A 72,089-nucleotide genomic window follows, 5' to 3' on the forward strand; every position below is an offset into this window, starting at 1 on the left:
CCTCCCTCAGCCTGCGCGGAGGGAGAGCCAGAGAGAGGCATCGCTCCTGCGCGGCGGGAGAGGGAGCAGCCGGAGCGATGCCCCAAACGAAGGCATGGGACCGGAGGGGAAATCCTCCCGGCGTGACGCTGCGCGCTGACGTCACGGGGCGGGGCTTTAATGGTGGTGTGCCGCGAGATTTTTTTTCAATAAACAGGTGTGCCGTTGCCCAAAAACGTTTGGGAAACACTGCCTTATACTAATAAAAGAATAATTGGGGAGGGGGAAGCAATTCCCTGGCTCCAGCCAGTGCTGGCCCAAGGCATTTTGTTGCCTGAAGTACAGTTCAAATATATCTCTCTCTTCCTGACTAGGGCAAACACTTCAAAAAGGCTTGCTTGCTCATTCAGGCACCAATTTCTGCCTTATCTATTACCCTCTCATGGTGCTGCCTGAAGCAAGTCACCTGATTCTGCTGTACAGTCCAGGCAAAGACTTTGATGTAAGCTGCTGAGGTGGGTTTCAAAACAAAGCCTCCAGTAGCCAATCTCCAGTATCAGCTAGAGGCCTGTGGGAAACCCTAAAAACAGGATCTGGGCACAAGAGCGCTTCACCCATTTGTGATTCCCAACAACTGGTATTCGGAGGCATACTGCCTTGTCCTCCATGGATTTTTCAAATCATCTTTTAAAAACATCCATGTCTGCGGCCATCACTATCACTTGTGGAAGCAAATTTGATAGTGAAAAAGTAGGTACTTTTCAAAGTGAAAAAGTACTTTTCAAAGTACATTCAAAATTACATTCAGTTTCAATGGACATTCCTGAGAGAGGAAGAAAATATATCCATTTTCTCCAACACCATGTATAATTTTATACACCTTTAACAATCCTCCCTGAACTCACATTTTCTCTGAACTAAAACGCCTGAAATGCACTCTTTCCTCATAGGGGAGTTGTTCCATCCTTGCTTTTTTTTGCAGCTGTCACACACTGTGCTGACATCTAAGTACACAATGTCAACAGGATACCTCTTGTCTATATGCTTGTTGACGCTCTCAAATAACTCTAATCGGTTAGGGAGACAGGACTTTCCCTTGCAAAAGCCTTGTCGGTTCTGCTTCCGTCAGACTGGGTCTTCTATATGCATGGCTATTTTATCTTTAACAATACTTTTCACTGGTTCTTCCAGTACTGACATTAAGCTAACTAGCCTGTATTTTCAATGATTCCCCCTGGTGTTACCATTGGCCACTTTCCAGTCCTCAGGTATGGGGACAAAGGGACAAAGTTACAGATTTTTGTTAGAAGACCAGAAATTTCACATTTGAGTTCTTTCAGAACTCTTGGGTAGATGCTATTCAGAAATGTCAACTTGTCAGTTTTTATTTTGTCAATAAGGCCTAGGACTTTGCCTCTTGTCACAGTTCCTCAGACTCCCTTCCTGCAAAAGTTAGTTCAGGAATAGGTATCTTCTGTATATCTTTCACTGTGAAGACAGATGCAAATAATGAATTCTGCTTCTCTACAACCTTATTATTATCCTTGAGCACACCTTTTAATCTCTTGTCATTCAAAGGTCCAAATACCTCCCTAGCTGCTCGACTAGTGTATTTAAAACATGTTTTGTTGATCTTTACAATTTACTTTATGTCAGCTTGTTTATGTTGTTGGTCTTTATGTGCTCCTCAAATTCCTTTTTAGCATCCCTCATTGTCTGCTTAAATTTCTTTTGCCAAAGTTTGTGTCCTCTTTGTTCTCATTTGAACAAGACTTCCATTTTCTAAAGGATGCCTTCTTGCCTCTAACAGCTTCTCTGACTGTGCTCATAACTAATATAGGCATCCTCTTGGCCCCGGTAGTACCTTTCTGATCTGCGGTATACATTCCAGAATGTGATTTTAGAAGAATTGAGAGAATGTGTTGCATGACATTACCAACACACATTATATGAACTATGAAAATTGTGAGGCTTGTTAGGGCTATGCTGTGATTAAGAGCTATGCTGTGATTTTTTAGAAAACCTTTTATACACAAAAAGTTTCCAAATAGCTGTTTCTGGGGGTGGGAAATGATCAGGTGAGATTCCAGCTGGTATTTTTAGATACACTGTTATATACAAAAGCTCATAATGCCAGCTTTAGGAGTAGAGCTTTAGCTTTGTGCAATGTAGCATATAATTTATATAATTTACTTTGATTTGCACTTTGTAGTGTAACCTTCTCAATCGCTAGTAGACTGTCATAGACCTTGCTCAGCTGGAGACACATTGTAGCTGCATAAATCAACAAGCTTGGAGTCAGTATGTCCCAGTCTAGTTAGGGTGATGTGTGTGCAGAAGTGAGCTTTTGTGTGTGCATCTCTCTTTGTACTGAGAACTATGTACACAAAGGCTCCATATCTTAAAATGGCAGTAGAAGCAGTTACCTTGCTTGGAGTGCTGCCTCTGCCCAACTCCATCACCAGGCAAGTCACCCAGCACCCCTGTTCATAGGTTCACCAGAAGACATTTCTTAAACATGGAGCTGTTCCTGTGTAGGCTTGTTTAGTGTAGAGGATCATGCAAGTGAGACTCCACTTGCATTTCAAAGTGATGCTAACCAGAGAGTTCTGTCACCTCACCTGCCCTTTCTCACTAGGCCTACATCCAAATGGTGACCACCTTCTTTCTTTGTAAGCTAAGCCTTCCACAATAACTTTTGACCACTTTGTTTGCAACAACACAGTGTTGTGAAATAACTTATTAGGACATCTGCTGTTTAGATCATTTATTGTAGAGCAACTCAGACTTGTGGGAAATGTGGAAACATTGATAGCAGCCAAATTCAATTGTGTGATGTGATCTAAAGAATCTAATCAAAGTCTTTTCAACACATACTCTCTCTAGTGAAACGAGAAAATTTCCAGAGCGAAGCAGCACAGTTTATGGAAGCATCACCTCTGCTGCCACCAGCACTTTCTCTAGTGCTGATGCACTAAACATATATGATTTTTACATTAGCCCGGAATGTTTTCTCTAATATAAAAAGGTGAGATTGAACACCAGTTGTAGGTTAGGGCTTTGACTAGGAGCCAATATGTCACAGAGGTTGACATGAAACCCTGACAAGGAATGAATGCGGCTAAAAGACTTTGACCAAATCAGTATCTTTCAGCCTGACACCCCTTACAGTATTAATTGAGAATAAAGAAATGAGTCATGCAGTAATCTAAATTATTGAGACATGGTATACTAACAGTCATACAGAGAAAAGAGATAGTAATAAAGAAGTTGGACCTACAACTAAATATTGCAGTGCAGAGTGCTCCCTTTTCAGGATTCCAGCCATTCTGTTCCATCCCCAATCCCTCCCATCACAATCAATTAATCTCCCATCCCCATAGACCATGTTTGGTCCACATTGGGCTACTTTTAGGGGTGATCTGGAGGGACACAGGTTCCCCTTCCCTATTAGAGGTGTCTTTCAGAAACTGACACAAATAAGGAGTGACACCATTAGTAATTGGGTAAATGGTGTCTTTTCTACTTTGCCCATGAAATGCAGTAAGGGGAGGACAGAGCAAGGAGGGAATGGTCCTCACCTTCCTGGAATGGTGCCCAACTGTCAGAAAACATTTGCTTAAAGAGTAAGAAATGTGGGTGGTCTGCTCTTAAATAGGCAATGGAATTCACATTCATTTTATAGTGTTATGAATATAACAGACTTCTAACTGTTCCCCCAGTTCTGTACCTAAAAAAGGGAAAGTAAAATAAAAATCTGAAATTATTGGTGTAGTAATAATCTCAAGGAAGTATTCATGTCTCTAGCAGATTCAACAGTTCAGGATAATTAATAGAACTGAGTGCTAAATGCACCTCCAGACATACTAGATATATGTCAAGGGGCATGTAAGTTGAGCAGTTAATGTGCATAATGACTGCCCATTGTGCACATTCTTCAGACCTCATGGAGAATGTGCACATAATCTATCCATCCAGTTACTAGTTATATATGAACATTTGCCAACATCATTTGCAGAAGAAATTATACAAAATTCTTTCATATATTGCTGCTTTCTTTTTGGAGAGTATTCTTATTGCATAGGTGAAGGAAAATTATGCACAGATTATGTTGACGTATTCACATTTCTCAGTTTCATTGAGATGATGTATATTTCTCAGAGAATGTACAAAACATTACTGATATATGGACAGAATTCAATGCTTCCTGAAAACTGTAAACACTAACTGGAGAATTTGCATATTGCCCAGAGAGTGTACAAAATACAATCAAAGATATGCACATTTGCAAAGCCGAATGGAGATTACACATAAAAGCCAGAGAATGTACAAAATTCAGCCAATAAATGCACATTCCTCTAGGCCTGTCAGTGTTATACATAATGACCAGAGAATGTGCAAAAATGAATCAATATATGTACATTGCTCAAGGCCTGTTGGGGATTTTGTATATTGTCTGGGAAATGTGAATACGTTCCTATTCATGCATGGACGATGTGCACATCTTTCATAAGGCCTGGTAAACGTGCACAATGGCCTGTCATAATGGGCATTAACAGCTCAACTAACTCCCCCTTTGGCACATATATTAAAAAGTTCCTGCTTTACATTTGTTTTTAAACTTGAACACTGGCACATTTTGAGTTAGCAAAATGGGAAATGTTGGCACTCTCCTGCAATCCTTTGGGAAAGCAGCCAGTTCAAACTTCCTGGAAGTGAGTTTTTCTTTCTTTCTTTTTTTCAAGTGGCTTAACATCTTGGACTAAAGACAGAATATGGCATTATGAACAAAGATGATACTTGCGTTCGAGGGAGGGGGGTGCGAAAACACTACAGATTGTGAAAGATTTGGCACCGCTAGGCATTGAAATGTTTAGCAATGGTTGCATCAAGATACAATCTCTCTTCCAGAATATTTTCATCACTGAGATGTTTTCTGGGCCAAAGGATAAAGACCTAGATAGGAAAAGTGTTTTCAAATATTGTAGTCAAACATTTATCTTTATAGACTTTTTGGAACAAAGTGCAATTTAACAGAATGCACCGATCGGACTAACTGAAAGTGCAAATATGTCCTTGTAACTTCAAATGTCCATTTAGTATCTATTTCGCACAATGGGCCTTTTTGTAATTTCCAGTAAGGTATGTGCAGTCGTAAAAAGGGCTGTGCATGCCTGTTAAGAGCTGCTTTTTTTCTTTCAACAGATAAGGATCAGGTTAGCATTAGTAATGCCTGCAATCAGATAAAATTTCACTTCAAAACTTGAGCCTGACTGATCTACAAGCATTAATTACACATAAAAGTTAATGCTAAGCAGGGTCAATATAGTGAACGGAAGGGGCATAATTACTTCCCTTGCCTTCCCAGCATCTGCCTTGCATGCAGGATGGGCTGGGAGAAGGTTTCAATCTTCTGGCTCCTTCAGAAAATTAAAATGTACCAGCTAAAGGTAGCAGAGGAAAGGGGCTACTATAGCACAGAGCTAGAGTAGTGTACTCCCTTTCTATCAGGACTTGGAATCTGCATTACATACATGAAAGTGGAAAAGTCAAATGTAAAGATAGCACTAGTTACAATTATTTCACCTGTAAACACTCCCGATTCTATCACCCGTGCAAAGTCTAAGCATGTGAATTATAGCTGTTAAAAATTGTGCCAGCCTAGGTTGGAAGGCACCAAATGGTTGACGGCACAATATTGTTAAATTGTCATCTCAGTTCACTTCGTTCTTTCATGAGTGCTGACAAGATGAATCCCACTGCAGCTGTGCCTAGAACAGCGTTAGGACTAAGTTGCTTCTGCTGAATCTTGGAGGGCAGCCAGCTGGCAAGGGAGCTAATGAAGAAATGGGGCTTTGTAGGGAGCAGGGGGGAAAGAAGGCCTCTTTGCACACATGCACCCTGCTCCACAGCCTGTCAAGTGTGGGTGCTTGGCTCAAGGCTGATTTTGTCCCACTGGTGTCAAAAAGACAACTGGAGGAAGGACTAAGCATAAGGCAGATGATACCATATTGCTGTTTTTAAAATCAGTGGTAGCCGTACATTTCCAGGATTTGTGCATTGTATTTTATTTATACAGTGGTACCTCGGGTTAAGTACTTAATTCATTCCGGAGGTCCGTTCTTAACCTGAAACTGTTCTTAACCTGAAGCACCACTCTAGCTAATGGGGCCTCCCGTGCTGCCGTGCCGCCGGAGCACGATTTCTGTTCTCATCCTGAAGCAACGTTCTTAACCCAAGGTACTATTTCTGGGTCAGCGGAGTCTGTAACCTGAAGCGTATGTAACCTGAAGTGTATGTAACCCAAGGTACTACTGTATAAAAATTATATTCCCACCTTTGAATGAAAGAGCAAGCAAAATGCCTATGTTTATCAGACCCAACTTCTCCTTTAGGCCAAGCCAGCAGCAAGAGAGCCAGATTTCATGTTGTAATGTACAACACCCTCTTTCTTCTTTTCTCATTCCCTGTTTCATGTGTGGCACAATATGATCTAACTGCAAATGTTCCATAAACTTCAGCAGTTCTACTTACCCTCTCTGGTTTTCTGCCCTTCTCTTTTTCATGGGGAAATATGCAATATACAATATGCAGGGTATGCTAAAGTTTTAAATTGAATATGCATAAACTATAATGTTTGTATGCATTGACGTTAAAACTTCTGTAAAAGCCCCCCCCCTTTCTGCATTTGCAAGGCAGATAAATTTATGTTAAGCAAGAGGTTCCACTCTAGGTGAAAGCAGAAGGCTGGTGTTTTTCACAGCAGGAGGGGAAACCTGAGCAGTCAGTGAGGGCTAGCAGTAGCAGTGGCAGGTGAAACTAAGCTCTGCAGTGATGAACAAGCTTAGGATGTCTCTCTTGGATCAGAGAGAGGAAAGTTTACTGAACTGCACAAAGGACTGACTGAACAGCATTGCCTGCTACTTGAGTGTAATGTGTTACTTTGTATTTTTTTCCTGAAACCCATATCTTTTGTAACTAGTATTTAAGACTGTTCTACAGTAAAGCTTGGAAACTCGTTCTTGGGGTGGAAGCTCATTTATTTCTACAGAGGGTCCAGATCAGGGATTCCATTGAAAAATTCTAATAGGCTGTGCATCAGCAATGTGTGGTGTCTAAGTATCAAGGGGATTTGGGGATGTCAATTTGGGATGTCAAAGGGGATTTGGGGATGTCAATAAACCTGCCTCTCAAAACTACAGAGTGTTATTGCTCACTTTTCTGTATTGAAGGATAATAGAGGAAAGGGAATCCCTTTTATTCCCTCACAAAAAGATCCATGGTCAAAATAAAAAAATTCCTTCCAGTAGCACCTTAAAGACCAACTAAGTTAGTTCTTGGTATGAGCTTTCGTGTGCATGCACACTTCTTCAAATACACTCTTCAGCAGACCAACACGGCTACCTATCTGTAAAAAGATCCATGGACTTACTTGTCTGCAATTTGGTAGGCTTAATCTACTTCAGAGGATCTCTAATAATAATAATAATAATAATAATAATAATAATAATAATAATAATAATAATAATACTTACATGCAGCCCATCTGAAGTGGGTTGCCAGCTTCCAGCAAGTCTCTCTACATACAGAGAATAGGCTATGCAATTAAGTTCTCTTGCGTCCCAATCTGATCAGCACTCATAACTGGCATATCCAGGAGGCTGAGGAAGAGAATTCACCATCATTGCCCTTTGCAATGGCAGCTTCCTCTGGAGGTGAGGGAGCCAGCTGCAAATCAGCTATTTTGGTGAGAAGTATCCCATTCCTGTCCGAACTGCATTTATGTATTTATCTATTCTCTGTTAACTTTCAGTTTGTTCTGAGCTAGATTATTTCTGCATAACATAGAATTTATTCTATGTTTGTGGAATTGTACATTTTGTCCTACTTGAATTTGTGGATATATGATTTGTAAGCTGGTTTCCACCTCCCAACTGGATGACCACTTTGGGCACAGCTCACCATGGAAAGACAGCATAAAGCACAATAAAGATAGACTCAGACTCTTCATTCACTGCATCTACCACACCAATACTGGCTCTGTTTGTTTGTTTGTTTGTTTGTTTGTTTGTTTGTTGTTTGCAGGAGGGGAGGGGTGTTGGCCTGAGTCAAGATGCTCTCAGTGAGTCCCTTCTTTGACTTGGCACACCTCCTCTTCACTGCTGCCCAGGCCATCTCACAATGTCCAGAGAAACCTGGGCCACTTCCAGCTCTAGTCATAATAATAATAAAAAAACAGAGCATGTGTGGGGGGCGGGATAAGGCACTGACAAAAGAGTGTGACATATTTTGTACACACACACACTTTAAGTCTCTCTCTCTCTCTCTCTCTCTCTCTCTCTCACACACACACACACACACACACACACAGGCTTTTCTAACCGAGGCAGTGTCAAATTTTGGTCTAATTGCAAAGAAACAATTTGTGGAAGTCATCAAATGCCAAAGAAATTAGTAAGTGTTCCCTTTGAGCTTGAGGCTTAAGCTTGAGGCTTATTCCTGCCCACCCCCAGTCCACTCTACTGGACCTGCTGCTGCCAATGTTGCCTATTCCTTTGCCCTCCCCCTTGAGCAGATCACGAGAGCAAAGAAAGAGGAATCGTGAGGCCAAAGGGGCTTGGCAGGTCCCCAACAGTACCAACCCTTGACGATCGCCCTGAAACCACCTTTGGAAGCTTGAGACTCCTAAATCTTTTTATCCAGCAGTGATCTTTATATGTGCAAGTATTTTGTTCTGTTATTGGAACACACTATCCTCTCTCCTCCTCTCTCTCCGCCCCCCATGACTCCCCTCTCTTAATTTTTACAAATCTCCAGAACATGATCCTGTTTTGCACAAAGTGTAAACGCACAGTTGATCTAAGGCAACACATTTCCTGGAGAAGCCTTAACTGCACATTTCCAGGTAGCAACATCACCAGAGTGCTAATTTGCTGGGCAGGCAATTAAATGAGAGGAAATTAACACTTAAGAATGTGAATGATAGCAATGTGTATTGCTGAAGGGAAGAGAGGTGTAGTCAGTAGCCCAGAGACAACAGCTCCTTGTCTTCAGGGCTGCCTGCTGGTACACTTGAGTTTGGGACTGAATAAAATGAAGTGCTTTTCATTTCCACTTTATAGACAGCTAGATCCATGACTCACTTATGGCCAAATACTTGGATTTAAGTTGAACTTGAAGCCAATGGAACAAATATGGGTTCATATTCTAGTATTCAAGCTTAACAATGTTGTGGATCAAGCAATAAATTTGTAGATGTGAAACCTGTCAGTATTGATTGTGTTCAAATCTCCATATGTCTCAAAAGGGTTTATTTTACCGTTTTCCAGCAGCTACCCAGGAGGTGAAAACTCTAATCCCCTTGAAATATAACACCATTTCAGGCCAAGAAATTCATATCATTGTAGTGCTTATGTGCTTATTTAGTGTATGGGAATGTCAAAGTCTTATTTTACAGCCTCGGGCCCCCCCTCAAAAATCCATTTGAGTTTTCTCTGCCTTTTGTACATCACCAAGGGTAACGCTAATATGTTTGGTTGTTTTCAGATATAAGAATTTACAGGCTCTAAAGTACAATGGAGGTTTTTTTTTCAGTGCCACCAAACAAATGGATGGATTAATTTACAGTGGAATAAAATCAAATCTTGGTGGTTACTAAGCAGGAAAAGTGGTATTCCAACTCTCCCCACAAAGCAACATGCCATAGTTTATACAGTGGCTGGTGTTCTGTTCATGCCAATTTAAGCATTAGAAAAAGCAATACATTGCTACCTAGCTGGAATTAGTATTCAGTAAAAAGAGTGTGTCTGTCCAAAGAAGTTAAATAAATTGTAAAACAGTTTAGGTGATCGCTTCTGCTTGACCAGTTACATTTAAAAGAGTTCGTTTAATGAGTTTTGAGTTTCATAGAACTCTGTCCACCAGCTCCTGAGTAAACATTAACATTCTTAGAGGAAGGACCCTTAATTGATGCATCTCCCCGCCCCCCCTCTTTCTATGGCCATGATCAAAACAACCACTAAATGCCTAAATTAACCCCCCCCAATATCCACATGTGCTGTTGCCAAAATAATACAGTGGAACCTCGGTTTTCGAGTGTCTCGGAAGCAGAACATTTTGGAACCTGAACACTGAAAACCTGGAAGTAATTGCTTCCAATTTTGAATGCGCATCAGAAGTCAAACGGCTTCCGCCGTGTGCTTTTCCATTTCCTCAATGGAAATTGCCAACAGTCCTTTGCACCTTGATTGTCGGACATTTCAGAAGTTGAATGGTCTTCCAGAATGGATTACATTTGACAACCAAGGTTCCACTGTAGATGCTGTTCACAATGGTGTCCAAAAGCCCCACTCAAGTTTCTCTTCTTCACAATGAGTGGGGACAGGGAGTGTGTAGGAAAAATACCTTCTGGGAATTAGGTATTGGTTTAGATGTCCCAGATCAATATGCCACCCACGCCCTCATGGGTCTTCATTGCCTTTCTGTTTTTCTTTTCTTTTTAAAAAATGTATGAACCAGGGGCAAAATGTCTAAACTTCCCATTGACACCATTGTGCAGATTGAGCACTTTTGCTTCAGCATGAATGCCGTATATTTACCAATGAGGGAACCACAAAGAGTACTGCTGCAGTCATGCTCTTGGGGTACATCCGCACCACAGACTTAAACTGGTTCAACAGCCATCCCTCTTCCCAGGGAAATCTAGGAATTGTACCTCAGTGAGAGAGATAGGAGTCTCCTAACAATTCCCAGCAAACCATAGCAAACTACAGTTTCCAGGATTCTTCAAGGGGAAACCATGACTACTAAAGTAGCATACAATTGATATAAAGATATACAGTTATACCTTGGATCCCAAATGCCTTGGTACTTGGACGTTTTGGCTCCTGAACGCCGCAAACCCAGAAGTGGCTATTCTGGTTTGTGAATGTTCTTTGAAAGCCAAATGTCTGACAGCGCTTCTGCAGCTTCCGGTTGGCTGCAGGAGCTTCCTGCAGCCAATCAGAAGCCACACTTTGGTTTCAGAACGTTTTGGAAGTTGAATGGACTTCCAGAACAGATTCCATTCGACTTCCAAGGTATGACTGTAGTGTGGATGAGGCCTTAGATTTAATTAGAGGTATGCAAACAGTTTGCACAAATCATGGCCCGAGGCTGGGTGTCTTGGAATAGTCAATACAGGAGGGAAAACAGAGTGGATTTCAAGGGAGAAGTCAAACCAGGCAAGCCACAAAGCAACAAATTTGGATCTGAACCAATTTTTGTGGTAGGTGGCACATCATGAGTTTTTATTCTCTCCCTCCAATCCATATTTCCCTTCCTTGCTGAATCTTACCACCCTAATGATACCCTCTGTATTGCAACCAGATTGAATTAATGAGTTTTTATGGACTATTATAAGTATATTGTGGAGATCCCTGATATCATGTATAGTAAGTCTGAGTACTGAAGAAAAAAAATGATATGTGACTTTTATTCCCAGTGTAGAATCTGGATTATGTGTGTGGAAGCTTTGAGTTCCTTAACACAACAAACCCAGCTGGATTGGATGAAAGGTCCATCTAGTCCAGCCTCCTGCTTCTCAAAGTGGTCAACAAGATGTCTCAAGGAAGCCCACAAGCTGGATATGAGGTCAATACTATCACCGCTATTTCCCCCCCTTTTTTAAAAAAAAATGGTACTCAAAAGTAGATTGTCTATGATGATAGATGCCCCATACAGCCACCATGCAGACAAGCTACCTGCCTTGTAGAAGGATTCAGTTTGCTACCATTTTCTCTTCTATCCAAGTTGAGTAAAATAATAATAATAAAAGATTGGGGGAAAGACGCAAAATTCACCTGACTCTACTCCATAAGACAGCTTTATTTGGTAATGTAACTGAATATAAAATATTCTAAGTGCCGATTTTTTAATATCTGTACTTCCATTCTTGCAATTTTATGGTAGGCCTGTTAAAAAGGTGACCTTTGAAGTTATTAGCAGAACAAATTAAGAAGTAACATATTGATAGCTTCATCGTGGATATTGATTTGCGCTCAGACATTCTTGCTTTATTGGTATGGTCCCCATGGGTGTTTCATCTGTATGATAAGTGAATAATTAAATGCTCTGCAGTTAAGAATGTTCTGTTCTGAAGTTGCTTACTTATTATAGGAACCTAGTGCTAACAGTACATACTACAATTATGTTTGTGGGTTTCCCCAGTACATATTGCTGCTAGAAGCAGAGAGAGCTCTTGGTGATCCCCTTGTGGTGGCTTTTGGAAGAAGCAAAGATGTTACCAATTTGTTCACAAGATTTGCTGGGGGCCAGTTCCTGTCCTCAGTATTTTTATCCCTCCTCAATGCTGTGTAATATAAATGGGGGTGGGGGTGGGGGGGTGGGTTTCTAACTCACAACCAAGAATAGGAAGAAAGCCCCGCTACATAAGCCTGAACATGCCTCTAAAAACATTATCTGGATTTCTGTATATACAACCAATATTTTGGGAGTTTTTCCTTATAAAAAAAATTCATGCAGGAGTAATTAGTTATTTTCAGTGTATATTTGCAAAAGATCAACAGCTTAATAAAAAGAACAATGAATGTAGTTCCCCCCAAAGAAAGAAGCTACTCAAGAATGAAATGTATGGATGCAACATTTAACAGCCTTCGCTCACAGTAAATGAAGATTGAATTTGAAGAATGGAGAGTGGATTTATAGCCTACATTTGGGCTGTGAAATGAGAATTCTTTTTATTGTTGTACCAGAATACTGCTGGCATTTCAATTACGTAGATGGGAATTCATGGATGGGGAAAACTTTGGTCATATGCCTGTCTTGGTGACAACTTTAGACATAGAGCCACAAGTGCACAATTGACTGTTGTATCTGTCCAACAGTACGGCCATAAAGCAATGCAAAATTTTGCCTAAACAAAGGATATCAAGCCTCCAAATATATACCCTATGTCTGGGACAGCTTTTATTTTGAAGGAACCAGTACAGTGATACCTCGGGTTACGTACGCTTCAGGTTACATACACTTCAGGTTACAGACTCCGCCAACTCAGAAATAGTACCTTGGGTTAAGAACTTTGCTTCAGGATGAGAACAGAAATCGTGCTCCAGCAGTGTGGCAGCAGCAGGAGGCCCCATTAGCTAAAGTGGTGCTTCAGATTAAGAACAGTTACAGGTTAAGAACGGACCTCCGGAACGAATTAAGTACTTAACCCGAGGTACAACTGTACATATGTACAGTGCATAACTTAGTATGTGAGAATTGGTTTTTCTATTGAAATCAATGATGGGTCCTGCATAGGCACTGAATACATCCAGGCATCTGAGTGCATTTGGATCTGGATGACTGATGACAGCTGTTATTATTATTAGTATCCTACAGCAGCAACCATGATCAAGCAGTATTAAATATTACAACTGGAGTATTCATTGACGATCAGTAGTTCAAGCTGTAGATATGAAGGATGCCTGCTTCTCTAGTTGCCACCAAAGATCTGCTTCCCCTTCTGAGGTTCATTAAGAAACATTAAGATAGATGTCAAGCTTGGTCTCTGCAGCCACAGCAGGTGCTGTGATTCTCCAGCAGTTTGAATTCACCCTCAGAGGATTGTTGACTGTTATCTGTGGTATCTAAACAGCAACTCATTTTTTTCCTTGTGTAAAGATTCAAAACAACTACTGTCTTTACTTCCTTAAATTTAATGCTGGGTCAGACTGATGCCATGTCAAGCACATTTTTGAAAAAGCAAACTTAACCCTGAGCACTTAGTCTGTTGACAAAAAGCAGCCACTTGGGATGTGCTTCTGGATCTAGACTGCAGCAAATGGGATGCTAACTCTCATAGAAGCCAACTCCTAGGGGCTGAGGCCCCCCATAAAATATTTGAGGTGGGTGCCTCCCCAAGTTGATGGGCAGAATCTTTTCATTGAAGAATGGTCCATTATGGACCTCCATCTATTCCCATGGAAGCCAAAGGGCAAGGGATTCTAAATATGTGCATAATTTTGGTAAGGCTAGAACCCATTTAGGGATCTCCTCACTAAGATTAGTCAGTAGCGGCAGCTGCTGAGTTACTTAAATAAACTAAGTCTAAAGCCTACAACACTGAACTCTCTTACTAGGGAGTAGGCCTGACTGAACACAGTGAGACATCCTTTTGAGTAAACATGCAAAAGATTTGTGCTGAATTCTGAAAATAAACCCTAAACAGAAAATGGTAGGAAGCCAAAAAGCCACCACCTTTGTGAAATTGGAGGAAGAAAGGAAGGTTAGGCTGTTTATAAATCACAGTTTCTACAACAAAAAAGTTCCAAAGTGACTGACAACAAGAATAAAATACAGTAATATAAATAAATAAACTTATTAAAAACATAGACTAAAAAAAGTAGGGCAAAACTGATGCCATGTGGGTTTTCCTGGGTAGAGTATTCCACTGATGTTGTAAAGGTAAAGGACTCCTGGACAATTGAATCCAGTTGAATTTGACTATGGGGTGCTGTGCTCATCTCTACTTTCAGGTCAAGGGAGCCAGTAGTTGTCCGCAGACAGCTTTTCTGGGTCATGTGGCCAGCATGACTAAACCACTTCTGGTGCAACGGGACACTGTGATGGAGGCCAGAGCGCATGGAAATGCTGTTTAGACCACACCGCCACCCACACCCCATTTTTTGATGTTGTAGCAGCCAATGAGGCAGAATGGTGTGGGATGGCCAATCCACTACTCCAGCCGCTCTGCCTGGACCACAATAACCTTCCTGCTGCCTCATCCCTACCCCTCTCACTCTCCAATACCAACAGCAACCTCCACATTGGGAAGCCAAGTAAGCAACGCTGCTTCACTCCACTGGCTGCTTGTACATAGATGGGGAGCTACTACACAAAAGCTCCATTTTATCATTACTACCTTCTCATCCTGCCTTGGTGATGGCAGACAGAGAGGGCCCTCTGATGACCATCTCAGAGTCCAGGCACGTTCATATGAGGAAAGGTGGAAGGAAGAGAAACAAAAAGCAAGACAAAAAAAGTGGAATGTCAATGTCAGTCCCAATGGGGACTCTTGGGGCTCAGAGGTACCAATAATTGCATGAAAATGTCTGATGCTGATGCCGGACCAGGTGCAAATAAACATCTGTATTCTGGTCCTGGGCAGACGGTAGCACATACTATTGTTGCATGTTTGAATTAAGCTTGGGAAAAAAGGATTAAGCATCAAACTGGCTAGAAGAGAAAGGGGGAGGGATTAAGAATGTCAAGTCAGGAAAGTGGGTTGTGAAAAGATAAGGTACTGGACAGAGTGGGAGAGAATGAATTGTAGGTCAACTAGCTGTATGCTCCAATCCCATTTAGTTGTCTGCATACAAGGAAACAGTTGCGCACAGAGTGGAATTTCAGATTGTGAGACATTCTGTGGCAAATGCTCCATTACATTTGAAGTATAAGATTACATCAGTTAATTCACAGGCTACAAATCAAAAACATGCTAGGTGGAAGAATTATTGTCACTTGGCCAACACAGGGCCCTTAGGACGCCCTTCATGTTTTTCCAGAAGTTTCTTCATTGCCTCAGAACTCTAGTTCCAGCCATGGCTCAGCTCCACCATGTTGTGAAGACCACAATGGCAGAAGAGACAGTGACCAGAGACTGACAAATTACAGGCCAGCTGAGCCAGCACCATACTCTTATGTGGTGGTGCCCTGAGGCCAAGAAATCCCAGTTTTTGGTAACAAAGCTGGGATGCTGCTGCAAATTCCAACACCAGCTGCAATGAAGGGAAGACTTGCTTATCCCATCGGTTGAGTGAGATCCAGCTGCTCAGTCCTCCTGCTTTGCCTTGAAGAACAACACTAAGGAATCCTGTCACTATAAGGACATTTCTTTAATATCATTTTTAGTGTGAGTTTTTTTGTAAGTCACTTTGAGAGGTTCTCATTGCAGTGTACCCATGCACTTAATATTTGTAAGAGCGAGGGAACTGAAAAAAGTGAGTTCTTTTCTATCATAATTTTATTTCATTCTTTATGATCCTGGTGGCCAATGAACAAAAAGTGTGTGTGTGTGTGTGTGTGTGTGTGTGTGTGTGTGTGTGTGTGTGTGTGTAAGACACAAGGCTTTTTACATAGATAAAATAGAAGAAGGTGAAATCATAGAAGATGAATTAATTAAAATACAAACACTAATAGAATTAAAATAGCATTAAAAATCCATTAAACATAGGCAATAACAATAAAAACATCGCAGCATTGGCCCTTCCCTCAAACACATTCAGTTCCCAAAAGCCTGTTGTAATAGAAAGGTCTTCAGCTGCTAGCAAAAGAACAACAAGAGGGGAGCCAGTCTAAATTCTCTAAGTAGTAAGTTCCAAAGTTTGGGGACAGCCACTGAGAAGACCCTCTCCTGCATCCTCACCAAGCATGTCTGTGAGGATGGCAGGACTAAGAGAAGGTTTCCTATTAAGATCTCATAGCACGGGCAGGTTTGTGTGAGGGAATACAGTCTTTCAGGCCATCATCTCTATCTATCTATCTATCTATCTATCTATCTATCTATCTATCTGTCTATCTATCTAATCATTTCTTTTGCTGATTCCTAGCATAGAGTTAGGTAAATAGCCAAACATTGACATTAACAGACGTCTTTCTCCAATGGAAAGAATAAAAACCTGAAACAATTTGAGCGTCTATGTCATGACATTCACCCAATTGCTCAGTTCAGTAATTATGCAGAATGGAATTAACATTCCAAGTCAAGTTCCTGTCCATTAGGATATGCTTACTGTGTGTGAATGACTAAATCTGTATACAAAGTCCTCTTTCATTTTGAGAACTGTATAAGCAAACTTTCATGGATTCTTTTCTGAAAGAATTGACTGAGAATGATGGATAAATCCATTAGCAAACTGTGATGATGATAGCCTTACTTGGTCACATTACGAGATGTCAAACTACCATTTGCTAAGAGATGAATTGCTAAGTAAAGTGGTAACCGCCAGTAGGTTTTTAAGCAGAGGGAATTCAAATTTTAACCAGCTTCACCTCTCCTTTTAACCTGTGAAACTTGACTGCAATAGTGCTTTAATTTGGCCAATGTTACTAAAGGTTAAGATGTGCATTAGCTCAGTGCAGCAATTTAGAATAAAAATTGCAAGCTTGCTTGCTAGTCAGAATGAGAAATAGGAAATATTAAGTTTTAATGCAATTGCTACTGAAGCACCTGTGGAGGGCTCAAGCACAAGCAAGGAAATTCTGGGGAAATAGGCATGAAAAACTGTTGGGTTATTTATTTTGCTACTTACCATGAGGGTAGAGATCACAAGGGAGCCATCCTTCACTCTGTGGAGATTGAAGAGGCTGTACAATATTGTTAGGCTGACATCAGTCTTGCACCATCAAAATTTCCTTACTCTGACTCAAATTCCCATGGCACCATAAGCATCTATGGGGTGTGTGTGAATAATAAGAAGCCAGAATGGTCAGTTTCCCTGCTTTCATAAAAGCAAAACAGAACACCCTTCTGGCTTTTGTAGTACCTGAGAGATGAGGCCAAATGCACTACACTTCTCATCTTTTGTGCGAGAAACTAGTCTGCTCCCCATTTCAGTGTTTTACTTTGTCCCTCCCCACTAGAAAAACTCATGCAGTTGCTCATACATGGTATATTTTAAATTTACAAGCCAGAAGTGACTAATTAGACTCTCTGCACAGTTAAATTTAAAGCATAGCTTATCTGCATTGAACTATACTAAATATGAACCCTTGCTTAAGTCCATGTGCCTTGCTGGTTCAGACCAAGGTCCATCAAGTCTAGCGATTGCAAGAATCCTACCCAAAGAAATTACCATTAGTCCATCAGTAGTTTGTCTAAGATCAAATTACACCTCAGCTATGAATGTGTTTAGCTAGAATCAGGAGCTTACAACCTCATCCTTGATGCTACCATGGCATTCACTTACTATGGTCATATCAGGACCATCACATGGGTATCTGTCATTTTGTCCATGTGCCACCTAGAACCGTTGTGCTGAATGTTACAGTTTCAAACAGTTCCAGTCCTGCTTTCCCTTAGCCATATCAGCATTACAATGGCTTCTATATGCTTGGGACGAGCCACAGATAAGATGCAGGTGTTGAGAAGGCTGTCCAAAGTGTTTCAGCATTCAGGTTAATCTTTATTTATTTATGAATAGTGGAAGCAAAAAAAATTATGGAGCTGCTCATTTTACTCAGACTTTTAATTTGTGAAAGAAGCCCTAGAGCTTCATTGCCTCCCATCGTTGTAATATGAGCCTACCTAATTTGCAGGTCCTGAGCCAGCCAAAACACATCTCTGAATATTTTGATGCAGTCCTCTCTCAACCAAAAATTCACACAAGAGTATTAAGTGACAACAATATTACAAATGCATGAGAGGGGAAATGGCTTGCAAAAATGTGCGCTGTTAGGCAAAATTGCATACAAAAATGTATATAAGAATAAATATGGAAGAAAATTCATACAAGTTTTCATCTAGACTTTTAAAAAAGAAGAAGAAAATCATCCACAAACTGATATGGAAATGGGGCACACTGAATTTAAGAGTGGAAAATTGAGAAATTGGGAGAAACCAATATAGACAAATTCATTCCTCCCATCCCTACCATATGTCGGGACTGTTAGAATTCCTGCTCCATGGTTGCAGTCACTGGATTGTTGTCTTTCACATGACATGGTATGTTTTGACTCCACAAAGTGGGAAGTGATGGAGACAGGATGTTGGTCTTACTGTGTTCCATGAAGTGGGACTATTGTCCTTTGTTCTTTCTCTTTGCTATCTGATGCTAGAGAGAGAGGGAGCCATGTTGCAGTGCTCCGTGTGTGTTTATAGGTAAATAAAGTAGATTAGACAACATGCTCTGTGGATCCCTAAGCGTGCCGGTGTCTGTTGGCATCGGTCGCTGTGATGTTCGGGCTGAAAAAGCTTTTGAAGCTCCCGATCGACCAGGAGGGAGAGAACATGCCAGTTGGGCATGTGTCTCTACCAGGGTCCTACTCGAGTGAAGGACGAGCTCCTGACAATGGCAAGGCCCTCTTGGTCACTGACAGTGGATTGAAGGAAGGTTCTTCCCCCCCCTCCCCCAGTGCTTCTCCTCTTCACTGAGCTTACTGGATGGCTCTCTCCATAAAGCTCTAGTAGGAAACCTCCTCAGCTTGCCACTTCTCACACTTCATGAGTGGCCACCTCAGCCACTTCCCATAATGGAAGGGCATCCCAGTCACCCAGTCAACCTGGCCAACAATCCCCACCCAGCTGGAACCCTCATCGTAACATGAGTGCGTCCCAGTCACTTTGACAACTGGTCCAGTGCTCTGTTTCACCATTTGAGGCAGCTCCTTCTGCATCATCTCCACTGTTGCCTGCCAATTAGCCTAATCCATTCCTCCTTCCAGCTTGGGTGGGAGAGCAACGACTGCCATCCTTCGCAAACACGCAACCGCACAACTGACATCTGAGAGGCAAACTGTGGTGGCTTCGTGAATTTGGACGTGATCTTCCCTTGCACTGTAGATCAACCGCTGGGTTCCAGGCTGAAGGAAGAATGAGGTAGGGTTTCATCTATTTTTAAGTATATATTCAATGTTTTCAAGAGTGATTTCAGCCCTCATGACAGAGGGGGACTAAAACCTCTTTGGCATGAGCAGAACAGAGGGTGGGCAGGCATTGTGTAAGCTTCTCCATCTGTCCCTGCCAAATCACATCAATCCTGACATGCAACATTCCTGCTGTCACCGTGCCAAGCCTTTCTTGAGCAACCATAATATGCAGCGGTTTTGTAACATATACAATTATCTTTGGGCCAGCCTCACAGAGCTACTGGTCACACAGCAACTGCCAAGAAAGCGGGGCTGGCTGCAACCACCTCACATTGACGTTAACCTTCATTTGGGAATCTCTCAGTCCTTATTTGGTTACCTCAGGACTCAGAGAGTGGATTTCTAAACTTATGGGACAGTAGTGAATCATGGAATAGATGTCATATTTAACTTTTCAAAGTAGCCGATATTTTCTCACAATGCACTGTTGTGTGTTGGCTGCAGCAATCCCGCCGCCCGTGAGAGACATTAGTTTTGAGTACACATCCAATATGACTCCAAAAATACCAAGGCCCTAAATAAATTTCCTCAGTGTGTTTTTTAAACAGCCCATGTCTTTAAATTGGGAAGTATTATCCATACCCTGCAAAAATAAAGAGATTTAACAGGGAAAAACCCCACCGTTGACTTCTGCATATTTTTAAGATTTAATCACTCCCTTGGTTATATGGAAGCTGGCACACAGTTTTCACTTGCCTCATGAAAACAGCCCTTCAAAGAAAGTTGTCCTTGGCTGTGGGATGATTCAGAGCCTGACCCTGCTTTTGCTGAAGTCTGTGGCAGAACTTCTTATTCACAGAGTGGAACAAAAATCAGACTCTTGCATTAATCTCCTAAAGAGGCAAAGGATGGAATGTTATTGGGAGTCTGAGCAGGGCAAAGGTGAGGGGCTCAACCAGTGAGACCATCTGCAAAAAACAAAAACCCAAAGAATTGCCATGATTCAGCAAGCTATAGTCCACAGTCTTCTTTCACATGATGCTCAAGAAAAGACCACAACAAAAACAACAGAACAAAGAGTAACAGATGATGAATTAACTTTGGGAAAGGGCATAGTTCAGTGGCCGAATAACTGCTCTGCATGCTGGGGTCCCAGTTCAATCCCTGGCATCTCCAGGCAGGGCAGCGAATGTTCCCTGTCTGAAAGCCACTACCAGTCAGTGTAGGCAATATGGAATTAGAAGGACAAAATTGTGTGACTCAGTATAAAGCAACTCTCTGTGTTCTATTTGTACTTTGACCCAGCAGATCCTTTACCCTTCACCTTCATGATAGCCACCTCAGATTGAAGAAAGAAAAGAGTTTTAATTCAGAATCCAGTTTCATGTTTCTATCATGCACAGCTATGGTGGCTAGCCCCGCCCACACCACTACACTTGCTGTCCATGACCTGCCGCAGCGCTGAATATGCATAGGGTGCCTCCATCCCAGGAGGAAGCCTAGATCACCACAACCGCCCTCGTGTGAATGTACTCTACATGGATACATCAGTAGGTGTGTAGTATGTGTTTGGGGCCATTTCAGCCGCTTGCCAAATGCACAAATGGAAGGGTATGTGTCTGCATTAGTGGTAGGGGATAGGGCGAGCCCACACAGCACCACAACTGCCTCTCATGTGCTTTAATCAGTGAGGGGTTTTTATTGAACCACACTAAAGGATGCTTATTTCATCCCTCTTCAACCCCACACATCCATGGATTTCTTGCAGTTTCCCTTTTTAATTTTTGGTCGCTGTGCCCTCCTATGCACCACAGTACTTATTAACTATGTTTTTTGCTTATTTAGCCAAATAACATTTTGAAAATAGAATCTGTATTATATTACTGTATGGAAAAACATGGGCAATGCAAATGCAAATATTCATGAAATATTCATAAGTTGTTATTCAAAATGCACAGTAATCTGCGCCAATATGGTTAACAGGGCATATAAACCAGTGTCAAGGGGCTGATCATTTTTCTCTCCTTCGGATTACAGCAATAGATGTTAATTAGAAATCATTTTCAAAAAAATGTAAAATCGAAAGCATTATCATGGTCCATTGGAAAGCAAATATCCATTAGCATTGTGGCATTTGACTGTGTACTACATATATGAATCTGACAGGAGTTAACTCCTCTGATCCAGTCAGGGTCACCTGCATAGTAATAAGCACATGTGGCTGATGTGGGTGTAGATGCACATCTGGAGTGGTTGTAAGTCCTCATCTTCATTGCCATTCCCAGGCAGGCCCAATGGATTGACTAGAAGCATCTTTTGATGCATGTAGAGGCATTCTGGCACCCTGTGTCACCAGCTATTGCACTGTGGCAAGCTAGATGAAAGAAAAGCTCTTGTCTTATATCTCATCAACCAATTATATCCCTTTAAATTTGTTGGATAAGGTAAAACCCAATAGTAGCCAAATATGAGCCAAATGACCAACAGTCATAGAATCATAGAATCATAGAGTTGGAAGAGACCACAAGGGCCATTGAGTCCAACCCCCTGCCAAGCAGGAAACACCATCCGAGCACTCCTGACATATGGTTGTCAAGCCTATGCTTAAAGACCTCCAAAGAAGGGGACTCCACCACACTCCTTGGCAGCAAATTCCACTGTCGAACAGCTCTTACTGTCAGGAAGTTCTTCCTAATGTTTAGGTGGAATCTTCTTTCTTGTAGTTTGGATCCATTGCTCCGTGTCCACTTCTCTGGAGCAGCAGAAAACAACCTTTCTCCCTCCTCTATGTGACATCCTTTTATATATTTGAACATGGCTATCATATCCCCCCTTAACCTCCTCTTCTCCAGGCTAAACATGCCCAGCTCCCTTAGCCGTTCCTCATAAGGCATTGTTTCCAGGCCTTTGACCATTTTGGTTGCCCTCCTCTGGACACGTTCCAGTTTGTCAGTGTCCTTCTTGAACTGTGGTGCCCAGAACTGGACACAGTACTCCAGGTGAGGTCTGACCAGAGCAGAATACAGTGGCACTATTACTTCCCTTGATCTAGATGCTATACTCCTATTGATGCAGCCCAGAATTGCATTGGCTTTTTAGCTGCCGCGTCATACTGTTGGCTCATGTCAAGTTTGTGGTCAACCAAGACTCCTAGATCCTTTTCACATGTACTGCTCTCAAGCCAGGTGTCACCCATCTTGTATTTGTGCCTCTCATTTTTTTTGCCCAAGTGCAATACTTTACATTTCTCCCTGTTAAAATTCATCTTGTTTGTTTTTGCCCAGTTCTCTAATCTGTCAAGGTCGTTTTGAAGTGTGATCCTGTCCTCTGGGGTGTTAGCCACCCCTCCCAGTTTGGTGTCATCTGCAAATTTGATCAGGATGCCCTTGAGTCCATCATCCAAGTCGTTGATGAATCTAGTTGATGTTGAATAAGGCCCAAGACAGAACCCTGTGGCACCCCACTAGTCACTCTTCTCCAGGATGAAGAGGAACCATTGATGAGCACCCTTTGGGTTCGGTCAGTCAGCCAGTTACAAATCCACTGAGTGGTAGCATAGTCAAGACCGCATTTTACCAGCTTCTTTACAAGAATATCATGGGGCACCTTGTCAAATGCCTTGCTGAAATCAAGGTAGGCTACATCCACTGCGTTCCCTTCATCTACCAGGCTTGTAATTCTGTCAAAAAACGAGATCAGGTTAGTCTGACATGACTTATTTTTCAGAAATCCATGCTGACTATTGGTGATCACAGCATTCCTTTCTAGGTGCTCACAGACTGTTTGCTTAATGATCTGCTCCAGAATCTTCCCTGGTATTGATGTCAGACTGACTGGGCGATAATTATTTGGGTCCTCTCTTTTCCCCTTTTTGAAAATAGGGACAACATTTGCCCTCCTCCAGTCTGCCGGGACTTCGCCTGTTCTCCAGGAATTCTCAAAGATGACTGCCAGTGGTTCTGAGATCACATCTGCCAGTTCTTTTAATACTCTTGGATGCAGTTCATCTGGCCCTGGAGACTTGAATACATCTAAATTAGCCAAGTATTCTTGTACTATCTCCTTAGTTATTCTGGGCTGTGTTTCCTTTGCTGAATCATTTGCTCCAAATTCTTCAGGTCGGGGCATTGTTTTCTTTATCGGAGAAGACTGAGGCAAAGAAGGCATTGAGGAGTTTAGCCCTTTCTGTGTCCCCTGTTTGCATTTCACCATCTTCTCCTCTGAGTGACCCCACTGTTTCTTTGTTCTTCCTTTTGCTACGAACATACCCATAAAAGCCTTTTTTGTTGCTTTTAACCTCTCTAGCAAGCCTGAGTTCATACTGCGCTTTAGCTTTTGTGTCTACACGTGCTGGCTATTTGTTTGAATTCCTCTTTGGTGGTTTCCCCCCTTTTCCATTTTTTGTACACATCCTTTTTTAATCTTAACTCAGTTAAAAGTTCTTTAGATAGCCACCCTGGCTTCTTTAGGCACCTTCCATGTTTCCGTCTCATTGGTATTGCCTGACGTTGTGCTTTTACTATCGCCCTCTTAACAAACTCCCAGCCATCATGAACTCCCTTTCCTTTTAGTATTACTGTCCATGGGATCTCACCCAGCACTTCCCTAAGTTTTATGAAGTCGGCTTTCTTAAAGTCAAGAAATTGAGTCCTAGTATGCTTGGCTGCTCCTTTCCGCTGTATAGTAAACTTTAGAAGAGCATGATCACTTGCGCCTAATGATCCTTCCACTTCTACCCCACTAACCAGGTCATCAACATTGGTTAGGACCAGATCTAAAATGGCTGTTCCTCTTGTTGCTTCTCCCACTTTCTGGACAATGAAGTTGTCTGCAAGGCCAGTGAGGAATCTGTTTGACCTTATGCTCTTGGCTGAGTTTGACATCCAACAAATATCCGGGTAATTGAAGTCCCCCGTTACTACTATCTCCCTTCCTTTTGCATGCTTGGCCATCTGTTCCAGGAAGGCATCATCTATGTCCTCCGTTTGGCTTGGGGATCTATAGTAAACTCCCACAATGAGGTCTCTGTTATTCTTCTCTCCCTTAATTTTGACCCAAATGCTCTCACTTTGGCTTTGAGGTTCTAAATCTTGGATCTCTTCACAGGTATACACATCCCTGACATATAACGCCACTCCTCCTCCTTTCTTGTCTGGTCTGTTTCTCTGAAATAGATTGTATCCCCCCATTATTACATTCCAATCGTGGGACTTATCCCACCAGGTTTCAGTGATGCCGATTATGTCATACTTAGTTTGCTGTACCAAGAGCTCAAGCTCATCTTGTTTATTTCCCATGCTTTGCGCATTAGTGTACAGACATTGAAGTCCATTAATCATTCCCCCGTGTCTCTTATTTAAGGATTTTTTCCTCCCACCACTAGGTCTGCGTGCTGTTTGCCCCATTTGATCTATGACATTTGGATGATCATCTTCATCAATTGATAGACTCCTACCTTCAGGAGCACTGTCTCCCTCCCCCACATTAGTCAGTTTAAAGCCCTCCTGATGAGGTTTCTGAGATTTTTGGCAAAAACATTTCTCCCAACCGTTGTGAGGTGCAGCCCATCGCTTGCCAGAAGTCCATTTTCAAGAAACTGCAGTCCGTGATCTAAGAATCCAAACCGTTCCTGTTTACACCATTTGCGAAGCCAGCTGTTCACTTCCACTATTTTTCCCTCTCTCCCTGGGCCACGTCGTTCAACTGGGAGGACAGATGAGATGACAATTTGTGCATTTAATTGCTTCAATTTCCTGACCAGAGCCTCGTAGTCTCTTTTGATCTTCTGGAGGCTATTGCTTGCAGTGTCATTGGTTCCCACATGAACCAAGAGGAAGGGGTACTTGTCAGTGGGTTTTATGATTCCTTGCAGTCGTTCAGTTACATCTTGGATCTTAGCTCCAGGGAGACAGCACACTTCCCGAGACATCTTGTCAGGCCCACAGATCACTGCTTCTGTTCCCCTCAGTAGGGAATCCCCTATCACCACTACACGCCTCCTCTTAGGTTTGGTCGGGGTTCTTCCGTGAGCTGTCCGTTCCAAGGTCATATATAGGTCATAACTTTCCAAGAATGATTAGGGAACTTCTTTGTAAACAGCTGCTCAGTAGATGAGTTAAAGTGTAATTTTCACTGTTCCCAAAACTCAAAATATCTCATTGAAGGTCCATCCTGAAGTCCTACAAAAAAGAAAAAGAAAAACTGCAACAAAGCACATTCTGGCAAATGAAGCATTCAGCGAGTATCTTAGTCATCTGCTCTCTTCTCCAGACTCCCTGGTGAGCTGATCTTTTTAGACTTGCTTTTTTTAAAATCCACTCTTTGCACTCTGACTGGTAATGGAAGCATCATGCAAGTAATTGAAAAACCCAGTTCTGAAGGAGCCATTAAGTGCATGTCAGTATTCCATGTCTACATCACTGAGAAGAGCAAGGAATTTACCTTTTGTAGGACTAAACTAGCTTAGCTAGATGAGCTATTCAGTTCATCAGGTTATACAATGGGATGATAGTTAAAGGTGGAGTTCTTTCCCATTGCTTGTATTTTTGGTTTTGTCCTTCAGGAAGAAACCAAACTTTTGAGTAATCACTTTCCTCGCAGCCTCCACCTTTAATCCTGAACCTTTCCTAAAACTGAGGTGCAACAATCAGAAACAGAGCACCAGACTTCTCAGAACACTGCTGCCACCACAGACTTGACCTCTCTCCTCCATCACCTTCATTTGGGGGGGGGCTGATACTGGTTAACATTAAGAGGAAGAGAAGGCCAAAATAATTGTGTGCTTCCTTAATCCATGAATGACAACAGGGGAATTGTAAGGAAAAGTAGTGGAAGAGCTCACTTACTACTGCTTCTGCCAGCTACCTTTTAAACCTTTCCCAGCAGAGATCATCTATGGTACCTTTATGCTATGTCTTTTCCCTCCCCCAATAATAAAAACATTTGTTCTATGTCATCAGCACTTGTCAATCACATATAGCAGAAAAGAACACACTTTTTCCATGTATAAATACTTTAGGGTATAATATCTCTCAAGAGGCTCTCTTTTCTCTTAACTTTCTGCCTAAGGAAGGATGAATCTGTCAATTTTGGTTTTTCTCGGTTTCCATTTCCAGGCTTAGCTTCAGTTCACCACATTTCCACATCCGTTTGCTAATGTTTTGGTGTGTTTTTTTTAAAGGTTGGATCTTGACAATTTAGGCCACATTCACACCCTACATGTAAAAGTGCTGTGATATCACTTTAAACAGTCATGGCTTCCCCCAAAGAATTCTGGGAGATGTAGTTTGTTAAGGGTGCTGAGAGTTGTTGGGAGACCCCTATTCAACTCCCCAGAAAAGCAAAAATAAATAAATAATAATATTCAGAATGGTTTTTGTATGTGTTGTAGATTCTACCTGCAATTGGGGAAGAGATGTAATTCTTGGATAATGTAATGGCAGGTCATCCCACTTAGCTTTTGATAACCATCCCATATTCTGATCTAATCTACAAGAGAACAAGCACAACCTGCATAAGTACTACAGGCCGTGTCCAGAAACTGGAAGAAAACACACCACTAGGCACATAAAACACAAAGGTGGAAGAAACCTCTCAATCTAGTTGAAGATCAGCTGAGAAGTGCAGAGTTACAGGTATTTAAAAAGCAAACAAGGCTGCTTTGTGGTAATGGTGTTTTTCGGGAAAGCGAGATGTTTTGGGAAAACTGACATAGGGCTTTCTTTTTTTGGAAACAAGAACTGGAGCAGTTGCAAAATGCTTTACTGCTCTTTCTAAAAAGTGTGAAAACAATGTTTCTTTTCCACAGAAAATTGGGCAAAGGCTGCAACATTTCGTGCCTTAATCAGATGAGTCTGCACCTTGCAAAGGAAAAGTACAAACTTGGAAGTAAACATCCTACTGTTACAGTCACCTCCCATGCCCCATCCTTCCCTAGCAAATGTTTTTCATTCTGAACTGGTTTATTGCACCCATTACTTTTGCTAATGAGAGCCTAGCTGTGTGTGCCTCTCATTTCGGCTTCTAGTCCATTGCCCTTCTGTTTTGCATTCCCTCAGAGGGTTGCCTGCCTTTGTCACTTAAGGCACTTACAGACAGCTCTAACTACAGGTGTTGGAGGCATGTTTAATGCTTCCAGGTTCTGCAGTCCAGAGCTCCCGATCTGATAGAGATTGATGCAAGGTAGTGTGGAGCATATGCCACACCTGCCTGCCTACTCTGGGACCCTTTTGATATCTCCCTCGTGTTACCCAGCCTAACTGGGCACACAGAAGGATGCCATCTGGGCACACTCATTGAAGTTGTGTATTGCATACCCTCCAACATTTTTCTGATGAAAATAGGGACGTCCTATTCCATAATAATAATAATAATAATAATAATAATAATACCTCGCCCTTCTGACTGGGTTGCCCCAACCACTCTGTGTGGCTTCCAACATATATAAAAACATAATTAAACATTTTAAGAAATTTGCCTATACAGTGGTACCTCAGGTTACAGAAGCTTCAGGTTACAGAGTCCACTAACCCAGAAGTAGTACTTCGGGTTAAGAACTTTGCTTCAGGATGAGAACAGAAATCGCACAGCAGTGGCACGGCGGCAGCGGGAGGCCCCATTAGCTAAAGTGGTGCTTCAGGTTAAGAACAGTTTCAGGTTAAGAACAGACCTCCGGAACTAATTAAGTTCTTAACCTGAGCTACAGGGCTGCCTTCAAATGTCTTCTAAAGGTTGCATAGTTTCTTATCTCCTTGACTCAGGGGTTATATAACTCCATACCCTTCAACATTTCTCCAATGAAAATAGGGACATCCTAAGGAAAAGCAGGACATTCCAGGATCAAATCAGAAACCGCAATGTTTCTGTAAATCCGGGACTGTCCTTGGAAAATAGGGACACTTGGAGGGTCTGATATTGCTATATTTTCTTTTCCTATTTAAATTGATCGGCTGCATGTTTCTTTGCGCCAAATATATTTTCATAAGCTAAAGCAATGATTCCATTCTCCTGTACAACACACAGGGCTGGATCTAGATCTAAGTCATATTTAAAAGAGACCCATTGACATCTGGCGGTGTGTGCACATGCACCAACCAGGACTCCCTCTCCCTCCCTCCCTCTCCCCCTTCTTTCTCTACTACCCCTTTCCCATAGACATGGGTCGGTTGGACAAGTGTATAAGCTTACAACAAATGAAAACTTGAAGAGGGAATTTGTTACACACAGAGACTAGATTTTCTTTGGGGGTGTGTGGAATTAACAGACTGTTTTTGGTATGACAGTCAAGCACAAACTTCAGCATGTTGTTATGTGTTATGTTATTACATTGCATAGGATCCACCCAGTTTCTCTGTTTGTATACGTCTAACCTATATTGAAAGCCCTCTTAAATGTCATTTGAATAATGCACGGCAGCTTATTGGGAATGGAAATGAGACTGCTTCTAAATGCAGGCTAATTGAAGGTTTTAATTTGGAGGCTGAGGAAGGAGGGTGAAGAGTAGGAGCTAAGGAACTGAGGTGTTGTAGAAGCTGTGATGCAGTTTGTTGTGTGGGCTGCCTCTTCGATCAATCTACATTCATGGTACTCTGGGGGAAAGCAGGATTTGTAACAACCAAGTGGCCATTCTAGTTCTTTTTGCAAGCAAGAGAGAATTGCTTTCCACAGTCAGTGCAATCGGCGTAGTGGCCCCAAACCATGGATCTCCCTTCCAAATGAGATTAGGCAGGCATTCTCCTTGCTGAACTTCAGGGGCTTAACCTTCTCCCTTTAAGGTAGTGTTGGGTTTGATGATACATTTTATTGACCCATTTTCTTGTTGTTATGTACACTGCTTGGAAATTAAGTGGTATCTAAGTGTTTTAAATAAATAAATAGGCTTAAAGTGTAAAAAATCTCATGCACACTTTAGTCATCATTGCATTAAATGATATATACTCATAGGGGCTGCAGGATTAGCCATATAATAAAAATGGTCATCCTAATAAATAAGTCATTTAATCCATCCTGATAAATAAAACATTTATTTATTATTAGATTGTTTGTATGGAAGAGCCAGCTCAGCCCAGTGAATGAGAAATACTGATAGCTGTAAAATTATTATTATTATTTGTTAAATTTCTGTACCGTCCTATACTTGCAGGTCTCAGGGTGGTTCCCAAGATAAAATCACAATATAAAAACACAGAATGCATCATCCAAAGAAAAAGAACCCAATAACACCCCCTTCCATCTAAGATGGTCCTACCAAAGTCCTTTGGTTATCAATGAACTCAAATTATTCACAGATATTTGTCCTACTGATGGGGCAGGCTTGGGTAATCTTTCATACTATAGCACCCTGTGCAAGGCCAAAACCTGGTACCCTCAAATGGGGCTTCTCAATTTTGTGCCCCCTCGCTGAGTGCCACTCACACCACCCTAAATCTGGTACTGCTGTTGATTTCAATAGGACATAAATGGCACAATCTCTTACTGGAGAGAGTTAATTAACTAATATGATTAGAACAATTTATCAGACAATTTATTTCATTGTCCAACCTTTAGCAAAAACTTTATCCAGGATACTGTATATATATTTATATTCTTTAAGCAATACTAGTTTCATACCAATATATAAAAGTGGTCCCAAGAAAAAGAGTCAGTTTGGGGGGTGGGGAGGAAATCATGTCTCATTTTATTTCACGAACTGTCAGACTAGCCTAATGTGCTTTTTCATATGCTTATTATTTGCAATTCTTAAATATCATTATGGGAAACCATTACACTTGATTTTCAGAATGGAGAAATGTGTTTCAGAAGGAACAAACCTACTTCTGTCAAAATGGCATCTTCTTTACCCCAAGCCACTGATCCAAACATCCATACTTTTGCCTATTTTTTAATGTCAGATTGGATCAGAATCCTTATTTTTACAGTCTTCAGTTTGAAAATAAAATGGTGCCTCAGGAATATTATGACACCTTGCAGGTTTTTTTTATAGGCTATGTAAGAATTTTTTGGTTTTTTCACTTTCAAGAGAAGAGACGTTTTTGACATATCACAGTAAGTAAACTTTCCAATAATAAGCTCTGTATCCTAGCAAAAGTTCACTTTATATTGCTGATGAGCAAAACAAACCATGATGAGAAGTACATTCCGTGAAAAACAAAACAAAATGCAGTTGTATATCACCCCAGTCTGGCACAACAAGGTCTCCTTTCTGATGCAATCTAATTGAGAGTGTTTCATATTTAAAAATTAATACCCTTCAGGACAAGGCTTAAGAATGCAATACACATCCATAACCCTCTGTTTTGATTTCTGAAATGCATGTAGAAAATATATACTTTAAAATGTTTAGCAAGTCTTGCAGATGAGGCACTATAATGATTTGCAATGTATATTCTGAACAATAATAAAAAAGCCAATTATTATCACGTTCACCCAGTGCTATACCAGCTGCACTGGCTCCCGGTGGAGTACAGGATCAGGTTTAAGGTGCTGGTTTTAACCATTAAAGCCCTATACAGCCTAGGACCCTCGTACCTACGGGATCGCCTCTCCTGGTATGTCCCACGGAGGACCTTATGGTCTTCAAACAAAAACATCTTGGAGATCCCGGGCCACAGAGAGGTTAGGCTGGCCTCAACCAGAGACAGGGCTTTTTCGGCTGTGGCTCCAATCTAGTGGAACGCTCTGTCACAAGAGACTAGGGCCCTGCAGGACTTGACATCTTTCTGCAGGGTCTGCAAGACAAAGCTGTTCCACCAGACCTTTGGCCAGGGCACAGCCTGACTCCCTCCTTTGGTAATCTTCACAGAACTCTAGCCCAATGGTTGCCATTAATCTGATTTGAACTGATTTTATAATGAAATGATTTTAGAATGTTGTATCATTTTACTGTTGTTAGCTGCTCTGAGCCCGGCTTCGGCTGGGGAGGGTGGGATATAAATAAAATTTTTTTATTATTATTATTATTATTAGTAGTAGTAGTAGTAGTAGTAGTAGTAGTAGTAGTTATCTACACAGAGTTTGAATAACCTTTGTTAGCCACTAGTTTTCTTGCAGAGCACCTTCCTAATGCAAGGAGGAGGTGGGGCGCTTTGTATACCACAACCACAGTCACCTGCCTGAAAGTTCAAAAGACACCACTTTCTCCCTATCACTTTTGGCACTAGGTCAGCAACTGAGTGGCCTGAAGGCATTTCACAGGGAATTGGATTTGGCCCGGGAGACTCAGCTTGTTTGCTCCTTAGAACAGGAGCAGGGAACATTCCCCCACCAGACTAAATTTCCTTGAAACTGAGGAATCTTTTTTCACCCGCTCTATTCTACAGTATCCCTAGAACATGGGTAGGCAAACTAGGGCCCGGGGGCCGGATCCGGCTGAATGGCCTTCTAAATCCAGCCCACGGACGGTCCAGGAATCAGTGTGTTTTTACATGAGTAGAATGTGTCCTTTTAATTAAAATGCATCACTGGGTTGTTTGTGGGCCATAGGAATTCGTTCATTTTATTCTTTCCAAAATATAGTCCGCCCGCCCCACAAGGGCAGAGGGACAGTGGACCAGCCCCCTGCTGAAAAGGTTTGCTGACCCCTGCCCTAGAACATCTTTCCATGAGCCAGCAAATATTTTCGTTGGGTAAAGGGCTTAAGGATATTTCATTCTCCTCAACTTAATGCCTTCTCTTTCCTTCACTCCTTGGCTGAAATCTATGCAAGGTTGTGATCTGATTTGGATTTCACTCCTGGTACCTTCCTGCTCCCATGTGCATGGAGGCTTTCAAAGGCTTAAAGATTTTTTTTCTACTCAATTAGCTGTATACTTTAACTAATAAACTAACCAATTATTCCATTAAAAAAGCTCGATACTAAAGAGGCTCATTCCTGCCATAGGCCACACACTCCAGAATCTCATTCCTGTGTAGTTCAACTCTTAAAGAGAACTCTGCTGTACACAAACACACAGATCTAGATATTACAATTTATTACCCCCTCCCCTCTAATTAATATCAAAACACAATATTAAACAATAGTAAAAGCAGTTCAAAACAACTTAAGATTTCAAAAAAGTGGGTTGTAAAAATCTCAAGTGTCCAAAGCCAGGGTGAACAGATAGGTCTTCAACATTTGCTGACTGCTGCATAAGGAAGGTGTCAGATGTGGGGAGAGAGTTTCCCCACTTAGGCACTGCCACAGTGTATTACCTCAAAATGTAAGTGTGTGTACTATAATTGTGTATATTGTATGCACACTGTATAGGACTGCCAAGCATTCAGGCATGGGGAATACAGTGGTACCTCGGGTTAAGAACTTAATTCATTCTGGAGGTCCGTTCTTAACCTGAAACCGTTCTTAACCTGAGGTACCACTTTAGCTAATGGGGCCTCCCAGTGTTGCCGCGCCGCCGCCGTGTGATTTCTGTTCTTATCCTGAAGCAAAGTTCTTAACCCGAGGTACTACTTGTGGGTTAGCGGAATCTGTAACCTGAAGCGTCTGTAATCTGAAGCATCTGTAACCCAAGGTACCACTGTATTATAATGCCAGCACTTTTCTTCCATTTTCTAATGCTTCTCTCCCACTGCAGTAGCTGTTGTGTTATGGGACTGTGACTTTTTGACCAACGTACCGGCATGTCAGACAAAATTCCATTCACAGCTGAGGGTTCTGTGTGACACAGGAACAGATGTCACTGGACAATGTCCCTACTTCAACACCCTTTCTGCAGATGTCTGCTTCTGTACTCCTATGACACCCCCCCCCCATGAAAACAGCAGGAAAGAAATATATGCCAGTATATATGCCCTAAATTTCATCACTTTACTCCCACAATCTTCCAGGTTAAGGGGAATGCAAATGGACTTTCCCCCATCATCAAACAACACTAAAAGGAGTGCTAAACATGGGCTATATTCCATTAGTTTTATGGAAGTGGCTTTTACGTCATGTAATTAACAGTTGGGAAAACATTGGGGAAATGGAATAAATGGACGTTTGAATGAAGCCTAAGTCCCATTCTGCAGCGTTCATTGGGCAGCGCTTAAACATGGTTTTCCTTTCCTGGCTTGTTTTGCTTTGATTCTATTCCTGTTCCATGCTTCACATCCTCATTTACAAATTTTACAAATGTTACACATTTACAAATGTTAACCTCTATTAAATATATTAAGTTATATTTCATTATATCGATTCTTTCCCCTACACATTCTTCATGCATTTGTAACACAGATTTTTTTAAAAAAATATAAAAACCACCCTCATATTATCTGATGCTCACTCCCATAAGAATAATTCTGACACACCTAATTAAATCCTGTAAACTACTTTTTATGCATCTTTCCAGCTTATGCAGGCCCTTTCTCACTGCGGACATGATTTATGACCCCCCTCCACCCCCCTTGTAATTAAAAAAAAAACTATTTTTGTCTATTTCTATTCTAGGCATCATTCAGTTGCAGATAAATTTTATATTCTCCTCATGAGTACAGCTGTGAGAAGGGTTTACTGTATTTAAATAATGCCAAAACCATTGGCTTTAATTTACATAGTTCATGCCAAGGTCATGTTTTACTGCTGTGTGTGGATGTGAGCTATTTCCAGAGTCATTACTATTGGTTAGGTGTGGCTATGGCCAAAAAACACTGACAGAAGATCAGTGCAAAAGTTGATTAACAGTTCCAATGAGAATAAAATATATGATTTCTCACACCCATAATTTACTTGTGCTATGCTCAGTGAGCACTTGATAAATACATTTTCTACTCAGTTTGTCACTATAAGAATTGTGGGACTGGAGTTATCCTGTCCTCCTGGCCTGGATGTTGTCTCCAGCTCTGCTCTTCGATCCAGTGTTGGGTGGGAGAGGAAAGAGTGCTTCAGGGATGGGACTGCTTTTCCTCAAGGGCCTAAGAAGACATCCTGGATCTAGTACAGCATCATGTTCTCACAGTGGCCAACCAAGTTACCTGAGGGAAACCTACAAGCAGGCAATTTCTACTCCTGCAGTTCCAAGTGACTGATATTCAAGAAATACTGCCTCAGACTGTGGGGACAGAGCAGCCATGGGCTTTAAGCAATATAATTAAGAACTTGTGCTCAGGTTTGCTTTCTCCCTCTTCTCTCCTATTCCTTTTTCCTTAAGTGCCATGTATTTTTTAATATTCAGTGTCTGATGGCAAGAACCACCTCAGAAATTATTTTTGTACATTACTCTGAGAACTCCCCCACTTTTTTTTTACTATAAGGTAAAATGGTAAAGGACCCCTGGACGGTTAAGTCCAGTCAAAGGCAACTATGGTGTTGTGGCGCTCATCTTGCTTTCAGGCCGAGGGAGTTGGTGTTTGTCCGCAGACAGCTTTCTGGGTCATGTAGCCAGCATGACTAAAGCTCTTCTGGCGCAACAGAACACCATGATGTACAGAACTGCCATCTACCTTTCCTCCACAGTGGTACCTATTGATCTACTTGCACTGGGATGCTTTCAAACTGCTAGGTTGGCAGGAGCTGGGACAGAGCAATGGGAGCTCACCCTATCAAGGGGATTTGAAGCGCTGACCTTCTGATTGGCAAGCCCAAGAGGCTCAATGGTTTAGATCACAGTTTAGATTACTTTACCTTTGCTATGAGCTAAAGTATAAATGCTGTAAAGGAATAAATAAATTTTTAAAAGTGAGCAACCTAAGCCTCAAAATTCTATGCTTGCACAAGCCTGGGTAGAAAAAATGGGACTTTCATAGGAACCCAGGAAGTTGCCTTATGCTGAGTCAAACTAGTGGTCTATTCAACTCAATATTGTCTACACCGATGGGTACGGTTCCTCCAGAGTTTAAGGAAGAAGTATTCTCCAATGCTTTCATTCTCTGAGTAGCTTTATAAGCAGAAAATATTTAAATGAGACATATTTTCTATTTTGCAATTGCAACCCTAAAGTGCACCAGCTATGGTAGGATATCAACCACAATATCCCATGCCCCACTAGAATAACCTCTATGAGGCCATAGGATTGCAGCCTTTTCGTATTTATATTGTTCTGTATTGTTCTAACTTTTTGTAGTTGTTGTAAAAGGGAAGTAAAAGAGATTTTTCCACACTGAGGAGAACATTGGCTAATCCAAGAAGCCTAAAGAATTCAGGCAAGCCTTAAATGAGATTACTCTGAGACGCTGTTTAAGATGGGTTAAGAGACAGGCGTGCACGCCAGCAAGCCTCTACAAACATTTTAGCGCATGTATCCAATAAGTATTTCCTAACTGGAGAGTAAATAGCTTAATTTGTTTCCCGGCAGTGTTTTCATAATGTCAAACGACATCACTATTTCCCTTTGAAAAATCTCTGGGAAGAGGGTTGGTGCATTCAGATAAATTGAAGCATGTTGAGCTCTGCTTGCTGCACGCTTGAGGGAAAAATAAACACACGTAACTTAATGCACACACAAAATGTCCCTCTCCTCATTTTGCCTCTGCCAATAAATTTGTGAAGTGCCAAATCAGTAAAACAATCACTCAATAACACTGAGTGGTTTAGTCATCCATATTGCAGGGGTGGAAATACATACAGTATTTTAGGGTAGAAGCTAGGAATATGGATGTTTTGAAATTCTGCAATAAGCCCAATTTAGATGGTGGAGGAAGGAGTGACAATTTGAGAGAGGAAAAGTAATTTTTGGTCTCAATTGGCTGTGGATAATATCTGTAGCAGGGATAATTCTGTCACAATTGTTCCAAAATAATGTAACTGGCTAGAACTGGAACCCCCAATGTGGCACCCTCAGATCCCCCCATGGTGCCCACCAAAAACCCCTGCCCCTTCCAATTTTAATTGTTTAAAAATTTGGAGGAGTGGTTTTGCCTAGGTTTGACATATTTCAAAAAGTGAAAATCTTGACACAAAAGTTGAGTTGTTGAGCTTTTCTGGGCAAAGTTGTTGAGTGTTTTGGGGTTTTTTGGGTTTTACCAAAAGTTGTTGAGTTTTTTTGCCAAAATCTACACTTCCTACATAGGTTGTTATACTTCCGGATTTCCCTGGAAATTTCAGCGATTTCCACCCGGACACTGTTTCTGACTGCCGTATTCCAGCTATGTCTGGGATGTATAGCAACCCTAGGTTTCTTGAAGGGGAGGGGGTGTTGGCTGCTGTTTGATTGTCAGTTTTATTTGTTTTGAGGTACGTGCCAGTGTTTTACTTGTATTTTTGGAGGGGGGGCAGCGTTCTGAGCGTGCCAGTTATTCTTCTGTGCAATGGATATTTTGTGGTGCCCGTAACTTAGATTTCCTAATGTTATACCAAGGCAAAAAATATTGGGGATCCTGGACTAGAGAGTTGGATTTTGACTGGAGATGCTTGTATTCAAATACCTGTACTTGCTGAGCTTTGAAGCTCACTTGGCTTCAAAGCTCAGCAAGTACAGGTATTTGAATACAAGCATCTCCAGTCAAAATCCAACTCTCTAGTCCAGGATCCCCAATATTTTTTGCTGAGCTTTGAAGCTCACTTGGTAACACCTCAGTAAGGTAGTGTCTCTTAGCCCAACCTACTCTGCAGGTAGGGAGCCTCTGCGGCTGATTTTACAGCTCTCTATTAGAAAGGCTGTCCAGTCCATGTCCAGTTTAAAGATAAAGAACAATTGGATAAAACAGTTACTGGGGAATCAAAGCATGCTACTCTGAAATTCATAAAGGAAAAGGGGTAATTCACTTATTTATTTACAGTATTTCTATACAGCTTTTCAGGCAGTCCTGATATTTCAGTATCGTTGGAAATGAAGGCAGGTCCAGTTGGTTAGATCCTCCACACCAATATCATTTCCTTCTCTCTAGTTTGTCATCTACACAGCTGTTTCAAAAAGCACAAAGCAAGATCATTTATTTATACCATTTTGAATCCTGTGCCTTAAGAAAACCTTAAGATAGGGGATATGAAAATGAAGCAAAGAAGAAGGAGAATTGCAGGAATTATTATAAACATAAAAGGTAGTCCAGAGTTTAATTTCTCTCTCTGGTTGATTCATCTAAAATGATGTGTGTGTGTGTGTGTGTGTGTGTGTGTGTGTGTATGCATGTGTAGATATTCCTTGAACATCTGTGAAATTCGAAAAGATTCTGAAAGTCCTCTTCAAAGTATTGCTGGGAATTGGTGGCTTGAATTCTTTTTTTAAAAAAAACACACCGTTTTCATCCTTTTGCATCTGTTCAAACAGCTGTGGATGTGGTGAGTCGGAAAGGGTGAGGCAAGTCATCAGCCGTCCCTCTGAAGAACAAAGACAAGCTGCCTTGCTAGGATGTGGTTCTGTTAAAAGGTAGTTGTCATCTTCCCACTGGCATGAGATTTGAGGAATCCAAAGTCACCCTGAAGCCAGATTTCCTGTGTCACAGAGCTCAGGTCTAAAATCAGTACTTACTACTGAGTCACTAGGCTGGTATATGTATGTGAGCAAAACAATCATTTGGGTCTGGCTCATAATTACTTACATTGCTTGAGGAACAGGAAGGTTAGTTAGGGTACCCTAAATTTCTCCAGTCCACAGAGTCATGGCTGTGTTGCCTAACAGGCACAGAGCAGTGCAAAGCTTCACCAACTTCATCTCTAGGAATGCAACATAAGAAGAGGCCTGTTAGATCAGACCAAAGGAGCATCTATTACGGCATTCTATTTTCACTGCCTGTGAAAAACCCACAAGAAGGACGTGGGAGTGACAGCATCATAAGGCTAAGTAGCTTCTGATACTGGAGACAATATTTTGTCCAGCCCTTCATTATACTAATACGTAAATCAATTTGAGCAGACTAAAGAATGGGTAAAACAACATGTCCATAACACCAATGGCTTCAAGTTACAAGAAAGGAGATTCCAACTAAACATACAAAAAACAACTTTCTGACAGTCAGAGCATCCATCAGGGATGCTTTAGCTGAGAGTCCTGCATTGCAGGCGGTTGGACTAGATGACCCTTGGGGTCCCTTGGAATGATACAGTTTTATAATTCTATTAAATACCATAAAGAAATACAATATAATCACCAGTTACTGTCTCATCTAAAGGAGAAAGCATGCTAAGCAACAGAATAGGATTGTTGCATAAATGAGTCTTCAAGAGACATCTGAAGGTTAACAGTGAGGATACCCGCTGAATCTCTGCTGGAAGAATGTTCCACAACACCAGATCAATCACATGAAATGCCTTCTTTGAGGCTGTACACACAAGTCACCCAGTTCATCCATTTGCAACAGGCAGCTAACCCTGGCAGTAGAAACCTAGACAGATGTGCTGGCAACCCTACCAAATCTGCTTCCTAAAAAACTCAGCTCTATAATTGATAAAAATAAAAAAAGGTAAAGGTAAAGGGCCCCTGGATGGTTAAGTCCTCTCAAAGGCAACTATGGGGTGTGCTGAGGGCTTGTCCACAGAGAGCTTTCTGAATCATGTGGCCAGCATGACTAAACCACTTCTGGTGCAATAGAACACCATGACAGAAGTCAGAAGGCACACAAACATTGTTTACCTCCCCGCCGCAGCAGTACCTATTTATCTACTTGCACTGGTATGCTTTCGAACTACTAGGTTGACAGAAGCTAGGACAAAGCAACGGGAGCTCACCCCGCTGCAGGGATTCGAACCACTGACCTTGCAATCGGCAAGCCCAAGAGGCTCAGTGGTTTAGACCACAGTGCCACCAACGTAATAATAATAATAATAATAATAATAATAATAATAATAATAATTTATTTATTCCCCGCACATCTGGCTGGGTTTCCCCACCCACTCTGGGTGGCTCCCAATCAAATATTTAAAACACAATACAGCATTATGTATTTCTACAATTGAAAAACATCTACTTGGCTTAGTGATTGATTGCATTATGATGGCAATGCTCCTTTGTCTAGGCAACTATATGACCAAATGCATACTTATACAATTTGTATAATGGCTAGAATGGCAGGTTGTAAATACATAATTAATTCTTATACTCCAGTGCTGGAATGGTCCATTAACTTTATTTTTTTATGTTTTGCTTAAGAGAACTGTTGGTTCTAGTTTCTGTCCCCACCCCCCTTTGGGATTTCTTTCTAAGCCAGCTAACAAAGAACTGAGAAACCAGAAGGTCTTTTTGCTTTCTTAGTGCCTGGAATCCAGTAAGGAATTGCATGACTTTGGAATACCTTGGGGGGGGCATGCTTCCACAGTTCATGGATAAACCTATAAATGGCTTCCAGTCATAATGGCTGTATCAGCTTGGCTGGGTTCTTAAATCTGGGGGGTCTTTTTCATGGTCCCTTCTGGGGAAGACACATCATGTGGTGACACAAGATAGGGGCATCTCTGTAGTGGATGGCTCTATGTAGGCCTTAAAAGTGATAATGGAATCATAGAATTGTAGAGTTGGGAGGGTCATTAAGTCCAACCCCCTGCAATGCAGGAATCTCAGCTAGAGCATCCATGACAGATGGCCATCCAGCTTCTGCTTAAAAACCTCCAAGGAAGGAAAGTCCCCCACCTCCCGAGGGAAACTGTTCCACTGTCAAACAGCTCTTACTGTCAGAAAGTTCTTCCTGATGTTTAGTCAGAATCTCCTTTCTAGGAACCAAAATTCATTGGTTTGGATCCTACCCTCTGGAGCTGGAGAAAACAAGCTTGATCCATCTTCCATGTGACGGCCCTTGAGATATTTGAAGTTGGCTATCATATCTCCCAGTTTCCTATTTACCAGGCTAAACACCCCCAGCTCCTTCAACCCCTGTGCACCACTTTGATGCTATTGGATGGTATATAACTATTAATAAATAAATGTAAAATTAATTTTGAAAGCGGTATTCTGATCAATACAAATATGCTTTAGGAGAAGTTTGCTGCCATGATGTTCCTAGCCATACATTATTTGGAAGGGCTCATTGTTATCCTTTCTCTTCCTTTCTTTTTTCCATTCTTTGGCCTGCCCTCCTGTTCTCTGATGTCCTAAGGCTAGACACTTGCCAAGTCGTTCCTTCCAAACACATTAGTTTGTATCATTCATCATGCAACATGCCACAAAGCTGATAGCCCAAGTATGAAAGGCAAACAATGTCAGGGTGTTCACAGGGTGGAAACTACACTTCTTAAAACGAATCCATGTTCTTTTTTAACCCTCTCAAAAGCAGTACGTTTGTTGCCATAGTAATGCTTCCTAATCTGTCCAAAATGTATTCTTAGGATGACACCCAGTGGCCAGGTCAATTAACAACACTACATTTTCTTTAGTTCATTCTTTTCTTGCTGCCAATAATTGTATATATGTAGAGATAGGTCAGAACTTCCAGATAAAATTCCATTTCAACTATTAGCCAGCTTCAAGTTTTCTCTGAAATCCCGAAGGCTCCACTTTCTCTAGATTCTTTTTTTAGAAAAGAGACTGAGGTTGATTATCTTTAAGAAAAAACAAATAACAAGAAAATTCACACACACACAAACGCAATATTCTAACCAAATGCATGCAGAAAATAATCTTGCTAGTTCTTCTACAAAAGCAAGCATGCTGCAGCAGTGCACTAAGCTATGTCAAGGTAGAGTCCTTCTACATCACCAGCAGCAGACAAGTGAAAACAAGCAGTCATTTTTAATTCGACGCTGTTAAAGGGTTTGTATGGCTTCCACCCATTTCTATCCTCCTAGATTTTCATGGTCAAATTTTTGGGGGTGGCATAATTAGGAAGCTAAGAATAATTCCACACTTACATTATTGTAGACTATGGCATCATTTTGATGAAAGAAAGCACAATGCTACGGTTTAAAAATAGAGCCTTGCAATATTCCTTGCGTTATTCTAGCAGATCTAGAATAGAGCCTTGCAATATTCCTTGCGTTATTCTAGCAGATCTAGGTGACTGCATGTTCAGTGAGAGGAGCATTCTGTCTTATTACTTACAGAGCCCTCTCCTCTCACCTTTGCCATGGGCATGGCAAGAGTAGTGATATTTTACTGAAAGGATCTACTCCCAGCTTACATTTTGTGGAAGGTAAGAATGGGGCTTCTGTGTATAAATAGCTGTGCTCTCACATACCGTTCCACACAAATTCTTCACCATCAGCTTATGCAGAAGACCCATTCTCACTTTCCACCATATGCATGGAGTTTGAGAGCAGGGCTAGCATATAAAATCTCTCTCCTTCTCCACTCACTGCATGAGTAGCACTGCCAAGAAACCCATTCATATAAGAAGGGAATCCCTCAATTGCAGCTTCCACCTCAATAGTCTGTACTTCTTGTTACCCAACAATTACCTTAATTATGAGAATCTAAAGTGCCACTCTCTTTTAGGGTCCCCAAAGGTAGAGTACAGATTCCAGGTTGTGGTGTGGAGGCACAGAAGGTCACCATCTTGTTGAAACTAAGCAGGTGTGGGTCTCGTCATTATCTGGATGAGTGACACCCTGGGAACCATATGTATACTACCTTGGCCTCTGATGGAAGAATGGCAGTATATACATATAATAAAAGAAGCACATGCACTCCAGTGGCGTAGCGTGGGTTCTCAGCACCCGGGGCAAGGCAAGTAATTTGCGCCCCCTAACCGGTGGATTTTAGCACTCGAGTCTCTTCCGCGCCCCCCCCCAGATGTTGCGCCAGGTGCGGCAGGCTCCCCCTCCACCCCCCACGCTACTCCACTGCTCCCACCACAAGTCTTCAGGACAGCCATCCGAAGGCTGGCGCGGGGAGAAGGTCTCTCTGCCCCACCGCCAGCCTTCGGAGGAGGTCCGAGGACAGTGGGGTTCCTGCTTCCTTGAGGAGGGCCGGCCAAACGCGCCCCCCCCAAATGTTGCGCCCGGTGCGGCCGGCACCCCTGGCACCCCCCACGCTACGCCACTGATGCACTCTGATCATTTTTAATCACTTCACAGCATGGTTGCATAGTAGTGTTTCTGTTTTGCAAAACATGTGTTGCAAATGAATTTCTGAAAAGGGAGGGAGGTGGAGAAAATCCTTAAGGAGGAAAGTGTGTGTCCTTTAGAATTTCCTTGCATTTTATTGCAGCTTTCTTCTTGGAAACCAAGATAGATTTCATTGTAAAGGAATCAATGCCAACCTTCTCTCTGTATTGATTTCCAAAGGTTAAGTCTGAATGACAAGATTAATTTTAAACTTACTGAATGTAGCAAAGAAGAGTCTCAACTCCACCATCTCTCTGCCTCTTCTTGTTGGCTTGGGCTACAATTTGGATTTTTTTGAAAAAAGAGCTTTGTAATTGGTCTCTTACCGCTTTTCCCCTTCAGCATCCATATGCAGATCAGTATCTTCATATTTATCAATCCCAGTTTTATCGTGTCCATCTTCAAGGGAGTTCTGGGCAGTAGACATGGGCCACACAGCCACCATTTAAGCCTCACACTATCAACAGCCCTTTGGATAAGTTCAGTGTAAAGTGAATCCTTGGTCCAGGACCACACATTAAGCTTCAGAGGTATGAAGCCAAATTTTCCCAGTCCAATACTGACATTCTGTCTACTGCCCCCACCTATACTGGTCCAATACAATTTGCTGCCTGACGCAGAACCCAAACCACACTGTTTCTTGCCTGTACTGCCTGCTTTACCTCGCACCACAAGGCAGGCCCTGTACTAGGGTCAGAGGTTGATGTGAACCTCTCTAGTTTGCACTTTCTGAAACAATATGTGACTCCAAATGAAGCCATCCTGCAAAATTCACACTTCTCTGAATTTTGTGTAGCAGTTCTTCAACCAAATAATCTGCACAAAAAATTGTACATTAGGAGAAAGTGTAAAATGCATACATTTGTGGGAAATAGCATATAAAAAGCATAGTATATGGCAAAATTGCTTGCAAAGATGTGTATATTTGAGGGGAAATTGCACAAACATGCCACCAAATTTTCATGATGAGTTTTGAAATAAATAAATCATAAACTAATGCATCCTTACCCTGTCCCACACCTGTTTCATAGATGAGTCACTTGCATATCAACTTTCTATATGCCCAAAATTAGTACAGTGTAGTAAGTGACAGCAGATCTAACTTCAGCTTTAAATTATTATTATTATTATTATTATTATTATTATTATTATTATTATTATTGAATTTATATTCCACCCTATACCCAGAGGTCTCAAAATCAAAATATAAAACCACAAAATATATAATCAAAATAAAAACAACAACCCAATACCCCCCAATCCACATTTTAAAAGCGCATAGGATGTCAATCAAATCAACCAAAGGCATGGTTAAAAAGAAACGTTTTTGCCTGGTGCCTAAAGGTGTATAATGAAGGCGCCAGGTGAACTTCCTTGGCGAGAGCATTCCACAGATGGGGAGCCACTGCAGAGAAGGCTCGTTCTCGTGTTGCCACCCTCTGGACCTCTCGAGGAGGAGGCACACAAAGAAGGGTTTCAGAAATTGATATCAGGGTCCCAGTAGGTTCATATGGAAATAGGTGGTCCTTGAGATATTGCAATCCTCAGCTGTTTAAGTCTTTATAGGTCAAAACCAGTACTTTGAATTGGGCCTGGAAACTAATTGGTAGCCAATGTAGTCAGACAAGGATTGGTATAATATGCTCAAACCATCTTGCTCTGGTGAGCAACCTGGCCATTGAATTCTGCAGTAGCTGAAGTTTCTGAACCGTCTTTAGAGCCAAAAAAAGATGAAAAAACAAAACTATAAAACAGGCACATAAAATAAAGACTGTCAACTTTATCAGAGCATCATAGATCCATATTTGCCAGGCATGTGACAACTGTATATGTCATAAAGAAATGCCAAATAATTTAAAAAGTGTCTGGAGGTTCTAGTCCTTGTCAAAATCTCAAATTATGTGTGACATTCTACCTTATAGCTTTATTCCAGAGTGATTATTTTTTGTGAACAAGGAAAGCTATCTCCAAGCACTCAAATCCATGTGTGGGAGAAAGTCTTTATGAAAACACAGAAAGGATGAAAAGGAATCTAAAGGGCATCCAGACCAATGCTCAATAACTTGAGGAGGAACTAACCATTTCTAGTTGATTAGCTGATTTCACCCATCTGCTTAAGTGTGACAAGAAGGAAGGTGATGCTCCCCGAAATCTTCATACAGATGTTGAACAGGCTTGGGGGTAGAATAGAAGCCTGTGGCACCCTACAGCTTAACAACCAGGATGCCAAGGCTTAATCAACCAATGACACCCTCTGCAACTGACCCCACAGGTAGAAGCGGAACTTCTGTAATACATTGTGTGTCCTCCCCCTCCCATCTTATGGAACTGGTCCATCTTCTATATTATCAAAACTGCTGAGCCGTTGTGTTTTACACACACACACACACACACACACACACACACTTAAAAGACTGTCCTCTTTCTCTTGTGAAATAATAAAAGTGTGTGTGTCTAATGAATGGCCTAAAAAGGAACATACAAATGTGATGAGAATATAGAGAAAGAAAGAAATTGGTTGGTAAGCCTTCTAAATGATTTCTCCGCAAGTATTCAAAGAACTACTTAACCTGGTGCTCAGGTCAGCTGGGAGAGAGAGGGAGAGAGACTGTCTACATAAAAAGAAAAAATACATACAAATGGTTTATTGAATAAAATGAATTAGTTCATTCATAGATCTTGAACTTCAAACCTTTGGCTGGTAGACAAATCCTGTAATGCTTTGCCAACTATAGAATACAACTTAAAATAAGAGAGAATTCCCTGTATTTTAAACTCACACTTGCTCTTTAACTCACTCCCTTCCTGTAACCTTTTTATGTCAGTTTCTTTTTCAGTATTTTACAAGGATCTGTGCATGAATGATGCTCCTGATTTGCAATTAGAGACAAGCCAAACTCCAAGGAAACCAATTAAGGAAAGAATATGCTGCACAATGTATTATAACGCATTATGAAAGACAGAATTTTCTACTAAGAATACAGAAGTCATTGGCGGCTGAGTAAAATGTGCATCTTAGCAGCAAAATATCTCTAATTAGTGGTTCTGAAAGTTTAGTACAATGCCCTGTTTCAACACCTAGCTTTTTACTGCAAAAATGCAGTGTACGATTAAAAAGAATTCTTAGAATGGATGCTATAATTACAATATCCAGTTTTTTTGCCAAGAATGTAAGGTCCCACATATTCATCAGTTGTCTTGCTGACAATTTCATTTCCCAGAAGGTGGAAAAAGTAACAAGGGAATCATCCCTCTTGGGCCTGAGAGGAGGAGGAACTAGATGACTTGGAACCTTGGGGGGAAGTGATCCTGTCCTCTTGGGTTTCATGATACAGAGGCAAGGGAAAGCTGAATGTAGTTGGACATGCACTCTGGACTTTAAGAAATCTGGTTTCAAAAAGCTTAAAGAAATACTGGGTAAGATGGCACGGTCAGAAATATTCAAAGAGAAGGGAATCCAAGAGGAATGGGCTTCTTAGAGGTGAAATATTGAAGGTACAAAGGCAGAGAATTCCAACAAGAAAGAAAAGTGGCAGTGGTGTGGCTGTATAAGGAGCTTACAGATGAGCTGAGATGTAAGAAGGGTATGCATAAGAAATGGAGAAAAGGGGAAATAACAAAGGAAGAGTATACATGAATATCTAACGGTTGCAGGGAGAAGGTCAGGTGGGCCAAACTTCATAATGAACATGGGCTGTATATTTTGACAGAGTGTGTATGTTATGCAATGGCTGGTCCCTGCAGACTGGAAGCAAGCAACTGTGGCCACCAGCTTCAAAAGGGGTGGGGGTGACCCAGGGGAGACCAACTGGTGAGCTTGATATTGATACCAGGAAAGCTCCTAGAACAGATAATTCAACAGTGGGTCTGTGAGCACATAGAAAAGGGTGCTGTGGTTTATCAAAAACAACTCATGCCAGACAAATCTCATTTTCTTTTTTGATGGGGTTACAAGCTTGGTGGATCAGGGGAATGCTGTGGACATAGTGTATCTTGATTTAAGTAAAGCTTTTGACAAAGCCCCCCCCCCATGATATTCTTGTGAGGAAGCTGGTAAAATGTGGGTTGAACAAGGTAACTGTTAGGTGGATTTATATCTGGTTGACTGACTGAACTCTAACTGGGAGTCTGCAGAATGAAGACTGGTCTCAAAGTACAACATATAAACATTGCACCAATTGGGAGATTCCCAACCAATGGTGCTGGCCTGGGTTTATCAAACTTTCTTAAAAGTTTCAATATTCTTGAGTGCATGCGTCATTGGCAAAACAGGGCTCTGTATTGTGAATAGTTGACTCCAGTCCTTTATGTGATTCATTATGAAAAGTAGAGAGGAAAGTACTTTACTATCAGATGAGAATTGCCATGAAGACTACTTGGAGTCAGGTAATTATATATTTCTGCAGAAGCTGCATCAATAGTTTTCAAGAGCCCCTGTTGCTTTTGAGAGGTGACGGAATGAGTCTAAATGTCTCTGCTCTAAAAATTATTTTGTATTAATTTTTAATTTTCAAATTTAAAGAAGTAAAGAAACGGGAAAATTATTAAAGAGAAAAGGAAAAGGAAAATTATATATATATGAATAATACTGGATGATATCTGTGGGCCTCATCTAAGCCTGTAATTCTGTATATGAGAAGTGTAAAATCCAGTAGAGGAAGCTGCTGATCCCGTCAGACCAATTGGTTGTTGGGCTAATGGCCTAGGCTGCTCAGTGAAGCATCGTATTTTGCATGACTAAAAGAGTGGCCCATGTTTCCATAGTGACAACTGAATGATGGTGCTCTCCAGGAGGGACAGGCATTCCCCACCACTCCTCTTGACTTTGTGCCATGTCATCCTAGGATAGAGAACAATAGGTCAAGTGGGGGCTAGTTTTTGGCTGATGATGAGAGGTAGAGACACAGAGTTTTGTCTTGCACTGTGCTGGACTCCACCTATGGTTTTGGGGATCTCCCTGGAAACCTAATGCGGAAACTAGATCTCTTAAAGTGTTAGTGGTTTGATCCCTTCCATCCTATGCTCAAGTTGTATATATGTAAAAATTAAAACATATGCTACAGTCTCCATTGACTTTCATTTCAAGATAGCTGGGTAAATACTGGAAGCCCCTGGATAATATAAGCCCTCCTTATGTCCAAATAGGTATCTACATGATATTGACATCTATATGCTCAAATGTAGTCAGAGCAATGAGGTTCTTCAAGATATTCAAGGGTTTTAAAAAACTTTTTATATTGGTATCATTTTCCCCACAATGCACCAGAATGATATCATGACCAAGGCACAGATGGCAGCAAAAACCACTGCAAAAAAGAAAGAACAACGCATGCAGGTAGCAAATTGAATATTATTTCTTTGATAATAAACAAAGCGTGTTCTCCCTAGCAGAGAGCACGTGTTGCGGTTGGGAACAGGCCACCCTCCAGTGACTAGGCAAATTTAGTTGAATCCCGGCCATTTAAATGGTTAAACTGGGTTGCTGGGGTGTTTTGATTGTTGCCAATTCGGAGGAGGGGTCAGAGTCTATATATACAGGGGCCAGACGTTGGCACGGCCTCTTGGCCGTTTTGCATCGGATCACATGGAGCACTGGGACAATCTTCTCATTGTCTGGTTACATTTCTTTATTTCTTTATTTCCCCTTTCTTTTAATCCTCTCTAGTCCCTTAAATAATTTAATTCCCCCCTTTTCCTGTTCAATTTCCCACCCCACCCCTTACCCTGCCCTGTAGGAAGATTCTCCCTGTATCTGTGGCTTGCCTTTCCCAATAGTGAGAGAGCCCCCGTTAGGGGCTTTCTTTCGCAAAAAGGTTTCCCCCATTTCTCTTGTTGAAATTGTGGGGCTAGTCAGGGCTGTTCCCAGCTTAGCTGGTATCACTTTCGTTTATAGTATCCCCGAAGGTTGGCTTTATGGCTCCCTGTGCCTCCAAGGACTATGAGCACTCTGTATATGCTCTTGAACTATGCTGTTTCTGAACAAGTTTATTTTCTTTAAGTTTGTTTTGCCCTGATAGAGGCGACTGCCATTTTGAGATGAGCCATTGTGGCTTAGTGGCTAAAGTGCAGGACTAGGACCTGGGAGTTCATATCCCCCTCTTAGCCATTGTTAAAACAAAACAAAACAAACTGCTCCTTATGGGCTATTCTGTTGCTGGGCAGTTCGGCCCATTTGTGATAAAAGAACTTTGGGTTTCTTGAAGGGGTGCTTCCCTCTAAAAGGGCAAGCAGGGGTACCTGGACAAGCTGTGGGCTACCTCAAATCTGCTATTTCACTGGAAACATTTATGCCTGGCCTAGCAGGTGATCCTAGGGCTTTGCCCTAGAATTCGATGGCCTGGAAGCGTTTCCGGCCTGAATAGTGTCCCCATGTGGTCCATGAAGCATTGGTTTCACTGGGTCAGCGCATAGTGCCGGTAATGCCTAGGTTGCAGGATTGGTCCCTGTATGGGACAGCTGCATGCTCCCCCATGCTCTACCTGGACACTTAAGTCCTTTTGGTGGTTACCTCACTGCGAGGGATGTAATGGGCGCCATGTTTGCAATATGCAACTGGGAGAAAGCACCTTTGCGTGCCCGCATTGCAGTTTGCTCTGTGCGTTGCAGAGCACGGCGCTGCACGGGCTGCAATTGCATTGCATTGCTAGGAGATTTGCAGTTGCATTGCACGGAGGGTGTGTAGTTGCATTGCACGGAGTGTGTTGTTGCATTGCACGGAGTGTGTAGTTGCATTGCACGGAGGGTGTAGTTGCATTGCACGGAGTTTGTTGTTGCATTGAACAGAGGGTGTGCAGTGCACGGAGTGTGTAGTTGCATTGCATGGAGTGTAGTTGCATTGCATGAAGGGTGTGTGCATTGCAGGGAGTGTGTAGTTGCATTGCATGGAGTGCGTGTGCATTGCAGGGAGTGTGTAGTTGCATTGCATGGAGTGCGTGTGCATTGCATGGAGGGTGTAGTTGTATTGCACAGAGTGTTTTTTGTTTTGCTTTGGTTTTTGCATTGCACGGAGTGTGTGTGCATTGCACGGAGTATGTAGTTGCATTGAACAGAGGGTGCAGTGCACAGAGTGTGTAGTTGCATTGCATGGAGTGTAGTTGCATTGCATGAAAGGTGTGTGCATTGCAGAGAGTGTGTTTTGCATTGCACGGAGTGTGTAGTTGCATTGCACAGAGGTTTTGTGTGTGCATTGTACGGAGTGTGTAGTTGCATTGCACAGAGCGTGCTTTTTGCATTGCACGGAGTGTGTAGTTGCATTGCATGGAGAGTGTGTGCACTGCACGGAGTGTGTGTTGTTGTTTTTTTTGTTTTTGTTTTTTGTTTTTTTTTTGCATTGCACAGAGTGTGTGTCTGAAAAGGAAGCTGGCTTGGCGGCAGCTTGGTTGGGACTTCTTTAGGGGTTCTGGCCAGCGTCGGCCCTGTAAATTTACATATCATGATGGCTGCACAAGATGCCCCCTGCCCAAGCGGGGGCTGGAAGCTGGCAAGCAATAGCTCAATACCTTTTGCCCATATTCCCATTTTATTTAGGGATCCAGTTGGATATCGTTGCTAAAACATACCACTTGGCTATGGAGAAGCTGTCTGCCTTGAAGGAAGTTATTTTGTAATACTTCCTCTGTAGCAAGTGATGCTTCACCAGATCCGATCTTGCTGGGTCACTTAACTAATCTTCCCACTAGGCCAGGCTGCCTAGATTTCACCCCTCCCATATCCAAGAATCTCCTGAGGAGTCTGCTGATTCTCCAGAGAGGAGGAGGCGTGTTCTGGTCTCTACTTATTCTGCTCCAGCACCAAGTCAGTCAGTCAGTCAGTGTCGGAGAGGGAGAGAGACTGAGTGTTAGAGATCATGTGTAGAGATAAGGTTGCTGCTAAGGGCAGCTGCAGATACTCAGTGCAGTGCAGCATTTATTTATGCTTAGACCTATTAAGCTCTGTATATAGTTTGTATAGTTGTAGATACAATAAAGAAGATATTCTACAGAGCTGCTCTCTGAGTTGTTTATATACTCAGACTCTGCTGTACTCTGCTGTGCGACGACTGTCTTTTTGTTGGAGTGAATCCGGTGCTCACAACTCTAAGCTGTGAGTCCACAGCACTTTGACCTGTTCATGTGCAGAAGGTGGTCTCTGGAAGTGCTACCCAGCTCGCCTAGCCCAGTTGGGGCTGAAGTGGATGAGTCCAGTTGGTGGCACTGGCTCAAGGGCGATGCTGACAGAGGTCCCCTTACCTTTGTGTATGCCTACCAAATGTGGTGAAGGCAGATATCAGGCGATGGTAGCAATTCCTGAATGTATGCAATAGTAGTTCGCCATGGCAGGATACCTTGAACCCGCTCAGGGATTTTCAGGTTCATGCTGGTGCTGCTGGATCTTTGCCCTTTGGTTTTTATTTCAAGGGCTGCTGGTGTGCAAAGCTATGGCCTCAAGCCTGGTGTGGTGAGGCAATCATGTGACATAACTTTTCTTGAGTTTTCCCCATTGTAGTAGCAGTTCACATGTGGCCCGAGGAGTTCAGTGACCATCGGATCTGCTTTTGGTCTGATAACCAGGTGGTGTTGAGCGTCTTGGCAAAACAGTCCTCATGCTGTAGCACAGTCTCTGCCCCTCCGCGCATGCTTTCGAGCTGCGCCACTTAAGGTTTAATATTGTGCTTTCTACTCTCCAAATTACGCTGACACTATCCGATTTTCAGATGAAGCGCTTCAGATCCTGGGCTCCAGACTCAGCTATTGCCAGACTTTTCCAGTCTTGTGGCATTTTGACAACAATTAGTAATTTCAGAGAGCGGCAGCTTCCATTTCCCCTTCTGCTTTTACCTCTTATGGGAAGGCCTGGATGGATTTCTTAGCCTTAAGCTGGCAGTTCTTGGCCATTCGGAAGAATTTGCCCCCATCCTCTGAGCAGATCCTGCAGTATTTGGTCCACCTGCTGCAGATTGGGCATGCGGTTATAACTATCCGAATTCAGTCCGCTGCAATGTCTGTTTCATTGAAGCTTTATTTTTTCAGAGACCCTTGTATAAAGATTGCAGTGCGCAGGGCCTTGGAAGGTTGGAATAGGCTCCAACCTCATAGGACAGTGGGCAGGAAGTCGGTCAATTTTTACCTATGCAGTATCTGCAACAAGTTAAAACTTGTCTGCGGGTTAAAGATCAAGGTGAGACTCCTTTCAGTAGTCCATTGCATTTTCGCACTGAGGGTTGGGGAAATGGTTGTTGGAGCCAGCACGGGGCCGAGATTCTGGAGGCTTATTGCTTCAGGACTTTTCCTTATCCTTTGGAGCTTGTCATTAGAGCTGGTAACTCTAAAACAGACTTAGTGGGCAGGAGTGCCACAATCAGGCTTCCCGCCACAGGTGAGGAGGGCCCTTGCCCGGTTATGGATAACAGAATATTTGGCTTTTTATTCCCTGGGGGCTGGCCCGCTCCTAGTGCATGAAAATGGGTTCCCGTTAGCCCGGCATCAATGTGCTTACGTCGTGCACCAGTTATTAGAGCCTGCGGCTTGCTTACCGCTGAACACTCCTCATTCCTTACGATTAGGTGCTGCTGCAAAGGCTGCACACTGGGGGCCTGTCAGTAGACAGGATTGTGAATACGGGTCATTGGAAGTCTGACGCTGACAAGGATTATATCAGGAAGTGTCACAGTGATGTCTGTGCTGATGCTTGTCTGTTGTTTCCTTTTTTCATAGGAGCAGCTGTGCACATTTGGGCCACAGCATTGTACACTAGGCTGGCAAGCATGTTGACGGGTTTGGACTGGGGCGTCATCTCAGTCTTCCTGCCCATGTGAACATATACTGGATGTCCAGATGGGGAATGCTTTGGGAGGAGATCCTTCCTTTGGTGCGGTCGAGTGTGACCTGTGCAGGTCCTCCCGCAGTGCTGGTGGTACAGCTGGGCGAGAATGTTTGCTGTCTTCCTCCAGCATAAGTTTGCATTCCTGCATGCAAGAGGGCTTGGATTGAGTTGATGGCAGCTCTCCCTGGACTCAAAATAATTTAAGGCATTGGTTCAAGGTGGTCTGGAGGGGGGGTGGGAGCACCTGTCCCCTCCAATGCGCAAAGATGTTCCATTAAGGGAATCCAAGGATTTGCCATGCTTTTGTCGACCCCTTTTGAGGGGTAGGGCCATGCAAGAGTCCCTGGGAGCATTTGGGGTGAGCTTGAGTCTGATCCTGGTTCATTCCTCCCCCATGCTGTTTATTGGAACTGACGATATGGTGGGGCCCAGTCGTCAGTGCTGCCCTGCTGAGGTCAGGTGCAGCTAGTCGGGAACCAATGCCTAGACAAACTACCACCGAGCAGGCCAGAAAGCATGTTAATAAGGCGGTGGATAATAGAATAAAATAAATAAAGTGAATAAAATAACAAATAAAATAAAATAGGTCCTTGCTTTAGGTGGTTCTGTAATATTGCACCCTCCTAATTTTCTTCAAGGCTGTTCCCCTCTTTAGGGCAGATGGGGTGCATCTTTCCCCTATGGGGAACGACACCTGGCGGGATGCGATTGCCTTGGGATTCATTGCTCCCCCACAATGTTTGCTGGTACTGACGATATGGTGGGGCCCAGTCGTCAGTGCTGCCCTGCTGAGGTCAGGTGCAGCTAGTCAGGAACCAATGCCTAGACAAACGTACCACCAAGAAGGCCGGAAAGCATGTTAATAAGGCAGTGGAAATAAAATACAGGTCGTTGGAAATCGAATGCATTCAAAGATTATGTTCGTTAACATTATTGGTGTCTTACAATTTTTGCTTGTTTCATCTTATTTATCAGGTTTAGCGGTGACCCGTGTTTGGATTGTGGGGCACAGTATCGTCCATTGGGCTGGCGTCGCAGCACGGCAATCTGGATTGGGTCCAGATTTCGGCTTTCCTCCACATATTCGCTTGTCTTGGCTGTCCAGACGTGGGATGTGCTGGTCGGAGTTCCTGCCAAGTATCCGGAGGCAGTTGCTCTTGGAGGGGCCGCCAGCTGCTATTGTGGTGCAGCTTGGTGAGAACGACCTGGTGCCCATGGACTGTTTGTCACTACGTGCTGCAATTTTGGGTGACCTGGAGACGCTGCATGCAATGGTGCCGACAGCGAAAAATTTTTGGTCAAAGCTTTTGCAACGCTGCGTTTGGAAGGGCAGTCGTTGCCCGGCTGCCACTGAAAGGGCCCGAAAACGCATCAATTCTGCTGTGGTCAAAAAAGTTTTGGAGCTGGTGGCGATGCAATTTCCCACCCCGAGATTCTTTTTGAGAGGCCATCCTTTTTCCAAGCTGATGGCATGCACCTTTCCGCTTCAGGGAATGAGGCTTGGATTGGTGCGGTGGTGACCAAGCTGAGGTCTTGGTTGGGGCTGTGAGTGGTTTGGCGGTGAGCTGAGGGCTCCATGGCGGTTAGGCACTGGTTAAATTGGTGCTTGGAGGGGTAAGTGCCTACCCCTCCAAATGATGCGAATGGGAATTCCGTTAAAGGAAATCCAGGGGCTTGCCATTCTTTCGTCCTTGTCCCCGGAGTCGGACTTGGGCCGTGCAAGCCCCACAGGAACATGAGGGTGAGAAGTAATGGTCTGGTGCCCAGCTTTATTTCTCACCCAATACTTGTTTCCCACGCTGGCTTCCGCTGGTATCCGGAAGGCCAGCTCTGTCCCTGAGGGCAAGGACAGATAGTCGGAACCAGTGCCTAAGCAACCACTCACATTTTTGTATTTGAATAAAGTTGTGGCCAAAATTATGCCAAAAACCTTAAACAAAAATTGATGTGTGAAGTGTGAATTATTGGGGGGCTACTGTGACTCAACACGCAACTAGGGAACAAACTAAGTACTTAAAAAAATATATATCATGCCCACAGCCATAATCCATTCGAAAGTCCTGAGATAAATAGGTAATTGAAGTAATTCTCGACTGTGTGAAGATTACACATGCCCACCTGTTTTGTGAAATTGATCATTTAGCTCCTGAATTTTTTCAAGATCCTACAACATGAGATAGGATTTGGCAGTATGATCACTGAATATTTCCCTGCTGTGTACACCATAACCGTTTAAAGAGATACACCCAAGAACATAACTAGTAAGATATTGGTGTTCTCTAGACAGTCTATGGCCCAGCATTTTGATTCTGGGGAGTAAAAATATGCAGGTGAAATATGCTTAGGAGATACTACTTATACAATGAGTATTTCTCATAGATAAATATTTGAGTTTAAAGAGCTATTTGAAAATCAATATCCGCGTTAGCAGCTCTTTTAACAGCAGTTGTTTGTGGTTCGAGGACCCGACCCCCGGTGAAGTGAAATGAAGACTCATGGACACGTGATATAAGGTTAATGGGCTAGAAAAGGCCACAACTTTATTGGTTACAGCAATTGAAAAGGTATTGGCTTAGGCATTGGATCGAAACAAGTGGGTTCTTCACCAGTAGGTGGAGCCTGTTGATGCTAATCCAACTATAAGCTCACCCCTGCTGTCACTGAGGGTCGTGCCAAGGCCTCCCGCCAAGCAGGCATCGGACGGAATACACGACCCCCAGATTCCTTTAACGGAATACCCCTAAAAATTGAAGGCATAGGCGATGGCCACACCTAGCACTTCCACACAGCGCAACACATTATTCCAATGCCTAACCTACCCACCAATACCACAAAAGTTGTGACGATTGCTACGAGGTAGGCGAAAAAACCAAAAAGCCTAGTGCCAAATGGAAAAACTCCTACCAGGCCCCCCAGCCAACCAGGGCGACCAACCTAAGGTCCATAGCAAGGCCAAAAACCTGAGCCCTAACTAAAGGGAGTGGAGGGTGGGTGACTCGCGAGGGGCGAAGGAAGGAAGAATGAGGCCGGGGGAAGGCTGGCGCTGTAGCAAAATGCTGCTGGACACGCCCCCACCGTGACCCCCGGTTGGCCACGCCCCCTGCTAGCCAGAGCTCGGGCCCCGACCACAACCCCTCCCCTCCCTTTCAGGGAGGAGAGTCTTTGTATTCCCTAATTTTCCCTAACTAGCAATTGTGCATCATGACACATATTTTTATGCAATAAAAGAACACAAAGTAGGAATACAGACATTTTAGCTGATCCATGTAAACTGGGGTGCTAACCAGACTAACAGCTTGATCCTCTGCAAGTGCACTTATGCTTGTTGATTTCCGTTATTTTAAGTGTAGCCACTCTGCACAGAATTCCTATGTACAAGTCACCATAAACTATATACTTACAGGATAACTTCTAAAAATGTTTGATGGGAAGAGAATTTACTGTTCCACAATAATTTTATTCCCCAAATCAAAGTCCCCTTTTCTTTTCTCAGACTTGGAAATATTCCCCATGTACTTTACAATTCATTTTTGACAGCCTTTATTTTCATTTTTTGCCCTCTAGAGTACAGAAGCACATTGTTCTGAATTCCTCTTTCACCTTTTTCATCACTCAGATCTTTCACAGACATATATTTAACATGTTTTTGTATCATACTGTATGCACCAAAGGGCTTTAAACTTTAAAGGCATGCCAAGGGAAAGTTACAGTGTGAACATTGTTAAGTTTCTCCACATCCAGACAGCATGCTAGAATAACAGGCTGCAACCTTAGCTACTGTACGTAAGCCACTGCAGAAAGAGACTTTTAAAAAACATGTTTTCACCTTGTCTTCATTTTCCAGACAGCCAATCACATAGCACTCCTTAGAGCCTGGATCTTTATAGGAAACACATGGGGAAGCCAAAATCATAGTATGATTAAGCATTCGGCTGCAATGCCATCTTCAATTCAACCCAACTCTACCAGTATTGAGCAGGGGGAAATGGCATGGAAGTAAACATATCTGTCCTGGTATTGTTATTGAGCAGCATCCAAACATTTCATTACATTGAAGATCAGATATTTCCCCAAGCTATTATAATGCTGCCCTGAATTTTAAAATTGTGTTTATTGCAAAAAAAAAAAAATTGCCAGTATATCCGCTGAGCACATAAAAACTTAGCTACAGAATTCTGAGCATAAATGAAATAACGGACTGATACCCAAGGCACAAAGAAGGGTACTTTCTTCTTTCATCTCAGTGTCTGTATGAGGTTGATCCAAATCTAGTGATAACTCTCCGTTTGGGGACAATAAGGGAAAAGGGCAAATGTGATACTGGAAGACCTGTTAGCAACATTATAGGCATCTAAAAAAAATGATATCTATCTAAAAAATGATAAACCAAACAAAAAATGGATACCGGCAGACCTAATTTGAGGGATATGAAGAATTAGGATCCAGCATATTGTTTGGTTAAAGTAGGGTAAGGAAACTGGGTTCTTAAATTCCCTACTACACACAGGGCAAGTTTGACAGCTGGGCAGGGCTGCCTAAATGTTGATCATCTGACATCACAATGATGTCACGTATTCTGAAGTTGTATAGTGCTTTGCATAAAAGTGTCCAGATTAAATGAAACAAGCCTTTCAAAACTGCCCAGATTCATTTTCTGAGGTATATTTGGATAATGTTCAGAGCCATCACTATAGAGACATTTATATTCAGACCGGCCTTTCACTTCATAAGCAGATTTGTGATGGCTTCTGTAAATACGTTGCAACTTAACTGACTGCTGTTTTCGTTACTGATGAATTTTACCAGCTCTTTTTAAGTTTTTGACATTTTGTATTCTACGGCTGTTAGCCTACTTCATCACCGTTTGGTGAAAAGGTAGGATACAATTTTAGCAAACAAAAATATCTTTGCCCTTTGAGCTATATACCCATTTACTTGGGAGAGACTCCCACTGAACTTGGTGGAACTGAATAGACTGAATAAATATGCATAGACATGCATTGTGAAACTGCTGAAAAGTGCACTGTAACATTTGGAGAATGGCAAAATGTGGGGAAAGTTGGAATCCCACTTGACGAGTCAATACTCTGCCTCCACACTTGGAAGTAGTAATGGTTCTGATGGGCCATTAGCCTGATTCACCAGGGTTCTATTAAATTCTTATGTAATTCTCCAAGAAATCTTAATCCCAATCACTTTTTTTTCCCTTTGCTGGGTCCTTCCACATGTCTGGGAGGCTCTACAGTGGTACCTCGGGTTAAGAACTTAATTCGTTCCGGAGGTCTGTTCTTAATCCAAAGCTATTCTTAACCTGAGGCACCACTTTAGCAAATGGGGCCTCCCGCTGCCGCCACTGCGCAATTTCTGTTCTCATCCTGAAGCGAAGTTCTTAACCTGAGATACTATTTCTGGGTTAGCAGAATCTGTAACCTGAAGCGTATGTAACCCGAGGTACCACTGTATTCTCTTTCAAGTGCTAATAGTGCTCTATTCTCTTTCAAGATAAGGAGGGAGGAATTGTCCTTCCCATCCGTCTGATGCCTTGCTTTAAATTCTGTTGATGCATTCAGAAGTCCTTGCAGCACACATCCATGCAGGAACCTCTGCTGTCACCTTCTGCTGCAAAGCCATGCTAAATGCTTATAAAAACAACTGAGCTGCTTTGTTCAAGGATTCATTCGCTGGTTTTTGTTTTTTGCTTTTGTTTTTTTGGTGGGGAAGGGTTGCAGTAATCTTTTATTGGCTTTCAAATCACAAACGTAAACAGGAAATCCCTCCCATTTCTACCAAGGTGCACTAGAGTAACTAAACAATGGAATTACGAAATGCAGAAAGAAAGAAAATTAGAAAGAAAACAATAAACACAGCTGTCACAATAAAAACGGCCAGGAATATAAGCAAATATTTAGCACATGTGGACATTTCAGTCATTACTTACTGGCCATGGTTTCTTGAGGTGGGTGCTTTCCAAGGCAATGGAATGGAACTTGGGGTGCTTCTAGATGACCTGCTTATTGAAAAATCATTCTGATTTGTTTGTAGGGAGATTAGACACAGTTGCATCAAAGCCAGCATTATGCCATACTTCTCAGTGCATTTCCTCCTTAACTTTTCTTCTCCCCGCAACATCTGATCTTTTGGGGGAAGTAGATTTGTTGTGTAAGACCTCTCAATCAAATATGATTGTGCACACTGAATTTACCAAAATGCGATTAAATCTCCCACCCACCCAATAGAGAGACTATATTTTGGGTTATGCAGGCAAGCCAAATGGAAACATGTGAAGTCCAGAAACTGCTGCTGTAGATCCATGGGCATAGCCACACTGCAAACTAAAAATAAATAGATTCAATCCCTATTTGGAGGTTGAGCAACTCACAGTACCAGGCTGGATGATGGAGGTGGAGACGCTCCTTCGGGTATACAGAAAACTAGTCTATCCTGATAGGCTCCCTGTGTGATTTAATCAGGGTTAAAAAGTGCACAGGAACCAAGCTCCCTCCACCAGATCTCTCCATTTCCAAAGGTGGGGCTGGCTAGCAGAGGGAAGGGGGTGAGTGAGCATGGCTCTCCTCTGCTCTAATACCTAGGGGAGCTCAATACCTGTGGAGTTGATTTCCATTTCCAACAGCAGCCTAAGCATAGGAGAAGCAAATTCTGATCTCTAAGATGACTTTTCCTTCAAACCAGAGTGGTGCAGTTGTTAGGCAGTCAGACTAAGAGTGGGGTCACCCAAGTTCAAATCCTCCAAACAAGGAAAAAATGGGGCAGTGGGGAGAATGTACACAGTCTTGAGGGTCTTGGAGGGAAGGAAGTGTAGAAATACAGTGGTACCTTGGGTTACAAACACTTCGGGTTATAGACTCCACTAACCCAGAAGTAGTACTTCAGGTTAAGAACTTTACCTCAGGATGAGAACAGAAATTGTGCACCGGTGGCACGCTGGCAGTGGGAGGCCCCATTAGCTAAACTGGTACCTCAGGTTAAGAATGGTTTCAGGTTAAGAACGGACCTCCAGAATGAATTAAGTTCGTAACCAGAGGTACCACTGTATAACTAATCATTTGACCACTGTTTTTATTATCATGTGTGAGCACACTTCCTTTACATATCAGGTGGGGCCACATCTTCTTAGCCCAAATATTTGTACGGCCCAATGCCCATTATTGCTTGTTACAGGACTGCATTAATTTCACTTAGTGGAACTAGTGGCAGGTATTAAACCTGTTCTGAAAGCTGCTACAAAACTGATGTCCATTTTCATTTTCCCTGGACTCACAGCTTTGTATCAATACATGGATAAATTTATTTATTTATCAGTTGATTTCATTTATATCCCACCTTTTCCTCCAAAGAGCTCAAATGGAATAAATGGTCCTTCCCCAGGTACTTTTACCCTCACGAAAACCCTGTGAGGATGGTCAGGCTAAAGATAGTAACTTGCCCAAGAGCAACCTATGAGCTCCCTAGCTGAGTGGGAATCTGAATTTGGATCTCTCCCAATTCTAGTGTGGCATTCTAACCACTGTGCCATATGGATGAAGTTCTTTGTCACCTTTCTTGTTTCCTGCCTCCACTTTCTAACTCTTGTCGATATTAATGTTTGCAATTTATATAGTGCTTTAAAAAAAGTTTACCTAGCCATTTGCAATGACAATATAATTAAATCTATGTTCTTCAGTCAAAATTGGAGAATAAAAATAGTACAAAAAATGAAATCATACATCTCATTTAGTGTCTGCATTGCTCACTAGGGCAATGATAGCTATAAAATATAATTATTTATTGGGGAGCTCATCACATTCCTTCTCTGTAGCTTTTGGCTTTCTCATCCAAATGGGTCCTAAAGGACCTTTCAAAGCCCTGTTCATTATCCTTAGATTTTCTTCATTGTGATATATGTATCTGAGTATTGAAAAATATAGAGAGACTGAATCGGGGGGGGGGGAATTCTATCAAAATACTACAGAATGATCCAATGAGATTGCTTGCTGGTATCGTTAGCACATAAAATTGGGGTGGGGGTGGGGAATTAATACAACACACAATTAGCTGAATTCATTCCCACACAGTGGTGAATGAATTAAAAGATGAATTAGTTAAACTCATGAAAGATGTCTATAATTGGCTATTAGACATGAAAGCTAAAATTATCCATTTATATTGTTATTCATATGCTAAGAGAATTTTTTTAATTGAATTATAAGGCTGCAGCTCTGTATTATACATACCTGAGAATAACAGCCACTGAACTGAACAGAGCTTACATTGAAGTTGATAAGTATAGTATTGCATTGTAGGAGATCACAAACAAGAGGGGATACCATCCTTCCCTTCGCCTCAGGCAGCAAAATGTCTTGGGCTGCCCCTGTGAATGGGGTGGCATATGGATTCACAACCTTGGGTTCCTTACTGATCACCAGAGACCAGCGGGGGTGGAAGCCACTCGGGTGCCTGGGGCAGTGCGCCCAGGGGAGGGGCGAGCCTCCCATAGGGGTGGGGTGCACTGCAGGGCCTCTGGAGTCTGCCTGCCTCCTCCCACTTAGCCGCCCTACAACTGGGGGGGAGACTGTTTGGGCAGCACAGAGCCTGCGCTCGCCCAAGCGACTTCGTCTCTTCCAGGAGACGGCTCAGGCACGCTGCAGGCCCTGTGGTGAGTACCGCCTGGTATTTTGTCACCCCTCTCAGTGGTGACACCCAGGGCAGCCCGCACCCACTGCACCCCCCTTCCTCCGCCCCTGGCGGGGACACCATGGCACATAACACTTTCTGCCACCTCAAGGTAATGCACCAGCTGTGGCCCCTTCAGGATGCAGATAGCGTGACCACATCCATTCACTGCTGAACTCTAAATGAGGCTGCAGTAATGAATTGAAGACTGCTTGGGAGACGCTAGTTAGTTCAAAATAGAACAAACTGGCTTCTCACTGGGACCAGACATAAATAACTCTGTTGTGACCACTCACTAGCTCCTACTTCATTTCTATGCACAAGGCTTGGGATCTGTGCAACAAAACACATTTTTCCACATCAGTCTGCACACTTTGGCTATCTAGGACATCTGTTTTCAGAATCCCCCATGGTGTCTACAGTAAGGCAAAACTTGGGAAAGGACCCTCTTAGTTGCAATGCCTCTGCCACTTGGGCGGGTGGTAGCATTTGATAGTAAAACATTTTCAAATTGCTTTTGAGGTGCATTGTATGGCACAACTACAATTGGCTGTTCAACATATGTCCTAATTCTACACTAATACAGAAAAACCACAAAGAAGAGGCTAAGAGACGAGCATCCATCCATCCATCATAACTGTAGCTCCCATGTGAATAAACCTCACCCTCCTTTGTTGCTTCTTCAGGCTTTGGATAACTTAAGAGAATTTTCAAAGGCGTATTTGTACAAGTATTTCATATAGAAACTTTACATTTGCTTTCTTCAGTTCCAAGACACAGTGTTCACAGATGTTGCGAAGCTTTTGGCTGGTTGTTCTGTATCTCAAATTAAACGTGCTGTGGATGAAAAACAAGCAAAAAACACAAGTAACTTCATTTGTGCAGATTAGGAAGACTTCTCTTTGGGTTTTAATTTGATTTAATTTGTTTTTTGCTTTTGCTATTCTAAAGATATATTAGTTTTCTAAAAAAGGATAAGAAAAGCTTGTTATGTTGTAAGGGATACAACAAAGCCCCATAAGAGGAATAATAATAATAATATCAACAATTTTAAGCAGAAATAGCTTCTGTGTAGGGAAAAGCACATTGACTATCTACAGATCATAATGTTTCACAATTGGTGGCATATCTGTTTAGCCCTGTGCTAGCCCTGGACCTGAGGGTGGAGCAGGTGGGTGAATCTGAGTGGGAATGCCCAGCTTTGTGGATCCCTATCCACAAAGAGTGTTTCTTTCCATTTCTGTTATTTACCTTAAGTTTACTTGGCCATCACAGTTGGTGATAGGAAGGATAGAATCCCAGGGAGCAGCTGAAGCAGGGAAAGAGGGAGGCCAAGAAGCAGAGTTACGAGTGTCTCCTCCTCCTGCCATGACAAGCTCCCCTCCTCCTCCTTTGTCTCCCAGAACCAGTAGACACATGAAAAGGGTGGAGGAGAGATTGACTGTGCACAGACACAGTCTCTGATTGCTTGCTTAAAAAACTGTGGAGAGGAGGAGACCTAGGCTGCTGTAGAGAGGCAGGGACCTGCAGTTTCAGCAACCGCTTCATGGGGAAAATATCTACTGGGTGTGAGTTGCTGTGCTCATTAGGCCTGACACTCTGACAAGTCTATGAAGAGGGTGTTTTAGCTAATAAAGAGATAACTCCAACTTGCATGGTGTGGTTTACTACCAGCTCACTCCTGAAGTGGTATGTATAGAGTTGAAGTGGTGGGTATGGAGACAATGTGACAGGAGATCCTATGGATCCGCTGTGTAGTTAACTTGCACATGAATGCCATACCTAAGATTGAGATGGTTCTTACATCCCATCAACTGCTGTACTGAAGTCGGGTTGGGGTTCTAATTTGAATGAGATAAATACCTTTTCCAGGTGACCTGTGCCAGTATTCTAACACCACAGCCGGCAAAGCAACACAATAGTAACAACAGTGAATGACAATTGATTGAAGTGTTTTCCCTTTGCTTGCTGCAAGGATTTATAATTCTTATGTGTCAGCATCTGTGTACAATGTACTAAATCCAAGCGGAACGTGTAGTCCATAAAATGCTTGGCAGCTATCAAAGTATTCCACCAGTACAGGGAAACACTTTATTAGAGGTTTACACTTCTGTACTTGGCATGCGTTTCTTGCAGTTCTGTGAATCTGCTTTATTCGGAATGAAGTTTCCATGCTAGAACGCTGGTTACTGTGTAGGTGAAATGAAATAAAAACTCAAAATTCCATGGATATCCAGACTTGAAAAATCAGAAATGCATTGTTCCTTGCTTTCTGCCTTCCTTCCCTTCTTTGACCTTAGGTGCAATCAGCAAAAATGAGTGTTAACATTTTTCCAGACTGTACCATCTCAGACAGCAGGGCGGGTCCATATTTGAGTGATCTGACATAAAAAAAGAACAAAACAGCATCTCGGAACATAGAAATCAACCCGTCTATGAGCAGGCCATGCTAAATCCTCCTTGTAAGTTTTTTTTTTATGATAAGCTATCCTTCCCCATAAGGGACACGGGCGGCACTGTGGGTTAAACCACAGAGCCTAGGGCTTGCTGATCAGAAGGTCGGCGGTTCAAATCCCCGCGATGGGGTGAGCTCCCGTTGCTCGGTCCCAGCTCCTGCCAACCTAGCAGTTCAAAAGCACGAAGTACAAGTAGACAAATAGGTACCGCTCTGGCGGGAAGGTAAACGCCGTTTCCGTGTGCTGCTCTGGTTTGCCAGAAGCGGCTTAGTCATGCTGGCCACATGACCCGGAAGCTGTACGCCGGCTCCCTCGGCCAATAAAGCGAGATGAGCGCTGCAACCCCAGACTTTACCTTTTTACCTATCCTTCCCCATACATTCTCTCCTCACCCCTCCCTCCCTCCCTCCCTCCCTCCCTCCCTCTCTCCCCCCCCCCACAAATGCCTCTCTGGAGGTCCAGGTAACCCTCTTGTGTAACTTGAGGTGGGGTATGGATGGAACCATCTTGCACAAGCAGCAAGTTGAATCTTTTTTTTCCTCCCCCAGATCTAAGCATCTCAAATGTGAGTGTTTCAGTTGGAGGCCACACAAGAAAAATATGATTATCTTGAAAATAAAAGTTCTAGCGCTTTTTTGTTTTAAATTTCTGGAAAAGTTTCCAGGTTTGTTTGTTTTTTTAAATTCTTTTCAAGAATGGACTAATCTACTTTTCCTGAAATAAATGAGAAATCCAGTTTGAAAAGAATTTTTTTGTAAGGTTGAACACATTTGGATTTATTAAACATTTTGTAAAGCTTATTAAAATCTCCTTATCTTGGGTTGCAGAGCAAACCAGCTCCCTTTGTTACTTAATTGCCGCAGATATCAATAAAGGAGCTCACTAGGTATCACAGGCTGCGAGAATGAGTGATTAGGTTAGTCTAGGTCAGTGCTCCTTATCCTTTAGAATCTGACATTCCAGGGTTGCTTTTTCAAGAGCTGTTCTCTCTGTCCCAGCTATTGTTGTATTTTAATAATTATTGCATGATAAGCTGCTCTTCAATAGAGCTCAGCTGGGTGTTCAAATGAAATGAAAATGATAGTGGCATTGTAATTAAATGGAGCAGAGCACACACTGTAATAACACACCCATATTATGTGTGTGTGCTATTACAGTATGTGCTCTGTTCCATATATATGTACACACACACTTTCTAGTAGTTTTGACTCTAGAAATCTTCCAATTTTTATTGCAATGCCTTCACAAGAGGGACCGGATTCTGTAGTTCTCAGAGTGTTGGATATGGACGTGGGCCTCCTGAGTTCAAATTCAGCTGCGAGGTATACTAATAACATCATCAAATCACTCTGTCTAACCAACTTCACTGGTTTGTTGTGAAGCTTAGCTGCTGCTTCAAAGCCTTTGGAGAAATGTTGGGATTGTGCCCCTACTGCAGAGCAGGGCAGGCGGGCAAGAGCAAGAACTACACATAGACTGAAGTGAGATTCAAAATGGCTATGATGTTTATAGGACATGGTTTGGTATGAGATGCAGGATGGATCCAGATGCCAGACACCTTGGTTGCTGACCAATTTCACCATTCAGTCATCATTTTCGGGAAAAGATAGATGAGATAGCAGGAATCCCAAGCTTAACTGAGAACTAGTATCATGGCCAACTTGCGTGTGCGGCAGATATGCCAACCCCAGAACGGGACTGGGACATGAAGCACCACCCCCAGATCACAGAATCAAGGGACCATCAGGATCATCTAGTCCTTGAAGGAGATCTTCCAAGGGGACCCCACCCCTGCTTCCTCCTGCTATGGATTCAATCCAATGCCCCCAGAGCCTTCAGTGAGAAGCTATGATGGGAATATATAACTATAAAATGAAGTGGAAGGTAAAAACATGTACAACTGAAGACAGTCTTGAATGCCAGAAGAAAACCTTCCTAGAGCCTAGTGACTAACCTCTGACCCTATCAAGGTAAGGCATCATACGTATATGCTTATCTTATTACAAACAACAACAACAACCCTGGAACCTTATGGTGGAAGATGGCTAAGAAATCTTTTAAATCAAGTGGGTGAGGAAGTCAGTGATGGCTATGCCATGGGAGTGTTCCAGGCATCTCCCTTGTAGCCTGGAAGCAAGCCAGAGGGAAGAAGCTCTCTCTGTAGTTCTCAGCAAGTCACTTGCTCTCTACCAGGCCCCAGGCTTCAGTTTGGGCAAGTGGTGAGCAGCTTAGTGCACCACCAGCTGCACAAAGGAAAGATCTCACTGCTCTGTCCCTATTCCCCAGGTGACAAGAACAATGACGCCCCCATCTCCGCAGTCAGTGAACTCCAAGGGATACTAATCTATCACTTAAGACCTCACTGTTTTGTAAGTTTGAGACATAAACTGCTGCAATGTTGTTGAAGGAATTTGTCTTTAGACATGATGTGATTTAACATGATGAAGACTGTGGCATCTGCTTAGGATGTATGTATCATAATTCATCTTTCTTTAAGATTTACTGAGAGCAGTTTCTATGTATGAGCTATGAACACTGGGGCAAAGAGATATGCTGTTGGGTTTTGCTCTAGGCTTTGGCGTCCTTTTTTCTGGAAGTCTGGAAGATACATTAAACATTTTTTAAAGAATATTTAAGCAAGCATTTAGTGTGTGTATAGTTATTTTATTATTCCATGGCTTGTTTCAATCTTCTGTGCCAAGCTAATATTAGAAGAGAACACTTAGAGTTTGATCCTAACTGTGTTTACTGGGAAGTAAGTTCAATTGATTTCAACCGGATTTGTTGCCAACAGGATTTGCTGCCTAGGATTGAAGCCAGAGGATAATAATATTGTGGCAGAACATGAACTGATCAACAAATGTGATTTGTGACTTCAAAACATTTGCAAGCTCTCTTTGAGTCAGAGCAACATTGCATTTAGAATAATAAATTAAAGGCTCCATTGAACGTGCACTGCTTTTTGGGACAAGAGGGTTGTGCGGGTTTTTGGTGATGGTCAAAGAAGGAGCCCAATAAAAATTGAGAACAAGGAATATAATTAGTGTGGTTGAAACTGTTGAGGTAAGTAACATTCTCCTCCAAGGCAGGGAGATCTGTGTATAATAGCAGTGAAATGTTTCATGAGTTAATGTAATTCATCCATTCCCAGACTTTTGCTGTTTTCATATTGGTAATGATACTATATATTGTGATATTCATTATAACTACAGCGTTTACAAATCCTCTTCTCACAATAAATCATTTAGAAGTCATAAAATCCCCATGCCTTTTCCTACTTCTATTGAAGGGTGATGTATTAATAATGTTTTCCCTTATGTGGGATAAAAGAACAGACAATTTGGTTCTGTTTCCATTGTGCCCCCCAAATTTCATTCATTTTCCTTGCCCTGATCAGTATTCAGAACTGAAGCCATATTCACTTTCCAAATTAGTTCAGCAGAAACATTAATCAGATCCACAGTGAAAACAGAACTTGGACTGGCATGATTCCTTTCCCCCTTGTGTTTTAAGAAATGATTTCTCAGGGGGCGGGGTGTGGTACGTTCCACTGAAGATATTCGAAACTGCATGTTTATATTTACTTATTTGTACCTTGATTTGCTGTAATATGTGTATACCACCTTTCCAATAGCAACTCTGATCCCACAACAATAGCAACAAACACTCCCACTAATCTAATCACGAGAAAAACACCAGCAAGCATTTATATGCTTGCTGGTGTTTTTCTCATGATTCAGTTCAATAAAAATCCAAAATAATTTATTTGCAATGGTGACTGAGCACAGCCCATTGCTACTTAAATAGAACTAAAAAAGATTAGTTTTGATCTCAAGCCAAGGAGAGCTCTGTGTGGAATTCTGCATGACTGAGGGTTGCTACAGTACCTTCAGGGAAATTATCTATATTCCCTCTATTCCACGTCTCCTTTGTGCTGATACAACATCCCTTGACATTAAATAAAGCAAGCCCATCTCTTACTGCAAACAGTTTCATATGTGCACACTGGAGCCATTTGATTGTCCTACTTTGATATGAGTTTCTGCCTGTAGACACACCCCTTACTTAAAATGCTCTGCTCCTGAGATTTTGTTCACTCTGAAATGTGTGGATCCTTTGAGAGCATTCCAAGTGTAGATCCAAAAGGATCAAGTCCTTGCAAGTATTCACTTTAAATGCCTGCTATGTTTTTGTCCACTTTCACTGTTGCTCTGAGGTATACTTCCCTCCAACTTACCTGGGGTGCAAAGAAAGTGTACCACTCTCTGGTAGAACATCTTCTCTTGTGAGAAACTAGGTTGGGGTCCTGGGTCTTATCAGCATTACATATGTGCAAAGCATCTTCTCTCATCAGGGATGAACTGGAGTAAGATTTAGTCCCCATTGCTGTTTCTAGGAAGAGAATATTACTGCTGCTACTACTACTACCCCACCCTTTCCCCTGATAGGGACTCAAGGCAGCTTACAGATAAAATGGGAACAGCTAAAACATTGGGGGGGGGGCATTAAAAAACAATGAAAACAATCAGAGTGGCAGGAAGGGGGAGCTCTAGTGCCTCCCCCTGTTGTCCCCCTCCTCCTATTTGTGCCTGATGTTGTTACATTGGTATTGCAGAGGTATTAATTCATGTCAGTTGTGCGGAGGAAGATGCACAGACACAGCATTTCATATCCACATTTGCAGTGTGTGTAATGCAAGAATTTCCTTCAGTATTATTTATGGTTTTTAAAAATCTGCCTAGTTTCTGTCTTTTGCCTAGAAATCAACTATCTTTTGACAAGTTATCTGGAGTAAATATATTATTCTGAAAGGGCATTTTGTCAACTAGCTTGATAGATTTCTTCCATCCAGCCCCTAAAGGTATGTGTGCGAGAGTTTTATCTCCAACTTATTCTGTTGCAGAAAGAAAAGAAAAAAACCCTTTGATATCAGTTGCTATGTAGAGATTTTTTTAAATAAAAAAGTTAAATAAATAAATAATTTAAAACCTTCCAAAAGAACTATGACCTGCTTTAAACATTCATTATTCTTTAAATACTCATTCATAAGTAGAATCCATGCGCTGCAAAAAAAAAGGAGAATGATTGTTTATTCTTCCAGGGCACCACAACCTGCTTTTCCCATTCCTCCTTTGAACTGCTTTGAACACCATTTCCACTGGGCATGCCAACTTTTCACATTTTGTGAGCCAAGGCCTCCTGATTTCAAAGCCAGTTTGCATTAACATGGAAGTTCAATTTATATTTTATTCCTCAAGGATTATAATGATGAAATTGGACTCTGTTACATTAAGGCTTAAAAAACAATCCAATCCTGAGGTTTTGATCAATGATCACTGTCGGTTTCTGTGCTTATTTTCTTTAAGCCTACATGAGTGCCAAAGCTTTCCCTCAATGAATTCAGAGATCCAAGGCTGAGAAAGTCCCTTTTATTTTATTTCCTCCAATTATCTACATATCCAGATTCCGTAAATATATAGCCCCCCCCCCAATTCATCTCTAGTCAAAGCCTTCCAGTAATGGATTGGATTCAGATGCATACATACTCTTATTTTCATCGGCGCAGGTCTCAATGAGCATCACAATGTGGATGCTAATGCCACTGAGACTGTAGCATGGAAACCTCCTTCTACTTGTGAATCTCCCTCAACAAGGTGTCCAGAGCTCTGCTGGGTGTTGTCATCATGCAAGTGTGACATCACGCTAGCTGCATATGTCCATGCACAGAGCCCACAACCCATTATTATGCTGCATATGTCCATGCACAGAGCCCACAACCCATTATTATGCTGCTCCTATCCTTGGATGAAACAGGTTGTTCGTGATTACTGGTCAGTCTAGCTCAGGACTGTCTACACTGCTTAGCAACAGTCTCCAGGATTTCAGACAAGGGTCTCCATCTCTACCTGGTGATGCCAGGGATGTAAACTGAGACGTTCTGCATGTGCTTTTCCATTGAGCTACAGCCTCTCCCTTGGGATGTCTATATATATAGCAAGGCAAAGGAGTGCCAAGATGTCTCTGGTCAATGCAGCAGGAAGATTGTCAATTTGACTGGAAGAGGTCCTGATGGGACCTCAGAATCTAGCCCTGGTGCTAGCAAATTGCTCCAGTGAAGTACAGCGCCAGAGTCAGGTCTTACAAAAAAAGCAGGCCCTGCAGACCTAGTGAGGATGCAGCTCTTTCAGATAAAGAGTTTCTCCTTAAAGGGTTCATGCTTGGACTCAGCATCTTGGCACTTGAGACCACATGCAGCATTAGTGAGCAGGGTAGCTGACAGGTTGGGGAAGCCAGACTCCTTCTCCTGGGGCTTAAGTCCAGAGGCACCATCCACACATGTTCCTCTCCAAACCAGGCTGCTTATTTGAGTATACTACATGGCTTCTTCATTTGTGCCTCTCCTCCTCAGTGCCTGGGCCAGTTGCTGGAGTCCAGACCAGTGTGCCTTCTCACTCATTGTTTCTGAGTCTCTTACTGAGTCTGTTACTGACTATGGTCATGCTACACTCCACGGAATATACAGTGGTACCTCGGGATAAGAACTTAATTCATTCTGGAGCTCTGTTCTTAACCTGAAACTGTTCTTAACCTGAAGCTCCACTTTAGCTAATGGGGCCTCCTGCTGCTGCCGCGCTGCCGGAGCATGATTTCTGTTCTCATCCTGAAGCAAAGTTCTTAACCTGAGGTACTATTTCTGGGTTAGCGGAGTCTGTAACCTGAAGTGTTTGTAACCTGAAGCGTCTGTAACCCGAGGTACCACTGTACCAAGCTTAGTATGAACAGTGGCTGCCCATTGTCTTCATATAGAAGAATTTCTTTGTATCCATGCATGTGTCGTTTTGAGCAAAAAGCATCCTTTTGCATTCAAAATAGCTGTATGAAATGTGAGATTTATTAGGATAATGCAAACTGGTGTTCCAAAACTCCGCTTCTTCTTTATTATGAACTAAGTTAGCCATCTATACTTGCATAAGAGGAACCTTAATTGGGTTATTTTGTAGCTTGCAAGGGATGGTTTCCCTCTCTATAAAATTAATCCAACTGCAATTGTTGCACTGAGAACCAATAAATGTATAACATCACAGAGAAAAAACAAAAGTCGAAGGTATGATTTTGACAACAGCAGGGATATTGAAAAAGTATAAAGATTAATTTTAACATTGTTTTGGTGAACTTATAAACAATGGATTTGTGCCATTATATAATACCCAGATAACCTTCATTTTTAGTAGCAGTTGCTAGGATCCCATTCTGTTTCCTAGCAACATAAATTTAACCTACTTTCTAAATCCATGGCTCAAATGAATGGGAATCAGTATAAGTTTTGCACAGGGCAATCACAGCAGTCTCATCGGTACAAGAACACCTTGAAAACAACACATTGGAAGTATTGTCTGGAAATATTTCTTAAAACTTAATGGATATCTGAAATTGCATTTTACAAAAGAGAAATGAGCTCTCTACAATCACAGTGACTTTCCTAGTGTTTTGGGTTTTAGATTAATTTATGACCCTGTACATCAATCATACAACCTAATTTCAGCTGTTGCTGAAAAGGCAGACGCAAATGAAATTGAAAATGCAGAAGTTTGCAAGGATGCTACAGAGATAGCCATTGCTGTTATCTCTGGCAGTGCTGATCTCCTTTGGAGGGAGGGGAAGGGGAAGGAGATGTCTGCAAGGAAAGCTGTTGCAGTCTGACAAGTGATTATCAGTGCTCTAAACAGACCCCCCCCCCCCCGCAGCATCCCATTGTACATGTGGGGTCACCCTTGCTGAATCAGTGTGTAAAGCTTTTGCCATTCTCAGCCTTCCACAATAACGTAGAGAAAATGTTCAGAAGTGTGTTAAAGGCACTCTATGTTAAATATTAAACACCACAAAACTAAGGCATACTTTGAAGACAAATAAAGCATGCCAAAGATCAGCTTTTCTGTTAAGAAGAGAGCTTTCACTTTGTAAGTAGGAGGGAAGGGAATAGGTGTCTGATAGGAATAAAATTTACTAGCCAAGCCAGTACTGTTGTAAGAAATGAAATCTCACAGTTCAGATATAATAATATAAAATTGTGCATGCTTCTTGTTATTTTTAGAGTAGCACCACCTGGATTCATTGTCAATTTTAAAAAAAGTCCTCACTCAATCCTATCCTCTAATTATGTCAGCTGCATGAAGATGGGTTTGCCACTAAATCCTCCAAACTGTCATAAATCCATGTTAAGATAGTGTGGTGAAGTTAAAATGGCATCATCATGCTGTTACACGCTTGTAACCTTAAGATAGTGGTGACTAACTGTTTTAATGGGTCTGCTCTATTATCTCTTCTTAGTCATTGTCTGGTGTGCTGCTATGCCACACACAAAATGCTGGTTTGCAAAGGGGGGGGGGGAGAGATGGAGAACTGGGTAATGGCAGTGGAGGAAAGGAGTCAGCATCTGAATGCTGCATGGGGGCAGGGCTGGGGCAGAGCCTGAGGAAAGCAGCAAACAGGAAGCAGCAGGCTACGGAAAGGAGGCATTCAAAAAGGACAGGAGCAGGCAGAGTGCTGAGAAGCCAACCACAAATTAAAACACACCAAGGAAGGCTGAAGACATTGCAATGCAAAGTTAGGTCAGACTACAAAGCAGGACTAGCCAGGATGTCAGTGAAGTTATCCCAAGCTGGGCTCCAAAGTCAAAGGAGGGGCAAACATTTAAGGCACCTGCCGGGACTGCCTCAAGACATTTTGCCTGCCTG

At 42.3% G+C, this 72,089-nt stretch overlaps 1 long non-coding RNA gene across 6 annotated transcripts; it reads left to right on the forward strand.

Moving 5' to 3' along the window:
- The first annotated feature begins 19,254 nt into the window (after positions 1-19,254).
- On the forward strand, positions 19,255-45,560 carry LOC308595178. Of its 6 annotated transcripts, none has more exons than XR_014011861.1 (6): positions 19,255-19,558; positions 20,854-21,159; positions 26,939-27,182; positions 37,250-37,497; positions 37,725-37,823; positions 45,265-45,560. It is a non-coding gene; the product is annotated as an uncharacterized lncRNA (long non-coding RNA). The 6 variants fall into 6 exon arrangements; XR_014011862.1 differs by having other exon boundaries at positions 20,857-21,159; XR_014011863.1 differs by having other exon boundaries at positions 20,857-21,159; positions 27,044-27,182.
- Positions 45,561-72,089: the final 26,529 nt, after the last annotated feature.

This window comes from Podarcis bocagei, assembly GCF_964188305.1.
Source record: "Podarcis bocagei genome assembly, chromosome: 9".
NCBI classification, from domain to species: Eukaryota; Metazoa; Chordata; class Lepidosauria; order Squamata; family Lacertidae; genus Podarcis; species Podarcis bocagei.